Source organism: Hordeum vulgare, chromosome 3H (assembly GCF_904849725.1).
Source record: "Hordeum vulgare subsp. vulgare chromosome 3H, MorexV3_pseudomolecules_assembly, whole genome shotgun sequence".
Lineage (NCBI taxonomy): Eukaryota > Viridiplantae > Streptophyta > Magnoliopsida > Poales > Poaceae > Hordeum > Hordeum vulgare.
The window spans coordinates 60,115,529-60,187,617 of NC_058520.1; positions in this window are offsets into that span (position 1 = coordinate 60,115,529).

Sequence of the window (72,089 nt, forward strand, 5' to 3'; positions counted from 1 at the left end):
GCTGCCCGAACGACGTATCGATGATGGAGTGGAGCCCGAGGCACGGCGGCGGCGGTGGGGGAGGAGCTCGTAGACGATGCAGAGAGACACATGCGGAAGGCCATCGGCAGCACCACTAGGCCCGATCCCAAGAGGAGGAGTGGACGGAGGAGTCGAGGTGGGAATCAGCAGGAGCTCCACCGCCGGCATCAGGGCACAATGGATCCTGAGGTGGACCGGCCTAGGAGATCCGTCGTGTGGTCGCTGGCAGCAGGCAGCAACCACACGGAGGAAGCGGCCTTGGTCTCGGATCCGTTCGGCTAGGATGGGTGATGTTGTCGCCTGCGAGCATGAGGTGGAGATCTGAACCGGTGAACTGCCACCAGTGCATGCCTTCGTGCCTCGTTGATGGCCGCTGACTAGCCTGGTGCCTAAGAGGGACAGAGAGCTGAGGGTGGAGTTGGGGGACGGGGAGGAACCGTCCCGGGAAGGAGAAGATCAGTCCTCGCCACCGGGTCAATGGCGAGCTCAAGGAGTGGTGGAGCGGAGCGGAGGGAGCGGCGGTGGTATGATGGAGGTCGTGGGAGGGAGCGGCACAACGGTGGTCCAGGGCCGGCGAAGGGGAGCGGTGGAGGCGGAGTGAGCCTACCTGCAATTCCGCACCAGCAGGACTGTCGGTCACCTGCGTGCGTGATTGTCCCCAAGATTCATATGTCACTATTGTATCCCAAATACTTAAAAGTGCAGCTGCACTTTTTGGTGGAACCGAGCACACGCTTCTCAGCTGTGCGATTACGCTGATCGCAACAGAGATAGGGGGAGTCCTGACACAGGTGGGGACAGAAGGGAGGTCGGGTGCGCGGTGTAGTGGTGGAAGTGTGCAGTGTACATCTCAGGGACTGTGTGCATGCATGTGGTGATGTCATCTCACTTTATTTCGTCTCATTTTTTCAAAAATATATAACTTTTAAACTAGGTGTGAGAATGATGATCCGTTTTCACTGTTAGTTTTCTCGCGACGAGCTCTTCAAAACTATATCCCATCTAAATATGTTTCAACAAACTTTTTTTGGGGCAACTTTGGCTCTAGATGAAGCAACTTAAGTGCTGAACAGAAGCATGTTCCTTCCACCATGTGTATTGGTGAATTTACCTAGCAAGTATAACATATACAACATAGAAACCATGATAGACAAATTTTCATCGTATGTAGACAATTGAGTATCACCCATAGGCAACTATGGAATTACATTGAGGCAACTTTCAACACTAAATGAGGCAACTGTCATGCTAAAGCAGGCAACTTCACTACATTTTGTGTCCTTGTTAATTTTGTCTGACATTCTCCCAACTTCCTCACCGGTACTTCTAAGTTGCCAATTGTTCATGCATGTATGTCGTTGTTTTTCCAAATTGCCTATAAAACTATGAAATCGTCTATCATTGATGTTCTTGTGTCTATTATTGTTAGTTATGCTAGGCAACATGGTGGTGAATCTAAGCTACTCGAGAGTGCTTGAAGGAAACTTAGAAAAACAATGATAAAAAACTTCATAATATTTGTAAGCAACTATTTTACAAAGTTAGTCAACTGCGCAGCAATTATGGCAACTAATTACCAATAGTAGGCAAATGTGCATCAATGATAGGCAATTTATAGTATCTATAGGCAACTGAACTCAACCGTAGGCAACTCACCATTACTAATAGGCAGCAGAGCATCAAAATTGAGCAAATTCATAGTATTTATAGGCAACTGAATATCAAATATAGACAAGTGAGCATCATTAATAGACAACTGGGCATCGATGTTGGGCAATTTCATAGTATTTGTATGCAATTGAGCGTCATACGGACGCAACTAATCATCAATGACATGTAATTGAGCAGCAACAATAGGGAAGTTGAGATAATGTTGGCAAGATTCACACGTACACATAATGTAGTAAAGTTACTTGTATGTAGCACTAAATTCGCCTCATGTTTTGTGTGATTTTCTTACTTTTACAAAAAAATCAACAAGTAGGCAGTCCTACTAGGACAAAAAAAAGTTGCTTTCTTATATCACTAAGGTTGCCTCAATATCATCCAAAGTTGCCCAAAAAAGGTTTGTCGAAACATATCCATATGTGATATATTTTTAAAGAACTCGTCGTAAGAAACCTAGCCGTGAAGACGGATTTCAATTGTAACGTTCGGCTAAAGAGATGTAGTTTTTTTAAAAAATACAGTGGAGGAGGAAACCAGGTCGAACGTGGGTTTTTTGCACACGCGGCTGCTCCTTCCATTTACATGAGTGCATGCGCTCACGCATGCAAACTGACGCCCTGACACTCGCTAGTCGCGTCCGTGTTGTATATGTCCTAAGTGACAATGTATAGATGTCTTAAATGTTGGAGGTGGCTAATCATTTTTTAGACCATAAACACTTCTCTTAAATTAGTTTATGTTTAATTTTATGTAAATTGTGAGTTGATGGCTTAAACTGTGCATTCAATTCGAGTTAATAAACGAATACGCTTGAGGGTAGGATAGGGATGTAGACGGGTATCCCGCATAGGTTCACATAACATAATATTAGTTTAAACTAAGATAAATCTAACGAAAAATTTATAATTAAAGTGAGATATGTTGGGTCGGAAGCGGGACGTATAGGATGCAATTCTACATCCTACGTGAGGGGCAGTCGCGCTTAGGGTTAACGATCTTGAATTAACCGGACCTGACCATCAGCCATGTTAAGAGACATTCGGAACGAACATGGATGAAACACACGAATAAGCGATTCATCTACGAATCTATCTGATTCCGACTAGCTGTACAAACAAAAGTAATTTGTCTTTTTCATACCTCCTCGGTAAGGATTTACAAAGATGATGCGACACGAATATGAACTCTCCTAGCTGCCGTCCGTCCGTCCGATCGATCAGTGCACGAGGTAGGTGACGGCGAGAGCGGCGGCCATGAGCAGGTACGCCACGGCCTGGTCGACCCTCCTGCCGTCGCCGGCCACGGCCACGATCCCCTCCGCCTTCCTCGCCCCGCCCTGCTGCGCCGCGCCGGCGGCGGGCACGTCGACGTTCGCCGCGCGAGCCATCGCGTATAGAGACCGATGGACGATCCGCTCATAGAATCGGCTCGACCGACGGAGAAGAAGATGCTACTACTAGAAGAGAAGATCTGGATCAGGGTGCTGGACCTGGATGTTGGTCGTGGCCAATTTGTGCTTCGTGGAGGCGGTGGATCTGGCGTGCTTATACTTTATATAGATCTGGGGAGGGTATACGGGTCGGATTCCCGGTCAAACGTGCCAGGCGGCCCTTTGCTTAGGCGCGTAAAAGTCGTTTTGTTCAGAAGCTTCTGCCGTGTTTCCCCGTGGCAGCGTGAGACGAGGATGCCGCGTCCAAATCGAACCAGCTCTCGGCTTTGGCCAAGCGTCACCGATGAGGTGGACTAATCAATCAAGATAATAATTAATAAAACTGTTAATATATGTAGTAGCAGGAATACGAAAGAAAAATGAAAGGTACTCGTACTAGAAGAGGTGGACTGGTCGACTTGTAGTGCGAACGGTGCACTGGCCTTGGTTCACGTATTTATAAACTTCGTGAGAAGATTAAAAAAACGAAAAATGTTTTCCGCCCGTGCGCCGGCGGAACGCTTTGGCCGAACGCACGCGCGTCGTTGATCTCGCGCGCTCCTTCCCATTCTAAACGATCCGCGATTTTCTCCCCATCTCGAACGCCTCGCGCGCTGCGCCCCATCATCCGCGCGCCCCTGCGCCGGTCCCTGCTCCCGTCGGCCCGCCCGAATCGCCAGTTTCCGCCACCGTCGACCGTCCGCATCGCCGGATCCAGCTTTCGCTCGTCGTCTGCCCGTCATGACCAGGGCGCATGTATACAAGTGTTTACAAAACGTCACTCAAAATTGATGCAACGGCTATTTAAAAAAGCTTCAACCGTTGATTAAAAAAGCTGCAATCATACATATAAAAAGCTGCAAGGCAAATCATACTTTTCCTCGTGAAGTTTCTGGTTGAAGCTTTTTTTTAACGGTTGAAGCTTTTCTATACACGGTTGAAACTTTTGAGGAGTGACCACGCGAGATGCGGCAGTCGGAGCGGCGTTTGAAACTTTTTTCATACACGGTTGAAGCTTTTTCTATCAACGTTTGCAACTTTCCCTCGTAAAGTTTTTGGTTGAAGCTTTTTTTTTAACGGTTGAAGCTTTTTCTACACAGGTTTGAAACTTTTTATCCAGCGTTTGCAACACAGGGGGTGAGATGCGACCGAAACAAGGTGAAGACCGACGGGTTGCATCCATGGTGCTTTCGGCGGGCGGCCGAGGCGACGACCGGCGGCGACCGACGGTGAGGGCAACCAGTGGTGAGGAGGCGAGGCGAGGCGGTCGGCGCGTGCTGGGGCGTCGGCGCAGGCGCGGCGGTCGACGCGTGCTGGGGCGTCGGCGGGGGCGAGGTGGGGGCTGGGACGGCGGCGCGTGCGAGGAGGGCGGGCGGTGGGGGCTCGCGCTACCAGATCTGACGGTCAGGAGGCCCTGATCCGACGGCTGCTGCACGACCGGCGCTAGCCCTCGGGCCGGCGCGCCGGCGTCTAGCACTTGCCTAAAAAAAGAGCAGGGAAAAGGTCTGGCTAAACGTAGTACACCACCTTCTCTACTGACCTCGTTTTTGTTTCTCCCAAGCGAGAAATATATGGAATTCGAACTTCTAGGGTCAACAAAACAGTAGAATTAGATTAGGTCATAGGAATGAGACGCTAAACAAAACAATTGGTCCCTCGTGCAACTGCCGCCTCCCCTAAGGAAATTAAATTGGCGCGTCCTACAAATCAACCGGCCGATCCGCGCGTAGGATCAGCCGGCTCGATTACCGTTGGATCATCCATTGGATCGCCCCTGATTGCATGCAACTGTCGCTTTCCTATTGCATATTTGTGCACCAGCTGTCGCTTTCCTTCCATCTTCTTTTTCTACATCAACGTTGTCATCTAGTAGTACTAGTATGCTGCCTAGCTTTAGCTCCTCAATCACTAGGACAACCGTAATGACTATTACTACTCTTTTTCTTTTTTTCTCTCGTCATTTTTTCTAGCACAAAAATTCATGGCCACTTCTAGTGAGAGCTAAGTTGTATTGAGTAAAAATAACCCTTCCCGTTAACCATCTGGATGCGAAACGTTCGCCGTGTCGTCAGTCATGTGTCGTCTATGACATGACCATTGTTACAAGATATGTAAGCGCAACATAAACTACGTTACAAACCTCATAGAAAAAATAACCGTTTATAGGATTGCAATAAGGCTCGTCTTGCAAAGTGTTATGCGCAACACTAGACTTGTTGCAGAGGCTCAATGATCAACATAGGAAAAAATAAAAAAAATGTTCAAAGGATTGCTACAAGGCTTATGTTGCAAAGCACTGAGCACAACATAATTCTCATTGCAAAGTCTCAACGAGCATATCAGATGCTTGTTGTGCAGAAAAAAGAAAAAAAAGTTCTCTGGAAAGCGCTAAGCGCAACACAAGGCCTCTTGCAAAGACTCGGTGAGCATATCAGGTAGTTGTCGCGCGATTTTTTATTTCGGAGGATTGTAACAAGGCTCGTGTTACAAAGTGTTGAGCGCAACATGAAGCTTGTTGCAAAGGCTCTGGCGCTCACATGAAGGGTTTAGGCGGGTGTCTGCGGCTTCATCGAACGGCAGCCTAAACGATCGATCTTGTAGGATTATCATCCAGCCGACGCATAACACGCCCCGAGCGAAGCTACGCGTCGGGCATATACTTGGAACAGTCCAATCTCCTCGATAGCCGTTGGATGGTGTGCAGGACAACCATCCGATCTCTCCCTAGATCAACCGTCCGATCTCTCACGCATTAGCGGTGTGGACCAAATCATTTCTAGATGGCTTATGTTGTGGTTGGGGCTTTGCAACACGAGCTTTGTGTCGCTTCGCTGAACCGTTTTCTACTGTTTGTGCAAAAAAATGTTGCTATTAAACGTGATTTATTTTTTGATCTTGCCACCCAATCCTTTGGAACATGATCTATGTTGCGACTACAACATGCTTCATGTTGCAAGCCGAGAGTGAACATCCACACACGTGTCGCATGCCCGTAATTGGCTGCTTCGATGATGTTGCAACGACATGCTTCAATGACAGTAACAGGTGCTTCGGCAACCCTTACGGCGGCATGCTTCAAACGATCACGATGATGTTGCAAAGACGTGCTTTGACGACCGCGACAATGTTGCGACAGAGGCTCGTCTGTTTCGCTGATGCTGCGAAAGCGTGCTTTCCGACCATGGCAATGCTGCGATGATGGCACGACTGCTTCAGCGATCCTATAACAACGGTCTGGCTGGTTCGCTGCTACTTCGATGGCATGCTTCAACGGCCGTGGCGACGACGAAGACGTTAAGAGCATATATCCGACCGTGGTCATTTTTTTTGTCTTTCCTGTTCGGTCACTGATCGGACGCGTCCGCGGGCATATGAGGGGTGTTTTGAGACGTCCGGGTGCAGATGCTCAAGGCTACTTAAAGCATGCATCGCTAGTGTTTTGCATGTACTGGCAATGCCCAACTCACTAGGGAAAAGCAATGGTCACTGCCAACTCACACTAGGCTTGGTCAGAATGGTTAATGCATGCAGCATGCATAACCATGCAGTCAACTCAATAAAATGTTTCAAAAAAAACTCAGTAATAAAGAGACAAAGGCTGACATGAAGGGCAAATGAGAGAGGGAGTAGTATCAGTAGCAGCGGTGCGGGAACGAGCTAAATAACGCATGCGCGGTAAAACAAAACAACAGCGGTCCTATTGTGTGTCAAGTGAGAAATAAGCGTAGAGCCATCGAATCAGCCAGACACACAGGCACGTGGCAGCTGAGGGAGGCGGCTTAGGCCAGGCTGAAATCAGCCGGTTTATTATAAATGTTTTCCAATTAAATTAGGGTTTCTTCGCCTCTAGACGGCACCGGCACTGGTCCACCTCGTCTCCAGCGGTCTTAGGGTCATGATGACGCGGTGGATCCAGACCTTTACCACTGGGAGGGCTTTGTTGTTAGATGCGTTTTCGAGTTTTGTTAGAATTTGTGTCCTATTCAAGAAGGCGAGACGGCGACGGTTCTTTGAAAATGAAATAAGGTTCTTCTCGCCCAGCCCTTGTTTCGATGGTACATCTTGTCTCCGACGGTTCTATCTTTGGTGGATTTGCTCGGATCTGTTCATCGTTCGTCTACGTTCGTGTGTTTTTAGGTTGGATCATTTCGATCTACGTTACTCTTCATCAACGACGGTTGTTGTTTTGGTGTGCTGGTCCTGTGGGGACTTAACACGACGACTTTTCGACTGTCTAGTACAATAAATTTTGCCCGGCTCCGGTGAGGGAGGGGTGATGACGGCGGCGCGCCTTCGGCTTGCTTTAGTGCTTGTAGTCGTCGCTAGATGGTCTATGAGTTTGAATGTAATTTTAATTATTTTTTATGTTCGGTATACTAACATGTTTGAAGATGCATAGATCCGATGTTTTCCCCAAAACATAATAATAGAATTAAGGCGTATATAAAAATCTTATTAGTTTTTTTACGTGATACCGTTAGGGGTTGATCTTCTTCCCTTTTAGTTTTTATTTCTTCCCTATATTTTTTCATTTGTTAGATTCCTTTATTCGTCATTATACATGTACAAAGAAATGTAAACAATATTTGCACTTGTGATAATTTTGAAAAAAAGTGTTGACGTATTTAGAAACAGTCCATCAAATATTTTCAAAGTATTGAACGATTTCAGTGTAAAAAATAACACGTGTTTGTGTGGAATGGAGAAATGACGCCCGGATGAGGGTGAATAGACATTAACAAGGCAAATGAGCAGTTTTTTTATTTTTCTTGAACTTTAGCCTGATTTTAGTATAAGTTAAGCCACATCTAAGACTTCCTACACATACATATCTAGAGGTTAAGGAGTGGAAAGTAAATATCATGCAAGTACAAGAAAGTAGGGGATGGTAGAGATTAGAAGATAAAACGCAATGAAGAGACAATGGTTTTTGTTGTGGTTCCGATAGGTGGTGCTATTGTAGGTCCACGTTGATGGACACTTCAACCTACTTAGGGTAACGATTGCGTGAGTCCACGAAGGGCTCCACCCATGAATGATCCACAAAGAAGCAATCTTGTCTATTCTACCATGGCTTACGTTCATGAAGAACTAGCCTCATCCGGGGTAGGTCTTCGCGAAGTAGGCAATCTGCTTGCTCTTATAAACTTTTTGGTTCAAATCCACATGATTTGAAGGCTTCCAAGCGACACCTAACCAATTTAGGAGACATCACTCTCCAAAAAGTAATAGATGTTGTGTTGATGATAAACTTTGTACTCCTGTGTTTCAAAAAATAGTCTCCTCAACACTCAGTCACTCTCTCGCAGAATTTTACTTGGTAGAAGAGGATGATTGGATGGAAAGCAACTTCGAGAGCTACAAATCAAGGATCTACTGATTGGGGTGGAATCTCTTGATATCAACACATGAATATGTGGTTCTCTCTTGAAAAATAAATGGTAAAAGTGTAGTTCTTTCTGATGGCTCTCACTAAGAGTAGGTGGTGGTGGAGGGGTATATGTAGCCTTCACCAAAATTCCAGCGGTTACAATTTTAGTATAGAACTCGATGACACCGAAATAAAACCTCGATGGTACCAACTAGTGCAAAAGGTTCCAACTTTTAGAGTTTTGGTGAGACAATTCGGTGAGACCGATATGGCATGACCTAAGCAGATCCAATGCTTCACATCTTCCGATTGGTTCATCTTGGAGATTCCAAAATGAGAAATATCCGACCATAGAAACTTGGTCACTACATTTCGGTCTAACCGAATGCAATCTCGGTTACACCGAGATGCTAGGTTTGGCTTAGGGCTTTGTCATAGATGACTTGGTGGCACCAAAATGAATGGTTCGTCGTGACCGTGTTGGCTTTTATGGTTTTGGATAGAAATGATATGACAATATGTTTGACGATTTTTGGTGTCAAATCTTTAAGTACATGAGTAACCAGAACATTATCAATACCTCATTCACTCTTAGTAGTATTGACTTTTTATGGACTAATGTGATCATGATCACTTAAAACAAAATGTAGAGTCTTGAAGATTTTGGCAATATTTTTTTTATCATACGGGTTCCACATCATCACATATCCTAGCCATGCCAATTCTTTGAACTTTTCTAAAATTTTCTTGATAAAACTATTAATCCAAAAAAATGTATATTGTCATTAATCATCGAACCACTAAGGAAGCAGTTGTGCTTTCAGTTTGGCAAAGTTTATATGTATTTACAAAAATGTTTAGCAGATACTTACAAAAATGGTTTGACATGTAATTGAAGAAACCTTCTTATATAAAAATATATGTTTATTTTAGACGAACAACAGATAGGGAATGAAAAAAAATAAAACATTAGAAAAGGAAAACATAAAAAATGATCATTTAGTTAATAAAGGCAACGAGATTGGTTTTGAATGATTCAATTGATTAATTAAAGTGTTCGATGCATTTTTTATAAATTTGAGTGTACTTATATAAGTGTTCATGTGATAAAGAAAATGTTCACCACTTTATAAAAACCCGTCATTAATAAAATTGTTCATGCATTTCGTAAAAACAATCATCTAATTATAAAAAATTGATTAATTTTGAAAAGTGCTAGACACACTTTTTATAATATTCATGTAATTTAGAAAGTATTCGATGCATTTAGAAAAACATCTGTGTGTGATTATAAAAATGTTCATCTGATAAACAAAATGTTCACCACATTTATAAAAAGCACATCGTTAAGAGAAGTGTTCAATGCATTTCGTAAAAACAATCATATAATTATTGAAATCTTGTAACTTTGAAAAGTGTTAGCCACACTTTTTGTAATATTCATGTAATTTAGAAAGTGTTGGATGTATCTTTTACAAATCTGCATGCGTTTATAATAATATTCAAGCGATAAAGAAAATGTTCACCACATTTATAAAAAGCACTTCATTAAGAAAAGTTTTCAATGAATTTGGTAAAAACAATCATATAATTACAAAAAAAACTTGTAATTTTGGAAAATATTAGACATGCTTTTATAATGTTCATGTAATTTAGAAAGTGTTCGATGCATTTTGGACGTGGATAGGCAGCGCGCGGGAGCGAGATGGAGTGCCCGAGCACACCCTCTATATTAGGAATCTAATGTGCCACATCATCCGACTTTGTCAAAAAAGAAAAGTGCATGACCCTTCAACCTCACGCAACCTTAGTCAAGAGCCCACGTGCATTTATTTGGGGTTTTCAAAAATTTAAAAATTTATAACTTTTGATTCGAGCATCGGAATCAATATCCGCTTTCATCGTTGGGTTTCTCGTGACGAGCTCTTCGAAACTATATCCCATATGGATAGGTTCCAACAAAGTTTATTTTAGATTAACTTTGGATGCTATACGGACAACTTTAGTGCTACAGGAGGGCCACTCTTTTTTGTTGCCTAATATAACTACCTATATGAGTCAGCAGTCCTTCTAAATTAGTTACCATGATCGCTAATGGTCTGTTTCACCTCTAAATAACACTATAGAGAAGCAACTTATTTTTGACCAAGTAGGACTACCTATTAGGTTGATTTGTGTAAAAAATAAGAAAAACCACATGAAATATGAGGCTAGTAGTACATGCAAGTAACTTCACTTCACTATGTGCACCTGTTAATTTTGTTAACATTATCCCAACTTGCCTATCGGGGTTGCTCAATTGCCTATAAATACCACAGAATTGTCTATCATTGATGCCTAGTTGCTTCTTATTGATATTTAGTTGCCTACCATTACTAAGCAGTTGCCTACATATATTGTCAAGGTGGTTATCATTGATTTTCTAAGTTCCCTACAACATTATAAAGTTGCCTACTGATGATGCTTAGTTGCCTGCTATTGGTAATTAGTTGCCTACCATTGCTGCTGAGTTGCCTAATGATGACCCACAAATGTAGGGGATCTATCATAGTCCTTTCGATAAGTAAGAGTGTCGAACCCAACGAGGACCAGAAAGAAATGACAAGCGATTTTCAGTAAGGTATTATCTACAAACACTGAAATTATCGGTAACAGATAGTTTTGCGATAAGGTAATTCGTAACGGGTAGCAAGTAACAAATGTAACAATGGTGCAGCAAAGTGGCCCAATCCTTTTTGTAGCAAAGGACAAGCCTGAACAAACTCTTATATAAAGAAAAGTGCTCCCGAGGACACATGGGAATTTATGTCAAGCTAGTTTTCATCATGCTTATATGATTCGCGTTCGTTACTTTGATAATTTGATATGTGGGTGGACCAGTGCTTGGGTGTTTCCCTTACTTGGACAAACATCTCACTTATGATTAACCTCTCTCGCAAGCATCCACAACTATGAAAGAAGAATTAAGATAAATCTAACCATAGCATGAAACATATGGATCCAAATCAGCCCCTTACGAAGCAACACATAAACTCGGGTTTAAGCTTCTGTCACTCTAGCAACCCATCATCTACTTATTACTTCCCAATGCCTTCCCCTAGGCCCAAATAATGGTGAAGTGTCATGTAGTCAACGTTCACATGACACCACTAGAGAAGAGACAACATACGTCTTATCAAAATATCGAACGAATACCAAATTCACATGATTACTTATAACAAGACTTATCCCATGCCTCCGGGAACAAACGTAACTACTCACGAAGCATATTCATGTTCATAATCATAGGAGTATTAATAATCATTAAGGATCTGAACATATAATCTTCCACCAAATAAACGAACTAGCATCAACTACAAGGAGTAATCAACACTACTATCAACCCACTTGTACCAATCTGAGGTTTTGACAGAAAGATCGGATACAAGAGATGAACTAGGGTTTGGACAGGTGATGGTGTTGAGGAAAATGTTGATGGAGATTGACCCCCTCTATATGAGAGGATCGTTGGTGATGATTATGGCTTCGATTTCCCCCTCTCGGAGGGAAGTTTCCCCGGCAGAATAGCTCCGTCGAAGCTCTAGATTGGTTCTGTCGAAGTTCCGCCTCGAGACGGCGGCGCTTCATCCTGAAAGCTCTGATATGATTTTTTTTCCACATCAAAACCCTTCCTATAGAAAAAGATGGGCATCGGAGGCCTGGCAGGGGGCCCACAAGCCTGCAGGGCGCGGAAGGGGGGTAGGCCGCGCCCCTGGCTTGTGACCTCCTCGTGGATCCCCTCCGGTATTTTTTCGCCAAATATTTTTTATATATTCCAAAACAATTCTTCGTAACTTTCAGAAATTTTGGAGCTGTGCAGAATAGGTCTCTCAGATTTGCTCCTATTCCGATCGAGAATTCCAGCTGCCGGCATTCTCCCTTTTCATGTAAACCTTGCAAAACAAGAGAGAAAAGGCATAAGTATTGTACCATAATGTGAAAATCCGAGACCGACACTTCAGAAGATTCCCCTTTTATTCCATTACCGCGTGCGATTTGATTGTTTGTCGCATTCATCATCGCATCATCCGCATTGCATCAGCACTCCTTTGCCGCTAGTATTCAAACTTGCATCCATAAGTAGTTGTCGGTTCCCTCGGTTTTCGTTGTTGGCCATTTTGAGTCCAACCACACACGCACGCGCCCGCGACATCGTTAAAATTTTGTTTTTAAAAGTGTGCATAAAAACATTCTCAGATTGGGTTGAAACTTGGCATGCAGTCTTATGTTAGTGTAGGTAGGCCACGTGCCAAATTTCATCGCAATCAGAGTTCGTTTGATACCTGAACGATCGACTGTAGCGGCACCTTCATGAGTTTATCGTCGGACGTTTTTTGATGTTTCAAAATCTCTTGCCGCGCCACAAACCTCCCTCTCTTCCCCACTTAGCCTATTCTACACAACCCACTAGCCTATCTAATCCTAGGGCGCAACCGGAGTCGTCCGATCGAGACCCGAGGGTCCGAAAACGCCCCAAAACCCCCCTAACCCTAGCCACAATGCTATTTAAACAGCCCCATGCCTAATCTGGACAACCAATCCAGCCCCCGCTTCAATTTCCGCGCCAACCCTAGCATTCATGCGCAGTCAACCTCTCCCGAGCCAGTCTCTCTCTCCTTCCCACCGTCAGGGCCCGCCCGAGCCCAAATCCGGCCCTCCCCAAGGCCGGGTCGCGCCGCCGCCGCATGGAGGCCGAGCCTCCCCCCGATCTCCTCCCAAGGTCGGCTCCCCCGAGCTCCAGGAGCAGCAGCGGCTGCCTCGAGCCGGATCCGCCCCAGGCCGTCGTGCCTCACGCCGCCATCGGCGAGCCGCCGCATCCCGCCGGCCGAAGCGCCTACCCACCACCGCGTGCAGCTGGCCCCAAGGGCGCTAGCCGTAGCTCGCCCCGGATCTGGCCGTCATCCGCCACCTCCGTGGATCTTCGTCGCCGGCCCGCCTCCGGCCAAGGTCCGGCCACCCCGTCGGCCTCCCTCGCCGCCAGCCAAGCCCGCATCGCCGCCGGGTGCCAGCCGCCGCCGCCCTGCCTCCCGATCCAGGTGGGATAAGGGAAGGCAGTGGTTCGCTCGCGCAGCCCCGTGGGCTGCCGCCCAATCCGGCCCAGTGTGGCCCAGGGCACCAGGCCCAGCCGAGGCCAGCAACCGACCCAGCTCCAGCCGCCTCGACCGGCGTGTCTAACTTCTCCACCGAATGGGCCTCGGCCCACGACCTCTGGTGAGCGCCCCGCCCTATCCTGTGCCGCATGCGCTTCTTAGCTATCTTGCGTATGCCTCTGTTTAGACCTAGTAGCAGATTCACCCGTTTAGTAATTTTTTTAGGGATGTGGGATTTAATTTATTTTCACGAAAATGCATATTTTCAAACCCACGTAGTTTTTAAATCGTGCGTCGGATCGCGACAAATTATATATGTAAAGTGATTAGAATTTCACGTAGATTAATATTTTCCAGCTCCCATGCATATTTAAAACTGTTAGCCATGCGGTTTGCATTGGTCTGCATGTCGACGTGATTGAAACGGCTTAGTTCGTAGTTAATTAACCGTAGCTCCGTTGGAGATGAGCCATATATGTAAATGGACTAGAACGACGAGTAGAATCACCTGAACCACTTTGTTTTTCCATTTAACAAACATAAAATGTGATTAGGACAAATCTGGGCAGATTTAGAAGTTAACATATGGGGTCATCTTCGGAGATGCTATATGTCGTTTCCGGCCTCATTTAAAATGCCTAAATAGGTAGTTTAATTGCGCTTCACCCTTGCCATGTTTAACAATATTTAATATTGCCATGTACCTAAATGAGAGTGAACTGAATATTTGAATGTGGAGTTTCGTCAATATGCAACTCGTTGCACGTTGAGCTTCACTTAATGTGTTGTGTTTGATTGTGTGAATTGCCATGCCATGCCTTGCATATTTGAAATTGGACATTCATCATATTAGGGTGTGCATCATACCGTGCATGTGTCGTGGTGAATATTGTGTGTTGATTGTTGTTTCGGTTTGCTTCGTCTCGATAGTGTCCCAAACCACTTAGAGTGTGAGGATCCGTTCGACTACGTCGGTTCGTCTGCTTCACAGAGTCGTTCTTCTTCCAAGCGTGACCACATGCAAGATGAACATTTCCCTAGCTACCATTACTATTGTTGCAAGATGAACATTTCCCTAGCTACCATTACTATTGTTGCCATGCTTGTTGTCTCGTTTCTTTTGCCATGTCTCGCTGCCTACCACCTGTTAAATATCGGCCTCCCAACATTGCCATGAAAACCTCTAACCTTTTCCACAACCGTGCAAACCACTGTTTGGCTATGTTACCGCTTGCTGAACCTTTTGATAGCGTTGGTAGTTGCAGTTGTAGTTGCTTCAATGTGCCAACATGGGTTCCTTGTTATATCACCATATTATTGCTAATTATTTTAATGCACCTATATACTTGGTAAAAGCCGGAAGGCTTGGCCTTCTAGCCTGGTGTTTTGTTCCACCTTTGCCGCCTTAGTTTCGGCTACCGGTGTTATGTTCCATAAATGAGCGCTCCTAACATGTTTGGGGTTGTTACGGGGACCCCCTAGATTCCTGTTTGAGGATAAAGCTCGTCTCGCAAGGCCCAACATTGGTACTATATTTGCCCAACATAATAATTTTGTTAATATTGAAAAACATATGGCATCATGAACCCGAGGAGTAATTCAACATAATACAGGGGGGCCAGTGCTGCTGGTGTTGGTCCCAAACAGAGCCACTTGTGAGGCCATCTAGGGCAACTCGGGGGATGTCTATCCGGACACCGTACGTAGTGCTAGTTCGTTGTGTCCTGAGAACAAGATAAGCGACTCCTATCAGTATCGTCGACATGACGGACGGCCTTGTTGGACTTGTTTTACCTTTCTCGAGCGTCTTGTGCGAGGGATTCTGAGGATGCTTTGGGTTATCTCGAGGTTGAGGTTTTCCAATAGGAACCCGAGGAGATCACGGGTTATCTCTGATCAAGGTTATTCCTTCGCAGCGTGTGATAGTCCGTAATGGACTAGTTGGAGCACCGTGCAGGGTTAAATCTTTCGGAAAGCCATGCCAGCGGTTATGTGGAAACTTTGTTTAACATCCGGTACTAGATAACTTGAAGTTAACTTACTTAAAACTTGCCAACTGAGTGCGTACCCATGAATGTCTTTTTCGTGAGCTCCTTCTCCGATCGAGGACACGGTGGGGTTATGTCTGACGTAAGTAGGTATTCAGGATCATTCATTTGATCATCAGTAGTTCACGTCCGATTATGCATAGATCACCCCTCTCTTTATTCTTGTACACGTAAGTTAGCCACCTCAAATAAATGTTTAGTCGCTTGTTGCAACCTCATCACTCAGCCATACCTCACCCATTAAGCTTTACTAGTCTTGATACCTTTGGAAATGAGATTGCTGAGTCCCTGTGACTCACAGATTACTCCAACACCAGTTGCACGTATAGGTAAAGCGATACTTGACGCGGGCGCATTGATGGTTCATTTGGAGTTTCTTCTTCATCATCATCGATCTAGGATGGGTTCCACACCGGCAGCCTGGAATAGCAAGGATGGACGTCGTTTTTTTATCGTTTGTTTTCGTCCGTAGACGAACCCTGCTCTTCTTCATGATGACTGAATATTGTCGTATTTGATGTGATCTTGATGTAGCTTGTGGCGACTGTAAGCCAACTCCTTATACTCATCTTTTCATTGCATGTACTTGTAACGATATCCATTCTTGCGAAACGACGAGATGTGTTTCTATCCCTGTCGAGGCCCTCGCGCCAAAATAAGCATAGGACCGCATCTTGGACGTTATACATAAGGTGTATTAACAACCCATAATGCAATAAATATTGATAAAAAGCATGATGCAAAATGGACGTATCACCTAACTTTACAAATTAGTTGCCTACATATATTGTGGTGTTGCTTAATATTGTTATTCTATGTTTCCTACAACACTTGGAAGTTGCCTACCGGTGATCCTTATATTGGTTGCTTGTCATTACTAGTTCAGTTGCCTACAATACATTACAAAATTGCACATTAGTGTTGCTAAGTTGCCTATCTATGAAACTAAGTTGCTTACCATATCTAAAAGTATTGTAAGAAACTAAGGATCTTGTTAAGCTACTCGCTAGTCATAGCAACAAGCATACAATAATGTAAGCCTACCTAGAAAAACTAAGTTTTCTACAATACTATAAACTTGGAGGTGAAACTAATTATGGTAGACTACTTGGTTGTTATGGTAAGAAACTTAGAGGTGAAACTAGTTAACTTGGTAGTTATGGTAGCCAACTTCAAAGGGGTTTTCGATGATAGGCACGCATACTGCACACACTAACAAGAAGTTGCTTTCCTATAGAACTAAGTTGCTTCCATAGCATCCAAAGTTGCTCATAAAAAAGTTAGTCGAAACATACTCATATGAGATCTAGTTTTAAAGAGCTCGTCACGAGGAACCTAGTGGTGAAAACAGATCTTGATTTTGATGCTCAGTTCAATAGTTATAGCTTTTTAAATTTTTAGAAATATAAATTAAATGCATCTACGTAGGATCTTTCTAAGAAATCAAGGGACAAGAGAGCGCGCGGAAACTCAAGGACAAGGTGCTTTTCCTTTGTGTTAAGTCATCTGCGTGAACTCATTGGGTGGTTTTAATACCACTATCCATTAGAGACCACATGAGGAAGAGAGACGAGGGATAAGAACATGCGCTCGAAACAACGAAAAAGCACAACTGTGTTTTTAAGCAATTAGGTTTTTATAAATATACGTGTAATTATAAAAATGTTCATGCGATAAAGAAAATGTCCACCACATTTATAAAATAAAGAAAGTGTTCCATGCATTTCATAAAAAAAAATCATATAATTGTAGAAAATATTTTAACATTGAAAATTGTTAGACACACTTTTTATAATGTTCATTTAATTTAGGAAGTGTTCGAAGCATTTTAGAAGATCCTCATATAATTTTTAGAATATTAACATGTTGAAAATGGTTCATGTGATCTAAAAAATGTTCATGTCTTTTAAGTAAAATACTAACATAATTTGAAAAAGAAAATCCTTTAAAATGTGCACTTATTATGAAAATTGCGTTCATATAGTATAAATAAAGACATATAAGAAGAATATAAAATGAAAAGGGAAAAGTGTCCAATACATAAAAAACATTTAGATTTTTCAAAAAAATGTGTGGGTAACTAAAAAACAGGAATATATTAAAAGTAAGAATAAAATAAATAAAACAAGTAAAACATGAAAAAGAAAAACAGTTGCACTGTAACAAATCTAAAAAGAAAGCCGTCAGAGCACATGGAAACTAGATAAAACTCCCGATGCATAAATCATAAAAAGAAGCTGTGAAACCACTCGTTAGGAATCATGCGCTACTCGACAGAACGATTGTAGGCAAGTGAGATATAACATTTGCTTTCCTTTGTGTCTCAAGTTTTTTTCTCTAGTGATAGCGTAAGGCCAATACACGTGGTAAATCTCTACTTAATAATAAAACAAACACTGCTTCTCGTCGTACATCATGGTGTTTTCCAGAAAAGTCCGGTGTTTTTTCGAAATCAAACCACGGTCTTTCATTAAGTGAAAAAAATGTTTCGTTTTTCAAAAAAACCCCTGGGCAGCTGTCACTCCGGCGCATATCACGTCCGCACCTCCCTCCTTCTCCTCCTACCCTCACCGCCGACCGTTTTGCGTCCTTCGGGCAAAGCTTCCGCACGAATCCGATTGCGGTGGGGTCTCAGGCGCGCTGGAGCGGTTTGGCTTCGAGCGGGCGACCCTGCAGAGAGCTGGAGATCGAGGCTGGCCGCGATGCAAAAGCCAGGCGGCGCGGTGGCGCCGATATCCATCCAGATCCGACCGGGGAGGCACGACAGGGGTCAGATCCTATTGCGGGGACAACGTGGAGGCAATCTAGAAGGCGCGGGAGGAGGTCTAGCGGCGGGGCTTGAACTCCAAGTTCATGGCGGTGGCGTTCCCCGCCGATTCTGAGCGAGATGGCGAGCTCCGACGGGGTCTCTGCATGTCTACGCTGGCGCTGCACCTGTGCGAGAGACAGAGCTTAGGGGAGTGTCGACCAACCATGGCTAGGACCCTGGCGGACCAGCAACGGTAGACCCACAGTAGCCCGCCACAGAGAGGAGCGCGAATGAAGTTAGCTCCTCCGCAGATGAGCCCGATGGTGGGTGGATCCCGGCGGTGTTGGGCGCAACCAGCAGCGACGGTGTCGTTGTCGGGATGTGGTAAAAAGTCAAAGAGCCTCGCGCAAGAGACACTATGTCATACGGCTGGGGGAGTGCGAGCAACACAGCTGATTTCTTCTAACAACACGACGTGTTAGCCTAGCTAGCGTGTTGACAAGTTATTTTTCTGTTTTTAATAGTTTAGATCTTTTAGGAACCGGTACTATTCTCCCAGACATGCGAACGTGTTAGTGTGCACACATGTTTTTGTTCTCCAAACTATGCACACTTTGCTTTTTTGGGAAATTTCTTTTTGTTTCACGGTTCTAATTTGATTCTGTTAGAGCATCTACAACCAAGCATTTCAAATCTTTTTTATACATTTGGATGGACGGTATGTCATTGACTGGTGATAAAAAAAGTGATTTAAACGGATGTCTCAAATAAACCTAAACGTTCGAATTGATCGGCACGCCCCATATCCAGTCCAAATGTAAGACGGATATGGGCGTATGGATGCGTTCGCTACGTCGGACCCGACCCATGGTGGCACATCCGACCCCACATATATTCCTCCCCAAGTGTTGTCCAGGTCAAACCCTAACCACTTCACTCAACTTCCATCTGCCACCTAAGCTCCCGTCCGGTGATCTCTCGCCTTTCCCGACATGACGAGCAACGGATGTGACGACGACCGGTATAAATCCGTCGACTGCGTGTCGTCATGTGCATGGATGTGTGTTTTCTTCTCCCGTTGCAACGCACTCGCAATTTTCCTAGTACTATCACAAAGTTTTTCGATGATAGTAGTGTGTGCTATTCAAACTCTTGCTTTTATTAAGACTAATACAAATGCACGTGCGTTGCACCGGGCAAAAAATAATAACATCAAAACTAATCATCACAGACACAATGTGTTTCATCCACTCAAATACAGGGACCCATCTGTCTCATAGTTATCCTTCTTTCTGCCATCAGTGACGTAGGTCGTTCACTTTGTCGCACATGTGTGAACATGGTCAATCTTAAGGCGATAAACTCACCCACCGCAATGCCATTTAACCACACCGGCACAAGAGAACATTCATAACTTTAAAAATTAATCTTGTTGAGCTAGACCGTGAAGCTGCCTTCCATGAATTGCTTCCTAATGTTCGCGATTGTTACATACTGAATTTTTTCTCACAACCAATATTTATTAATTTGGTACAATTTGTATAATATCAACCTTCAAATTTGGAGTACAGTAAATGAAAATAAGATGAAACATAATTATTTGCAACATAAATCAAAATTGTTAACAAATCACCTAATGATATACACATTTCTATCTATAAATCTTTAAAACATATTACTACAAAAAAAGCATAGGTCCATTATGAACAAACTAAGATTTATCAGGAAACCACTAGGAGGGTAGTACAATTTGTTCACATTGACAACACATTGTCCTACTTGCTCTTGAGAATTAAGAACGATACTAATCCAAAACTTAGTTTTTACATCCACATCATACATCTATGTACGCAGATGAAGCCAGTGGTAGTGATACAAATCAAAAGGTGGCTAATCAATCGGTGTGAAGTATGGCTCAAGCGCACCCCCACAAAACAGCCTCACCTTTCTTGGACATGGCATCAAGTTCATAATTGATTCCTACGAACTTCACGACAAACCAAAAAACTGCATAGATATTTCTTTAGTGGAATAAAAGACAAATCCGACCATGAGAAGATGCGCTACTAAACTAAACGGATAAACAAAGACGATTTGAGCTCATGCATTGCAATGAAAAAAAACACTGGGATGCAAAACCAACCCCATCATAGGGTTGAGTGCTCGGGGTGCTGAAGCAGCTCTACCGTAGGGTTAAATGAATGCTCTTAGCGGACGACTATGGTAGCAGGGCATTTGAGCTAGTTGAGACCAATGCGTGTGTTTCTACATTTTCCTAATGGTGTGTTTGAATTTTCAATAGTAACTTGTTGGTATTTCTGGTGCAAGCAATAAATAAGCAGCTACAAGCATACCAAATACGTACATTAATCCACTACTAAATACATACTGGATTATAGTGCTAAAGTTTGTTTCTACTTAGAGAGTTTACATTAGATTATACAAAGCACAACACTTGCTCTCAAGCAAGAGCATAGAGCATTAGTATTGGTGTGCATATGATTACATCTTTGTTACATGATAGAAAGCACAACACGTGCACTCAAGCAAGAGAATAGAGTATTAGTATTGGTGTGCATATAACACAATTACACAGCAAGGCAATAGACTTAAGCATTAGTAGTGGTCTGCATACTACACAATCACACAATCTAGTACTCCAAGCTAGCACAAGTGTATATTTACGAACAGAATGCCAAACATATGCATCTCCTTCAAGCATTTGTGCTAGTAAAGAGAAAAAGGGAAACCGAATTAGCTAACTCTAACATTGAAACATTGAAAATAAGAGGGAAAACTAAGGCGAGTGTAAAAAAAGAGGTAAAACTGAGACACCCGTCACCACCTCATTGATAACATTAATTATAGCTAAGACTGATAACATTAATTATAGCTGAGAAGCCATAATATCCATCAAATCTCCAGAATATGCAGAGGGCCCTCATGGAGGAGCAAGGGAACACTCACAGTGGACTGAATGGATGGAGTATCTAGCTAGTAGGATCAAACAATTGATCCTTTGCTGATTGATTAATTAGTGAATTATCATTTTTCTGAACCTTTGGTTGAATGGAAGTGCAGGATGAATTAGTTAACACACTCGGGGCCTCGGGGGGCATATCCTAGTGAATTGGACGCGACCCTACTTGACCAGTAAGTGTCGTGTCTTCCCTATCCTGGACATGTAGCTAGGCAAGGAGTGCTCGCACTCCGGCACGCACAGGTGACCGCTCTCGCGGGATCGAACAACAGGTGAGCATGTTAGAGTGAATAGCATTGCACACAGCAGGTAATGAATAAGTTAATAGAATCCATAATAATTTGGAGATACGAGTAGTTATGGCCTCAAAGATGCAGAAGCAAAATTGGTGGTACTTGGTTAGCTACTGTGGCCAGTTTGAGGGACGATCTCAAATAGTGTTAGACACACGTTGTTTAGTCAAATAAATTCTATTAGCAGCTGTAGTACAATGTCAACATATTTGCACAAATATTATATCATGAGCTGAAACTTGAATAAACTGAGTTAGCGGAACAATCCTACTGTTTCATATGCAACAAACATTAGACCGCTGCTGACACAACATAAACAAAATTCAGTTCATCAACCTAATAGTTGCAATCATTCTAATAGATGCAATCAAAACCTGGAGACCCCCAGTTATAGGGACAACAAACAGTGAACAAAATGAGATGGAACATGCATGGCATTATTTTTGGTCAGCAATGGTATATCTAGAAAGAGGACCAAGAAACTAACAAAGAAGGTAAAGGTCACACCACAAATTCAAACTAAAAGTAAATCCACCCTTGCAAACATAGCAGAGCTATGAGAATAACATCTGCTAAAAGTGCATTGATATGAAAGGAAATGACCGTTTTAGAGAGATTATAAAATCTCACGAGGTTGGGAACAAACCATGCTAGAAAAGATTGTATTAGTATTCATTGTTCTTTTGTTGGAAAGAACACATATATATACCTTCCCACTCCAATATAAAGCCATTACCCTAAAAATGTAATTGGTTCTGCTAGAGTACTTGCTCGACCTTTTCTCGCCTAGCGAAACTTAAAAGGTACACAAATAACTCAATGTAAAAAATCAAAGGACCCATTTTTTTAAATAAAGGCAATATTATTTATTAACAAGAGAGGGCCAGATGCAAGGGAATATCAACTTCACCTTCTGAATGCTCCTCCAATGTATTAACTACTCAATTCTGGCCATCTTCTCAAAAAAATGTTACATTGCAGGTAGTGTTCTTATTTGCTCCTGATTTTTTGCCTTCTCCTAAATAGCATTAATGTAAACCTGCCACAAAACCAATGATCAATTCCTCAATTCGATGGATGTAAGATGCAATACACACATGTCTTGCTTATATGGGTATGAAAGAGAGGATCTGCCTACCATGTCCCAAGGAGCTGAGTGCATCAGCATGCTCGACTTGTCGTAGATCTAGCCGTCCTTGCCACCGAAGCTCATGGAGTTGAACCTACAGGTGCAGTCCTATCCTTAACAAGGAAAAAAATATCCTGAACACATTCGGAACGAGAGGTTGATTCCAAAGCCATGAAGGCGATGAAATCACCCAGATCTAGGTGCATCTCAAGATAGCTGAGGGAATCAAGAGCTAAGGGATAGGGCGATATACCTGAGCCATCCTGTCGACTGAATGAGTCAGCGATCGTGGTGGATCCTGACCGGACCCGCCTCACACTGACCTCCGCCGCTTCGACGCCTTTCCCCGCCTCCTGGAGCCCTTGCGTGCTCGCGCGGGAGGATCGGGGCTACGTCGGCGGGGCGAACGACCAACCCCGCCGCCATAACTCGCCTCACCAGAGGAGCATCGGTGCCTCCCCCTTCCGTCCTCCCTTTCCTCTACTCCTTGCCGCCAGCTCTCCTCGCCCACGGATTAGGAGGATAAGTCCCTCACGAATCACCAACGACCGGTCGCCGTTGAACGCTAACGCGGCGGTTGCTGATGGCCACGGCCATGAGCGTGTGATGGTCAGGCTCGGCTCATGCGCCTCATCTGGATGTAGGAGGAGCTCTCCCATGGAGGTGGTCGCTGATGCTCGGGACGTTGGTGTTGGAAATATGCCCTATACGCAATAATAAATTGGTTATTATTATATTTCTTTGTTCGTGATAATCGTTTATTATCCATGCTATAATTGTATTGATTGGAAACTCAAATACATGTGTGGATACATAGACAAAACACTGTCCCTAGTAAGCCTCTAGTTGACTAGCTCGTTGATCAAAGATGGTCAAGGTTTCCTGGCCATAGACAAGTGTTGTCACTTGATAAACGGGATCACATCATTAGGAGAATCATGTGATGGACAAGACCCAAAAGTATGAACGTAGCATATTGATCGTGTCATTTTTTTGCTATTGTTTTTGTGTGTCAAGTATTTGTTCCTATGACCATGAGATCATATAACTCACCAGCACCGGAGGAATACCTTGTGTGCATCAAACGTCGCAACGTAACTGGGTGACTATAAAGGTGCTCTACAGGTATCTCCGAAGGTGTCCGTTGAGTTAGTATGGATCAAGACTGGGATTTGTCACTCCGTGTGACGGAGAGGTATCCCGGGGCCCACTCGGTAATACAACATCACACACAAGCCTTGCAAGCAATGTGACTAAGTGTAAGTCACGGGATCTTGTATTACGGAACGAGTAAAGAGACTTGCCGGTAACGAGATTGAAATAGGTATGCGGATACCGACGATCGAATCTCGGGCAAGTAACATACCGAAGGACAAAGGGAATGACATACGGGATTATATGAATCCTTGACACTAAGGTTCAATCGATAAGTTATTCGGAGAATATCTAGGATCCAATATGGGCATCCAGGTCTCACTATTGGATATTGACCGAGGAGTACCTCGCGGCATGTCTACATAGTTCTCGGACCCGCAGGGTCTGCACACTTAAGGTTTGGCGATGTTTTAGTATAGTTGAGTTATATGTGTGGTTACCGAATGTTGTTCGGAGTCCGGATGAGATCACGGACATCATGAGGGTTTTCGGAATGGTCCGGAGACGAAGATTGATATATAGCATGACCTCATTTGATTACCGGAAGGTTTTTGGGCATTACCAGGAATGTACCGGGAGTGACGAATGGGTTCCGGATGTTCACCGGGAGGGGGCCAGCCCACCCGGGGAAGCCCATAGGCCCTAGGGGTGGTGCACAAGCCCTTGGTGGGCTGGTGGGACAGCCCAAAAGGGCCCTATGCGCCGATAGAAAATCAAAGAGAAAAGAAAAAAAAGAAGGTGGGAAGGAAGGGAAGGACTCCACCTTCCAATACTAGTTGGACTAGGATTGGAGGTGGACTCCTCCACCTCCTAGCCGGCGCACCATAGGGGGCCTTGGCCCTCAAGGCAAGCCTACCCACTGCTCCTCCTATATATAGTGGAGTTTTAGGGCTGATTTGAGACAACTTTTGCCACGGCAGCCCGACCACAAACACCACGGTTTTTTCTCTAGATCGTATTTCTGCGGAGCTCGGGCGGAGCCCTGCAGGAGTAGATCCTTCACCACCACCGGAGCGCCTTCACGTTGCCGGAGAACTCATCTACTTCTCCGTCTTTCTTGCTGGATCAAGAAGGCCGAGATCATCGTCGAGCTGTACGTGTGCTGAACGCGGAGGTGCCGTCCGTTCGGCACTACATCGGAGCGGATTGTGGGATGGATCGCGGAATGGTTCGTGGGACGGTTCGCGGGGCGGATCGAGGGACGTGAGGACGTTCCACTACATCAACCGTGTTTCTTAACGCTTCCTGTTGTGCGATCTACAAGGGTACGTAGATCCAAATCTCCTCTCGTAGATGGACATCACCATGATAGGTCTTCGTGCGCGTAGGAATTTTTTTGTTTCCCATGCAACGTTCCCCAACAGTGGCATCATGAGCTAGGTGCATGCGTAGATGTAATATCGAGTAGAACACCAAGGGTTTTGTGGACGGTGATGTTCGATTTTCTGCCCTCCTTAGACTTTTCTCGATTCGGCAGTATTGTTGGATTGAAGCGGCCCGGACCGACATTATTCGTACGCTTACGAAAGACTGGTTTCATCGCTTGACATGCAACCTCATTGCATAAAGATGACTCGCGGGTGTTGGTTTCTTCAACTTTAGTTGAATTGGTTTTGACCGAGGCGGTCCTTGGAAAGGTTAAATAGCAATTTGCACATCTCCGTTGTGGTTTTTGCTTAAGTAAGATGCGATCTACTAGATACCCATAGCAGCCACGTAAAACATGCAACAACAAATTAGAGGACGTCTAACTTGTTTTTGCAGGGTATGCTTGTGTTATGATATGGCCAAAGATGTGATATGATATATTGGATGTATGAGATGATCATGTTGTAATAGTTAATATCGACTTGCACGTCGATGGTACGGCAACCGGCAGGAGCCATAGGGTTGTCTTTAAACTAACGTTTGTGTTTGAATATGCATTTGCTGGGGAACATCGCATGGGAAACAAAAAATTTCCTACGCGCACGAAGACCTATCATGGTGATGTCCATCTACGAGAGGGGATTTCCGATCTACGTACCCTTGTAGACCGCACAGCATAAGCGTTAGTGAACGTGGTTGATGTAGTGGAACGTCCTCACGTCCCTCGATCCGCCCTGCGAACCGTCCCACGAACCGTCCCGCGATCCGTCCCACGATCTAGTGCTGAACGGACGGCACCTCCGCGTTCAGCACACGTACAGCTCGACGATGATCTCGGCCTTCTTGATCCAGCAAGAGAGATGGAGAGGTAGATGAGTTCTCCGGCAGCGTGACGGCGCTCCGGAGGTTGGTGGTGATCTAATCTCAGCAGGGCTCCGCCCGAGCTCCGCAGAAACGCGATCTAGAGGTAAAACCGTGGAGGTATGTGGTCGGGCTGCCGTGGCAAAAGTTGTCTCAAATCAGCCCTAATAGATCCATATATATAGGAGGAGGGGAGGGGAGGCTTGCCTTGAGGCTCAAGGAGCCCCAAGGGCTGCGCCACCAAGGGAGGAGGAGTCCTCCTCCAATCCTAGTCCAACTAGGATTGGAAGGTGGAGTCCTTCTCTCTTTTCCCACCTTTCCTTTTTTTTCTTTCTCTTCTTTTGGTTTTTCTTTCTCTTGCGCAAGACAGCCATGGGCTGACCCCACCTACTTGGTGCGCCACCCCCAAGGTCCTTGGGCCCTCCTGGGTGGGTGGTCCCCCCTCCCGGTGAAGATCCAGAACCCATTCGTCATTCCCGGTACATTACCGGTAATGCCCGAAAACCTTCCGGTAACCAAATGAAGGCATCCTATATATCAACTTCGTTTCCGGACCATTCCGGAAACCCTCGTGACGTCCTTGATCTCATCTAGGACTCCGAACAACATTCGGTAACCAACCATATAACTCAAATACGCATAAAACAACGTCGAGCCTTAAGTGTGCAGACCCTGCGGGTTCGAGAACTATGTAGACATGACCCGAGTGACTCCTCGGTCAATATCCAATAGCGGGACCTGGATGCCCATATTGGAGCCCACATATTCTACGAAGATCTTATCGTTTGAACCTCAGTTCCAAGGATTCATATAATCCCGTATGTCATTCCCTTTGTCCTTCGGTATGTTACTTGCCCGAGATTCGATCGTCAGTATCCGCATACCTATTTCAATCTCGTTTACCGGCAAGTCTCTTTACTCGTTCCGTAATACAAGATCCCGTGACTTACACTAAGTCACATTGCTTGCAAGGCTTGTGTGTGATGTTGTATTACCGAGTGGGCCCCGAGATACCTCTCCGTCACACGGAGTGACAAATGCCAGTCTCGATCCATACTAACTCAACGAACACCTTCGGAGATACCTGTAGAGCATCTTTATAGTCACCCAGTTATGTTGCGACGATTGATACACACAAAGCATTCCTCCGGTGTCAGTGAGTTATATGATCTCATGGTCATAGGAACAAATACTTGACATGGAGAAAACAGTAGCAACAAAATGACACGATCAACATGCTACGTCTATTAGTTTGGGTCTAGTCCATCACGTGATTCTCCTAATGACGTGATACCGTTATCAAGTGACAACACTTGCCTATGGTCAGGAAACCTTGACCATCTCTGATCAACGAGCTAGTCAACTAGAGGCTTACTAGGGACAGTGTTTTGTCTATGTATCCACAGATGCACTGTGTTTCCAATCAATACAATTATAGCATGGATAATAAACGATTATCATGAACAAAGAAATATAATAATAACTAATTTTTATTGCCTCTAGGGCATATTTCCAACAGTCTCCCACTTGCACTAGAGTCAATAATCTAGTTCACATCACCATGTGATTCCAACGAATCCAACACCCATATAGTTATGGGGTCTGATCACGTCTTGCTCATGAGAGAGGTTTTAGTCAACGGTTCTGAAACTTTCAGATCCGTGTGTTCTTTACAAATCTTTATGTCATCTTTATAGATGCTGCTACTATGTGCTATTCAGAAATACTCCAAACATCTAGTCTACTATACGAATCCGTTTCACTACTCATAGTTATTCGGATTAGTGTCAAAGCTTGCATCGACATAACCCTTTATGACGAACTCTTTAACCACCTCCATAATCGAGAAAAATTCCTTAGTCCATCAGTTACTAAGGATAAATTTTGACCGCTGCTAGTGATTCAATCATGGATCACTCTCTGTACCTCTCAATAGACTTGCTGCAAGGCACACATCAGGTGCGGTACTCAGCATGGCATACTTTAGAGTCTACGGCTAAGGCATAGAAGACGACCTTCGTCTATTCTCTTTATTCTGCCGTGGTCGGGTTTTGAGTCTTACTCAAATTCACACCTTATAACGCAACCAAGAACTCCTTCTTTGCTGATCTATTTTGAACTCCTTCAAAAACTTGTCAAGGCATGCATCTTGTTGAAACTTCCATTAAGCGCTTTTGATCTATCTCCATAGATCTTTGATGCTCAACGTTCAAGTAGCGCAATCCAGGTATTCCTTTGAAAAACTCCTTTCAAACAACCTTGTATGCTTTACAGAAATTCTACATTACTTCTGATCCACAATATGTCAACCACATATTCTTATCAGAAATTCTATAGTGCTCCCACTCACTTCTTTGGAAATACAAGTTTCTCATATACCTTGTACAAACCCAAAATCTTTGATCATCTCATCAAAGTGTATATTCCAACTCCGAGATGCTTGCACCAGTCCATTGAAGGATCGCTGGAGCTTGCATACTTGCTAGTATATTTAGGGTCGACAAAACCTCCTGGTTGTATCACATACCATGTTTTCTCAAGGAAACCCTCGAGGAAACAATGTTTTGACATCCTATGTGCAATATTTCATAAATAATGCAGCAACTACTAACATAATTCTAACAGACTTTTAGCATCGCTACGAGTGAGAAAGTCTCATCATAGTCAACTGTTTGATCTTGTCGGAAACATCTTTCCGACAAGTCGAGCTTTTCTTAATAGTGACTTATCACCATCATCGTCTGTCTTCTTTTTAAAGATCCATCTTTACTCAATAGTCCTATGACCATCAAGTAGTTCTTCCAAAGTCTACACTTTGTTTTCATACATGGATCCTCTCTCGGATTTCATGGCTTCCAGCCATTTGTGGGAATCTGGGCCCACCATTGCTTTCTCCATAACTCGTAGGTTCACTGTTGCTCAACAACATGACCTCCAAGATAGGATTACCGTACCACTTTGCAGTAGTACGCGACCTTGTCAACCTACGAGGCTTGTAGTAACTTGATCTGATGCTTGATGATTACCATCATCAGCTTTCACTTCAATTGGTGTAGGCGCCACAGGAATAATTTCCTGCGCCCTGCTACACACTGGTTGAAGTGATGGTTCAATAACCTCATCAAGTTCTACCACCCTCCCACTCAATTCTTTCGAGAGAAACCTTTCCTCGAGAAAGGATCCGTTTCTAGAAACAAACACTTTGCTTTCGGATCTGAGATAGGAGATGTACCCAACTGTTTTGGATATCCTATGAAGATGCATTTATCCGCTTTGGGTTCGAGCTTATCAGACTGAAACTTTTTCACATAAGTGTCGAAGCCCCAAACTTTCAAGAAACGACAGTTTAGATTTCTCTAAACCTCAGTCTATACTGTGTCATCTCAACGGAAATACGCGGTGCCCTATTTAAAGTGAATGCGGTTGTCTCTAATGCATAACCCATAAACGATATTGGTAATTCGATAAGAGACATCATAGCATGCACCATACCGGATAATGCGTGGCTATGACGTTCAGACACATCATCACACTATGATGTTCCAGGTGGCATGAACTGCGAAACAATTTCCACATTGCCTTAATTGCGTACCAAAACTCGTAACTCAGATATTCATATCTATGATCATATCGTAGACAGTTTATCCTCTTGTTACGATGAACTTCACTCCGAAACTGAATTGAACTTTTCAATATTTCAGACTTGTGATTCATTAAGTAAATACTCTTGTATCTACTCGAATCGTCATTGAAGTAAGAACATAATGATATCCACTGCGTGCCTCAGCACCCATTGGACTACATACATAAAAATGTATCACTTACAACAAGTTACTATCTTGTTTCATCTCAATGAAAACAAGGACTTGCTCATGTGGTATGATTTGCATGTCACTAGTGATTCAAAATCTAGTGAGTATAAAGATCCATCAGCATGGAGCCTCTTCATGTAATTTATACCAACATGACTCAAGCGGCAGTGCCACAAGTAAGTAGTACTATCATCATTACCTCGTATCGTTTGGCACCAATATCATGAACATGTGTAACACTACGATCGAGATTCAATAAACCATTGAAGGTGATTATTCAAGCAAATAGAGTAACCGTTATTCTCTTTAAATGAATAATCGTATTGCAATAAACACGATCCAATCATGTTCATGCTTAACGCAAGCACCAAATAACAATTATTTAGGTTTAACACCAATCCCGATGGTAGAGGGAGCGTGCGACGTTTGATCATATCAACCTTGGAAAAACTTCCAACACGTATCGTCACCTCGCCTTTAGCTAGTCTCCGTTTATGTCGTAGCTTTCATTTCGTGTTACTAATCACTTAGCAAACGAACCGGTATCCAATACCCTCGTGCTACTAGGAGTACTAGTAAAGTACACATCAACATCATGTATATCAAATATACTTCTTTCGACTTTTGCCAGCCTTCTTATCTTACCAAGTATCTAGAGTTGCTCCGCCTCAGTGACCGTTCCCCTCATAACAGAAGCACTTAGTCCTGGGCTTGGGTTTAATCTGGGGTCTCTTCATTAGTGCAGCAACTGCTTTGCCGTTTCACGAAGTATTCCTTCTAGCCCTTGCCTTTCTCGAAACTTAGTGGTTTTACTAACCATCAACTATTGATGCTCCTTCTTGATTTCTACTTTCGCAGTGTCAAACATCGCGAATCGCTCAAGGATCATTGTATCTATCCTTGATATGTTATAGTTCATCACGAAGCTCTCACAGCTTGGTGGCAGTGACTTTGGAGAACCATCACTATCTTATGTGGAAGATCAACTCCCACTTGATTCAAGCGATTGTCGCACTCAGATAATCTGAGCACACGCTCAACGATTGAGCTTTTCTCCTTTACTTCGTGGACAAAGAATCTTGTCGGAGGTCTCATACCTCTTAACAAGGGCACAAGCAAGAAATCACAATTTCATCTCTTTAGAACATCTCTTATGTTCCGTGATGTTTCAAAAACGTCTTCGGCGCCTTGCTTCTAAGCCATTAAGTATTTTGTACTGAACTATCGTGTAGTCATCAGAAACGTGTATGTCGGATGTTCACAACATCTACACACGACACTCGAGGTGCAGCACACCGAGTGGTGCATTAAGGACATAAGCCTTGTGCGCAGCAACGAGGACAATCCTCGGTTTTACAGACTCAGTCTGCAAAGTTTGCTACTATCAACTTTCAACTAAATTTTCTCTAGGAACATATAAAAACAGTAGAGCTATAGCGCAAGCTACATCGTAATTCGCAAAGACCATTAGACTATGTTCATGACAATTAGTTCAATTAATCATATTACTTAAGAACTCCCACTCAAAAAGTACATCTCTCTAGTCATTTGAGTGGTACATGATCCAAATCCACTATCTCAAGTCCGATCATCACGTGAGTCGAGAATAGTTTCAGTGGTAAGCATCTCTATGCTAATCATATCAACTATACGATTCATGCTCGACCTTTCGGTCTCATGTGTTCCGAGGCCATGTCTGCACATGCTAGGCTCGTCAAGCTTAACCCGAGTGTTCCGCGTGTGCAACTGTTTTGCACCCGTTGTATGTGAACGTTGAGTCTGTCACACCCGATCATCACGTGGTGTCTCGAAATGAAGAACTGTCGCAACAGTGCACAGTCGGGGAGAACACAATTTCATCTTGAAATTTTAGTGAGAGATCACCTCATAATGCTACCGTCGTTCTAAGCAAGATAAGGTGCATAAAGGATTAACATCACATGCAATTCATAAGTGACATGATATGGCGATCATCACGTGCTTCTTGATCTCCATCACCAAAGCACCGGCACGATCTTCTTGTCACCGGCGTCACACCATGATCTCCATCATCATGATCTCCATCAACGTGTCGCCATCGGGGTTGTCGTGCTACTCATGCTATTACTACTAAAGCTACGTCCTAGCAATATAGTAAACGCATCTGCAAGCACAAACGTTAGTTTAAAGACAACCCTATGGCTCCTGCCAGTTGCCGTACCATCGACGTGCAAGTCGATATTAACTATTACAACATGATCATCTCATACATCCAATATATCACATCACATCGTTGGCCATATCACATCACAAGCATACCCTGCAAAAACAAATTAGACGTCCTCTAATTGTTGTTGCATGTTTTACGTGGTGACCATGGTTATCTAGTAGGATCGCATCTTACTTACGCAAACACCACAACTGAGATATATGAATTGCTATTTAACCTCATCCAAGGACCTCCTCGGTCAAATCTGATTCAACTAAAGTTGGAGAAACCGACACTCGCCGGTCATCTTTGAGCAACGGAGTTACTCGTAGCGATGAAACCAGTCTCTCGTAAGCGTACGAGTAATGTCGGCCCGAGCCGCTTCGATCCAACAATACCGCGGAATCAAGAAAAGACTAAGGAGGGCAGCAAAACGCACATCACCGCCCACAAAAACTTTTGTGTTCTACTCGAGATTACATCTACGCATGAACCTAGCTCTGATACCACTGCTGGGGAACATCGCATGGGAAACAAAAAATTTCCTACGCGCACGAAGACCTATCATGGTGATGTCCATCTACGAGAGGGGATTTCCGATCTACGTACCCTTGTAGATCGCACAGCAGAAGCGTTAGTGAACGCGGTTGATGTAGTGGAACGTCCTCACGTCCCTCGATCCGCCCCGCGAACCATCCCACGAACCGTCCCGCGAACCGTCCCACGATCTAGTGCCGAACGGACGACACCTCCGCGTTCAGCACACGTACAGCTCGACGATGATCTCGGCCTTCTTGATCCAGCAAGAGAGATGGAGAGGTAGATGAGTTCTCCGGCAGCGTGACGGTGCTCCGGAGGTTGGTGGTGATCTAATCTCAGCAGGGCTCCGCCCGAGCTCCGCAGAAACGCGATCTAGAGGTAAAACCGTGGAGGTATGTGGTCGGGCTGCCATGGCAAAAGTTGTCTCAAATCAGCCCTAATAGCTCCATATATATAGGAGGAGGGGAGGGGAGGCTTGGCTTGAGGCTCAAGGAGGCTCAAGGAGCCCCAAGGGCTGCGCCACCAAGGGAGGAGGAGTCCTCCTCCAATCCTAGTCCAACTAGGATTGGAAGGTGGAGTCCTTCTCTCTTTTCCCACCTTTCTTTTTTTTTTCTCTTCTTTTGGTTTTTCTTTCTCTTGCGCAAGACAGCCTTGGGCTGACCCCACCTACTTGGTGCGCCACCCCCAAGGCTCTTGGGCCCTCCCGGGTGGGTGGTCCCCCCTCCCGGTGAAGATCCGGAACCCATTCGTCATTCCTGGTATATTACCGGTAATGCCCGAAAACCTTCCGGTAACCAAATGAAGTCATCCTATATATCAATCTTTGTTTCCGTACCATTTCGGAAACCCTCGTGACGTCGGTGATCTCATCCGGGACTTCGAACAACATTCGGTAACCAACCATATAACTCAAATACGCATAAAACAATGTCGAACCTTAAGTGTCCAGATCCTGCGGGTTCGAGAACTATGTAGACATGACCCGAGTGACTCCTCGGTCAATATCCAATAGCGGGACCTGGATGCCCATATTGGATCCCGCATATTCTACGAAGATCTTATCGTTTGAACCTCAGTGCCAAGGATTCATATAATCCCGTATGTCATTCCCGTTGTCCTTCGGTATGTTACTTGCCCGAGATTCGATCGTCAGTATCCGCATACCTATTTCAATCTCGTTTACCGGCAAGTGTCTTTACTCGTTCCATAATACAAGATCCCATGACTTACACTAAGTCACATTGCTTGCAAGGCTTGTGTGTGATGTTGTATTACCGAGTGGGCCCCGATATACCTCTCCGTCACACGGAGTGACAAATCCCAGTCTCGATCCATACTAACTCAACGAACACCTTTGGAGATACCTGTAGAGCATTTTTATAGTCACCCAGTTACGTTGCGACGTTTGATACACACAAAGCATTCCTCCGGTGTCAGTGAGTTATATGATCTCATGGTCATAGGAACAAATACTTGACATGGAGAAAACAGTAGCAACAAAATGACACGATCAACATGCTACGTCTATTAGTTTGGGTCTAGTCCATCACGTGATTCTCCTAATGACGTGATCCCGTTATCAAGTGACAACACTTGCCTATGGTCAGGAAACCTTGACCATCTCTGATCAACGAGCTAGTCAACTAGAGGCTTACTAGGGACAGTGTTTTGTCTATGTATCCACACATGCATTGTGTTTCCAATCAATACAATTATAGCATGGATAATAAACGATTATCATGAACAAAGAAATATAATAATAACTAATTTATTATTGCCTCTAGGGCATATTTCCAACAGAATTTACTATATTGCTAGGAAGTAGCTTTATAGTAATAGCATAAGTAGCACGACAACCCCGATGGCGACACGTTGATGGAGATCATGGTATGGTGCCGGTGACAAGAAGATCGTGCCGGTGCTTTGTGATGGAGATCAAGAAGCACATGATGATGGCCATATCATGTCACTTATGAATTGCATGTGATGTTAATCCTTTGTGCACCTTATTTTGCTTAGAACGACGGTAGCATTATGAGGTGATCTCTCACTAAAATTTCAAGACGAAATTGTGTTCTCCCCGACTGTGCACCGTTGCGACAGTTCGTCGTTTCGAGAAACCACGTGATGATTGGGTGTGATAGACTCAACGTTCACATACAATGGGTGCAAAACAGTTGCACACGCGGAACACTCGGGTTAAACTTGACGAGCCTAGCATGTGCACACATGGCCTCGGAACACAAGAGACCAAAAGGTCGAGCATGAATCGTATAGTTGATATGATTAGCATAGAGATGCTTACCACTAAAACTATTCTCGACTCACATGATGATCGGACTTGAGATAGTGGATTTGGATCATGTACCACTCAAATGACTAGAGAGATGTAGGTTTTGAGTGGGAGTTCTTAAGTAATATGATTAATTGAACTAATTATCATGAACATAGTCTAATGCTCTTCGCGAATTACGATGTAGGTTGCGCTATAGCTCTACTGCTTTTATATGTTCCTAGAGAAAATTTAGTTGAAAGTTGATAGTAGCAACTTTGCGGACTGAGTCCGTAAAACTGAGGATTTCCCTCATTGCTGCGTAGAAGGCTTATGTCCTTAATGCACCGCTCGGTGTGCTGCACCTCTAGCATCGATTGTGGATGTTTGTGAACATCTGACATACACGTTTTTGATGACTACGTGATAGTTCAGTACGCAATACCTAAAGGCTTAGAAGCAAGGAACCGAAGACGTTTTGAAAACATTGCGGAACATAAGAGATGTTCCAAGAGATGAAATTGAGATTTCATGCTCGTGCCCTTGTTGAGAGGTATAAGACCTCCGACAAGATTATTTGCCTACAAAGTAAAGGAGAAAAGCTAAAATCGTTGAGCATGTACTCAGATTGTCTCAGTACAACAATCACTTGAATCAAGTGGGAGTTAATCTTCCAGATAAGACAATGATGGTTCTCCAAAGTCACTGCCACTAAGCTGCTAGATCTTTGTGATGAACTATAACATATCAAGGATAGATATGATGATCCTTGAGTGATTCGCAATGTTTGACACTGCTAAAGTAGAAATCAAGAAGGAGCATCAATTGTTGATGGTTAGTAAAACCACTAGTTTCAAGAAGGGCAAGGGCTAGAAGGGATACTTCATGGAACGGCAAACCAGTTGCTGCTCTAATGAAGAAACCCAAGATTAAACCCAAACCCGAGACTAAGTGCTTCTGTTATGAGGGGAACGGTCACTGAGGCGGAGCTACCCTAGATACTTGGTAGATAAGAAGGTTGGCAAAGTCAACAGAAGTATATTTGATATACGTGATATTGATGTGTGCTTTACTGATACTCCTAGTAGCACGAGGGTATTGGATACCAGTTCAGTTGCTAAGTGATTACTAACTCAAAATGAAAGCTACAGAATAAACGGAGACTGGCTAAAGGCGAGGTGACGATACGTGTTGGAAGTGTTTCCAGGGTTGATGTGATCAAACATCGCACGCTCCCTCTATCATCGGGATTGGTGGTAAAACCTAAATAATTGTTATTTGGGGTTTGCGTTGAGCATGAACATGATTGGGTCGTGTTTATTGCAATACGAATATTCATTTAAAGAGAATAATAGTTATTATATTTGCTTGAATAATTACCCTCAATGGTTTATTGAATCTCGATCGTAGTGTTACACATGTTCATAAAATTGTTGCCAAAATATATAAAGTAATAATGATAGTACCACTTAGTTGTGGCACTGCCACTTGAGTCATGTTGGTGTAAAATGCATGAAGAAGCTCCATGCTGATGGATCTTTGTACTCACTCATTTTTGAAATGTTTGAGACATGCAAGACCATACCTGTTGGTATAAACGCATGAAGAAACTCCATGCGGATGGATCGTTTGGATTCACTTGATTTTGAATCACTTGAGACATGCAAATCATGCCACATGAAACAAGAGAGTAACTTGTTGGGAGTAATACATTTTTGATGTGTGCAATCCAATGAGTGCTGAGGCACGCAGTGGATATCGTTATGTTCTTACTTCATTGACGATTTGAGTAGATACATGAGTATTTACTTGATGAATCAAAAGCCTGAAATATTGAAAAGGTCAAAGCTATTTCAGAGTGAAGATCGTCGTGACAAGAGGATAAACAGTCTACGATATGATCATAGAGATGAATATCTGAGTTACAAGGTTTGGTACGCAGTTAAGACAATGTGGAAATTGTTTTGTAGTTCATGCCACCTAGAACACCATAGTGTGATGATGTGTCTAAACGTCATAGCCACGCCCTATTGGATATAGTGCATACTATGATGTCTCTTATCGAATTACCACTATCGTTTATGGGTTATGCATTAGAGACAACCGCGTTCACTTTAAATAGGGCACCGCGTATAGACTATGGTTTGGACAGACCTAAGCTGTCGTTTCTTAAAAGTTTGGGGCTGCGATGCTTATGTGAAAAAGTTTCAGTCTGATAAGCTCGAACCCAAAGCGGATAAATGCATCTTCATAGGATATCCAAAACAGTTGGATACATCTCCTATCTCAGATTCGGAAGCAAAGTGTTTGTTTCTAGAAACGGGTCATTTCTCGAGGAAAGGTTTCTCTCGAAAGAATTGAGTGGGAGGGTGGTGGAGCTTGATGATGTTAGTGAACCGTCACTTCAACCAGTGTGTAGCAGGGTGCAGGAAGATGTTCCTGTGGCTCCTACACCAATTGAAGTGGAAGTTGATGTTGGAAATATGCCCTAGAGGCAATAATAAAATGGTTATTATCATATTTCCTTGTTCATGATAATCGTCTATTGTTCATGCTATAATTTTATTAACAGGAAACAGTAATACATGTGTGAATAAATAGATCACAATGTGTCCCTAGCAAGCCTCTAGTTGGCTAGCTCGTTAGTCAATAGATGATCATGGTTTCCTGATCATGGGCATTAGATGTCATTGATAACGGGATCACATCATTGGGAGAATGATGTGATGGACAAGACCCAATCCTAAGCATAGCACTAGATCGTATTGTTCGTATGCTAAAGCTTTTCTAATGTCAAGTAGCTTTTCCTTCGACCGTGAGATTGTGCAACTCCCGGATACCGTAGGAGTGCTTTGGGTGTATCAAACGTCACAACGTAACTGGGTGACTATAAAGGTGCACTACGGGTACCTCCGAAAGTGTGTGTTGGGTTGGTACGAATCGAGATCGGGATTTGTCACTCCGTGTGACGGAGAGGTATCTCTGGGCCCACTCAGTAGAACATCCACTACTAGGATAACAGTTTTTAACAACGACATATGTGGTCGTTAAAAGTCAGATTGTGGTCGTTAAAGGTCATTAACAACCACAATCTGGTGGTCGTAATAGGCTCCGTCGTTAAAAGTATAATGACCACATACCTTTTGTAGTCGTTATTCTTTTAACGACTGGACATTGTGTAGTCGTCAATGACGAGGCAATAACAACCAAGATTATAGTATTAGCGACCACTTTTTTCATTGATAGTAATGTTATCATGGTGGCCAATGTATTATTAGTGACCAATTTATAATATTAATAATCAATCTCCTCACCGATTGATATTCTTGAGACCCACTTAAATTTGATATACCTTTCTATTCAATTATCACTTTATACAACATCCAACATTTCAAATTAACATCCACATTAATATAGAAATAAAATAATATGAATTGAAAGGACTATAGCCTCTTTCATTAATAAAAGAAGATAAATTAACAAACTTTCGACATACAATCCTGGAATTAAAATATGACTGAAGAAATTTGAGTCAAAAGCACTCCTTATATGACCAACCAATTGGCCATATTAAAATGGAAAATGAGACAACTATAATGATAACATTTGCTAATCTTCACATGCGGGACACCATCGTTGTTTGAATTGATATAATCTTCACTTGCGATTACAATGCCTCCTGATGCTTCTATATATTGAGGTGGATCATTAGTCCTACAAAACATTGAGTAATGAATGTTAGTTAATGTATATAAATTTGCACATGGTGTAATATCATATAAAATTAATCTATGTTAATAGCTCAGATGGAAATTAAAAAGAAATAAAGAGTGCAAGAATCTCTTGCGTCGTCCTGGTAACTTTCTACAAATTTTATATGATATAGTAACAATAAAATTCACCAAGCAATTAGTTGATGAAGGGTTAGCAGATCAATAAAGCAATGAATAATATAAGATGGTCATGCTAGATCACGGTTGGAAGAAATGATTAAACTAAAGGTTCCTAGTTTAAATTTAGCACTACTTATACATTTGATGGGCGGTCCTAACACATCAAGCAGCAACACCATCTTCAAAAAATAGACTGGTCTTGCTCTCTTCAGTGTTTACTCATAGGACTGCACCTGCGGCTAATAATGAAGAAATGTAGCAAATCGGCGCAGCTAGTATTTACGATTGCAAGAAAGTCCATAGAGTGCGCCTTGGGCCCATGCTGTAACTTCTGTGTCACCAAAAATAGGGTTGTACGCGAGGAAATAAAAATAATATATAGAACAAAATAAAGGGGACAAACCTTCCATGGAATTCCACGGAGGAAACACTGATCCTGCAGATGGTGCAGAATCACCTCTGGCCATCCTCCGATCCTGGTTTCCATCGACCAGGGCACTTCCTCCTACTTGCTTACTTGGCTTGCTGCAGACCCATCGATGCTAAACTCAAAAGAAGAGGATGAACTTACTCTGTCGGATCGGATCTCGCCGGCAAGGAGATGACCACGAACTCAGGTACACCCATGCAAATCTGTCGATGTGTCGAGCGCCCAAGATCCACCAGTCATGGATCTGGACCACAACACTTGTTCATTCTCCAACATGATCCTCCGATCCTGAGAAGAACGAGATCCATGAGGCCACTGGTGGCGGATCGGAGTCGAACCAGCCTTATCGCTTCGCAGTTGTCGCTCTTGGAGGAGAAAGGAGAAAGAGTACTCAGGGTTCTCATGGCGTACGTGAGATTTATGCATATTATTAGGAAACGTAACAGAGTTAATAACAGATTGACATTTATCCATATTTCATGATGCAGAAGAGTTTAGAAATCGTTAACTACTCCCTGAAAATAAGCTAATTAGTTGACAACGAGCCCTTGCTAACATAACTTAACGACGGACACCCTCTCGAGGGCGTGAGGAGCCTAAGATAGATGTGGGACTCGCTATTGTGCGAGTAACAACCAAGTTTATTTGTACATGGTCGTTAATGATGTAATTTGTAGTAGTGATCATCATGAGCTCAATGTGACTAAGGAGTTAGTCACACGATGACGTGCTACGGAACGAGTAAAGAGACTTACCGGTAACGAGATTGAACAAGGTATAGGTATACCGACGATCGAATCTCGGGCAAGTTCTATACTGACAGACAAAGGGAATTTTCGTGGGTATAAGCCTGACAGTAGATGTGTAGGGTACGAAAGGATGGGCAGAGCCTTAGCTACGGCGAGGTTGTATGAGTTCAGGCCTCTCTACGGAGGAGGTAAAAGCCCTACGTCTCAGTGCTCTTGGGAGCTTGTTGTCGAGTGGAATATGGATTACAGTGAATATGGCTTATATAGAGTGCGCTACCCTTCACAACGGTTCGGTGCGCAGGGGTGGAGTAGTGGTGAATAACTGCATACGTTACAGGTAACGTATGTCTTAAATGCCAATAAAGGTATATGGAAACGTATGACCGTTGCCCTCCAGGGGGGGTTACGATGTACAGAGTGGAATACAGTCAGTAAGCTTGATACGCTCCGAATGCTCATCTCCGACTGGATGATGGAGGAATCATCACCGACTGGATGATGGGAAGTCCTTAATTCAGTCAGAACTGACTAAGGGCCTTGTCCTTTATGAAGGGTAGTCCTTGGGTAGGCCCCATAGGGCAGGCCTATGACCCTACCCTAGGACTATAACCCCATCATTAGTCCTCGAATGGATTGGGGTTGGAACGATGAAGCGATGCTTGGAGTACGGATCCGACTGGTACGGATGCGACTTTGGCGTTGTTTGCCTCGATCCATTTTATCTTCTTGACCAATGATCCGAGTGGATGTATTTGTGAAACAAACCGTCAGGGACCGAGTGCTTCCGTGGTATCTTTTGACGTGACCAGTCAACTGACAGCGGCGGAATTTCCGGGATCCTCAAATTTCGGTTGCCGCGCGCTCGGCGGGGGTGACGACATCGTAATCTAGTAGTATGTGCCGCCTCGATTTCCGCGCCTTCATCTCCTCCACTAATATCGCAGCGACCGGTCGGGGGATAATATTTCGGGGCCACCTGCTAGTGACCCAGTCGGAACCTTATTTAAACCTCTACGGCGAGGGTTTTTCGTTGCACTCGCCTGATAGCTCGCACTTGCCCCACTTCTCTCGCCACCTCCTGCGCATCTCAAGCTCTTTCCTTCTCCTTCTCTCCCGCGGGTCTGCAGCCTCCACCATGACAAAGGGGCAGACGAGCAAGCTCGAGGCGCGGAAGATAAGGGGAAGGTGGCGGCTTCTGCTCAGCGGCGGCAGCAAGCACTGCCGGTGGGTTGGATCCAGGGGGATTTCCTCCCCTCCACGGTGACGGAGGAGGACATGCTGGAGCTGGTGGAGCACGGCATGATCGAGCACAAGATGTGGAGGTTGCCGGTGGAGGGCGAGACCGAGCCGGCGCCCCAGGAGGGGGAGCGCGTCTTGTTGCTCAACCACGTGCACCGAGGCTTTTCTCTGCCTCCTCATCCCTTCTTCAGAGGTATACTGAACCACTTCGGGGCACAGCTCCACCATTCCCCCCCAATGCAATAGCCCATCTCTCTGCCTTCGTCATGTTGTGCGAGTGTTTTATCGGCTGTCCTCCTCATTGGGGGCTTTTTAAGCACATCTTCTCCGCTCGATCTCAAACCATAAAAAGGCTGAGCCAACCGGATGACAAAACTCACCTCCTCCAGCTCTGCGGAGGCTTAGGGTTCCAAAAGAAAAGTAAAAGTAGCTATCCCGCTCTTCAGCTGTCTGAATCCGATAGGAACTGGCAGTCGACTTGGTTTTACTGCCAGGACGTTACTAGCCCGAATGCCACCACTAGACTACCACCTTTTAGCTTAGACCGACCGGCTCCGCCTAGGCAACTCGCGCTCACGAAGATGGAGAAGATCCAGATCCAGCCTTTGGTCGATGCGCTTGTAGATGTCGTCCAAAAGGGAGTCACTGGCATGGATTTGCTGGAGGTTTTTCTGGGTCGGCGTATCCAGCCTCTGCAAGCTCGACATCACGCCATGTGGCACTACACGGGGCCTGAGGACTCCACTCATACTAACTCCGAGTGCGTGACCGGGGAGCTGGTGGCGTCGTGGGTCCTCAACATCACAGGCGCCTGCGATAATCCCAGAGGAGCCCGGTGAGTGAAGCCCTTCCGCGCGGACAACCCTCCTCCGAATGAGGTGAGTATAACTTGTCGAGTGCACCCAACCGTCTTAGATTTATCGCTTTTTCTTGTATTACTGTCTGACGTCTGATGTTGTCGACTGTATCTCGTGCAGGCGTGGACCAACTAGTTTTCCCCTGTCTCGAACGGGAATCCGGCCGAGGAGGAGGAAGGCAGCCAGGAGGGCAGCGTGGAGAGCGTCGAGTACGTCTCCGACAGTGGGGAGACGGAGGAGGAGTCCGAAGAAGAAGAGGGGGAAGATGAGGAGCAGAACTCGCCACACCCACCTCCAGAGCCTCGAACCAAACGCCGCCACGAACCTGTGGCTCCGTCGGCTCCTCCAGCGGCCTCGAGTGCTCCGCCAGCCGCTCCTGTGGTTCCGAGTGCCTCGCCAACTACTCTCGTGGTTTCGAGTGCTCAGAGCACAAAGAGGACCAGGGACTCTGCTGCTGAGCCCGCGGGCCAGCCCTCTAAGGCGGCCAAACCGAGTGGATCCAAGCCTCGGAAGGCTTTGCCGCGGATGAGGATCGCCGTTCCCGTCGCCTCAGCGTAAGTGCATTGTTCTTCCATCTTCTTCCACTATTTGATTGAACTCATGCTTATCGGTCGAATGAATTTAACTCGACAGAGCTGCCACCTCCGCCACTTCTGTGCCACGCTAGGAAGACGATCCCATGGATACGGACAATGTTGTCACGTCCCAGCAAGGTACGCCGTGGCGACTCCGAGAGCTTACATTATTGTTTCACGAATTCTGTCTTTGGTCTTGTCCTTTTTCCTGTGGTCTCACGTCGTTTGGTCGGGCTTCCTTCAGAGGTGATCCATATGGAGGATGACGATCAGAAGAGGTCCAAGCAAGCTGCAGCGCCCGTCATTGAGGCCGTTCCGTCTGTTACCACTCCTGCCATGGAAGCGCCGCCAACTGAGACGATGTCATCAACTGACACAGCGCTCATCGTTGCTGAACCGAGCGGAGCGGGACTTGTGATGCCCAAGGAGTCTCTTGAGGTGCCAGGTCCGTCGACTGTCCAGTACGACGCCCGGCGCCTCCCAGAGGATCAGGTGGGAGGTGCCAAGGAAGCCATGGTGCAGGCGGAGTTGATGGCGGGTGATGCCAAGAGAGTGTACGACTCCATCGCGTCTGTGTACAAGCGAAGCTTGGAACTTTGGGACGATATCCGAGTAAGTGGGCTAGTAAGTATTTGTTTTCCCCTTGTAATCCACTGGGTGTTTAAGCCAGATACTCAGATACAGAATGTTTAGTTCGCGGTGGGTTCACTCTTAGTGAACCCAGTGGGTGTAGTCCCCGAGAGTTCTGTCGAGTGCTTGCACCGGCGGTTGTCTTTATATAAATTTTCTTTTAACTTGATCAGATCAAAACTAATCTGTTCGAATGTTACCGGTGGTGGCATTCCGAGTGCACCTACTGGATTAGTCCCCGAGAGCAATTTGACTCATGTCGGGTAGTAGTAGCCTTATAGGCTTGTTTTTTGTTATGTATCTCAATAGGGCGGACCTGTTTGAGCGCCATGCCAGTGGAGTCACTCTTAGTGAACCCACTGGGTGTAGTCCCCAAGACCGCTGTCGACTGCTTGCGTCGGCAGGGGTCTGAAGAACTTCGAGTTTATATTGTTGTCCTTGTTGAATTTGTCTGATCATCCCTTCGCGCTGGCTTGCAGAAGACTTGCGAGATGGGATCAGCGTACGAAACTCTGAGAGCTGAAAAGATTCAGTTTGCTGCGGAACTGGATGCAGCAATGCTTGCCTTGGCTGGTATGAAGGGTGTTCTGGCTGACCGAGAGAAGTCTTTGGAGGAGTCCCGTGAAGCAAACAAGGCATTGGTGGCCGAAGTGGAGAAAATGGGGAAACAAAGAACTGAACTGATGGGACAGATGCAGGTGCTGAACAGGCGGTGCATACCACAGGAGAAGTACGTCAGTGACTGGGCAAGGCAGATGATTGTGCTTCTCGGTGGTAAGTTCTGTTTTTCCGAGTGTTTGTTGACTGTGTAGTTCATTCTGCGCTTACTTGCTGCTCATCTTGTCTTTGCAGATTTTTGTATGGAAGCTGAGGCTGAAGCAGCTGACGTGGAGTGGTCGGTTATTCCGAACGTTCCACTCGGCGACGACGCCAATCGAGATATGCTCCGAGCGCACATTCGCCTGGGTAAAGTGGGACCTTTCATCGGTCGACTGAGAGAGGTCGTCGGCCGAATCGACAAGGAGCTATGGCCCGAAGACGAGTCTCGGCAAGAGATGGAAGGTTTGATGACTCGGCTGGAGGAGGTCCCGAACCGAGTGCAGGCGTGGAAGAAGTCTGCAGCTCGCTGTGGTGCGGACGTGGCGCTGTCGCTGGTCCGAGTGCACTGCAAGGAGGCTCGCGAAGAGAAGTTAAAGGCGTTGCAGGTCGAAAACACGAAGAAGCTTCGATTCGAAGATTTCATGGAGACTTTCCTTGAGAGCGCCACTCGCATCGCGGACGGGATCGACCTCGACACTTTCGTGGAGCCTGCCAGTCCCAGTGCCAGTCCTAGTGAGTGTTGAGAAAACTTTGTACCTCGGTATGCCGAATGTTAGCTGTATGAAACGTTGGCCACTGCTGTTGGCCGTCACATTTGTGGTTCGGTGTGGATAAGCTTGATCTACACCGAACCAACTATCTTTAGACGAACTTTGAATTTGAATTGAATCGTTTGCTCTTCCTTTGCCAAAGAGTTGTTGACACGATTTTAGCTCGTGGTTTTTGTTTGGCGTTTCTTGGTGAAGCCAATGGAAAACATGCGGAGCATGTAATTGTGAGTTGTCTTGACATCTGCATGAGCCTCACTGAGGGTCTGCTGGGTCTCCGAGTGGATCTGTAGGATACACTCGAAGGCAATTGTGTACTTAGGCGATTCGTGATCGCAGCTAAATCTTCGAGTGGGACTGTAAGGTCGTACTCGGAGCGAGTTGTTACTCATGTAATTGTTAGTTGTCTTGACATCTACATGAGTCTCAATGAGGTTCTGCTACTCATGTAATTGTCAGTTCTCTTGACATCTACATGAGCCTCAATGGGGTTCTTCTAAGTCTCCGACTGTGCACACTCGGAGAAAGTTTGTACTTAGGTGATTCTTGATCGCAGCTAAGTCCCCGAGTGCGACGTTTAGTGCACACTCGGAGATAATTTGTACTTAGGCAATTCTTGATCGCAGCTAAGTCCCCGAGTGCGACGTTTGGTGCACACTCGGAGAAAGTTTGTACTTAGGCGATTTTTGATCGCAGCTAAGTCCCCGAGTGCGACGTTTAGTGCACACTCGGAGAAAATTTGTACTTAGGCAATTGTTGATCGCAGCTAAGTCCCCGAGTGCGACGTTTAGTGCACACTCAGAGAAAATTTGTACTTAGGCGATTCTTGATCGCAGCTAAGTCCCCGAGTGCGACGTTTAGTGCACACTCGGAGAAAGTTTGTACTTAGGCGATTCTTGATCGCAGCTAGGTCCCCGAGTGCGACGTTTAGTGCACACTCGGAGAAGGTTTGTACTTAGGCGATTCTTGATCGCAGCTAAGTCCCCGAGTGCGACGTTTAGTGCACACTCGGAGAAGGTTGGTACTTAGGCGATTCGTGATCGCAGCTAAGTCCCCGAGTGCGGCGTTTAGTGCACACTCCGAGAAAATTTGTACTTAGGCGATTCTTGATCGCAGCTAAGTCCCCGAGTGCGACGTTTAGTGCACACTCGGATAAGATTTGTACTTAGGCGTTTCTTGATCGCAGCTAAGTCCCCGAGTGCGACGTTTAGTACACACTCGGAGAAAGTTTGTACTTAGGCGATTCTTGATCGAAGCTAAGTCCCCGAGTGCGACGTTTAGTGCACACTCGGAGAAGGTTTGTACTTAGGCGATTCTGGATCGCAGCTAAGTTCCCGAGTGCGACGTTTAGTGCACACTCGGAGAAGGTTTGTACTTAGGCGATTCGTGATTGCAGCTAAGTCCCCGAGTGCGACGTTTAGTGCATACTCGGAGAAAGTTTGTACTTAGGCGATTCTGGATCGCAGCTAAGTCCCCGAGTGCGACGTTTAGTGCACACTCGGAGAAAGTTTGTACTTAGGCGATTCTTGATCGCAGCTAAGTCCCCGAGTGCGACGTTTAGTGCACACTTGGAGAAGGTTTGTACTTAGGCGATTCTGGATCGCAGCTAAGTCCCCGAGTGCGACGTTTAGTGCACACCCGGAGAAGGTTTGTACTTAGGCGATTCGTGATCGCAGCTAAGTCCCCGAGTGCGACGTTTAGTGCATACTCGGAGAAAGTTTGTACTTAGGCGATTCTGTATCGCAGCTAAGTTCCCCGAGTGCGATGTTTAGTGCATACTCGGAGAAAGTTTGTACTTAGGCGATTCTGGATCACAGCTAAGTTTTTTTTAGACCGGAGTCTGCAACCGCGGAAGAATTTTGAATCTGCAAAAACTCAATCTGCTTTGTATTACTTCAACGATACTTGTTCTTTACATTGCTTCAGTCGACGGTCACGTGTAGAAGCGCTTCAGGAGATCTCCGTTCCATGCTCGCGTCTCGTCCGTTTCCCTGACGAGGTTGTAGAGTCGATATGCTCCGTTGTTCAGCACCTTGGAGATGATGAAGGGTCCTTCCCAGGCGGGAGCCAACTTGTGAGGTCTCTGTTGATCCACTCAGAGCACCAGGTCGCCTGCTTGGAATGTACGACTCCTAACGTGTCGCGCGTGAAAGTGCCGCAGATCTTGTTGATAAATGGTTGAGCGAGTCAGTGCCATCTCGCGCTCCTCCTCTAGAAGATCCACTCCATCTTGCCTTGCTTGCTCTGCTTCAGCTTCGGAGAAGAGTTCAACTCGTGGAGCGTTGTGAAGCAAGTCACTCGGAAGGACAGCCTCTGCTCCGTAAATGAGGAAGAACGGGGATCGCCCTGTAGATCTATTTGGGGTTGTGCGGAGACCCCAAAGCACCGAAGGCAGCTCGGTGACCCATGCGCCGGCGGCATGCCCCACTTCTCGCAGGAGTCGAGGCTTCAAACCTTGCAGAATAAGTCCATTCGCCCGCTCTGCTTGCCCGTTTGTTTGGGGATGCGCCACAGATGCAAAATCCACTCGGATACCTTGGCCTGTACAGAAACCTTTGAATCTGTCCGAGTCAAAGTTTGTTCCATTGTCAGTGATTATGCTGTGAGGTACCCCGAATCTAGAGATGATGTCCGTGACAAACTTGATGGCCCGTAAGGGCGTCGAGTTTTTTGATGGGCTTGGCTTCAATCCACTTTGTGAACTTGTCGACTGCCACCAACAGATGTGTGAATCCCCCTTGGCCCATCCTGAATGGAATGACTGTATCTAATCCCCATACTGCAAACGACCAAACAAGAGGGATTGTCTTCAACGCAGATGTTGGTTTATGGGACTTGTTAGAGTAGAACTGACAGCCTTCACATCGGTCGACCATATCTTTCGCCATTTCATTCGCCTGCAGCCAAAAGAAACCAGCTCTGAATGCTTTGGCGACGATTGCTCTTGAGGAGGCGTGATGACCACAGGTTCCCGAGTGAATTTCTTCCAGGATCAACTATCCCTCCTCAGGGGAGATGCATCGTTGAAGAACGCCTGAAACGCTTTCCTTGTACAACTGGCCATCAATGACAGTGAACGCTTTGACCTGCGGACGATCTGTCTTGCTTGGACTTCGTCTTTTGGTAATTCTTGCCTCAGGATGTATGCAATGAATGGCACAGTCCACTCGGGGATGATAGCAAGAACCTCCATGATCAAATCAACACAGCAGGGACTTCAACTTCAATCGGATCTGTCGAGCTCTTTGGTTGTATTGGTTCCTCTATGAAGGGATCTTCTTTAACTGAGGGAAGGTGGAGGTGCTCGAGGCACACGTCACTCGGGACTGGTCTCCGAGTGGATCCGAGTTTTGCCAACTCATCAGCTGCTTGGTTTTTCAGTCGCGGAACATGGTGGAGTTCCAGACCTTCAAACTTTTTCTCGAGCTTCCTCACTGCATTGCAGTATGTGGTCATGGTGGGGTTCCTGACGTCCCACTCCTTCATCACTTGATTGACCACCAAATCCGAATCGCCATAAACCATCAGGCAACGGACGCCGAGTGCGATGGCCATGCGCAGTCCATAAAGGAGAGCTTCATACTCTGCCTCGTTGTTGGAGGAATCAAAGTGTATCTGCAACACATACTTGAGTTTGTCGCCCTTTGGCGATACGATCACAACGCCAGCGCCGGAGCCATTCAACATCTTGGACCCATCGAAGAACATTGTCCAATGAGCCAAGCAGATGTGGGTCGGTTGCTGTTGTTCTACCCATTCTGGTATGAAGTCAGCTAGAGCTTGAGACTTTATTGCTTTCTTGGCCTCGAACTTGATGTCGCAGTATAACATATCCATTGCCCACTTTGCCACTCGGCTTGATGCGTCCCGATTGTGTAGGATTTCCGACAACGGAGCATCAGAAATGACGGACACCGAGAGGTCTTGAAAATAATGAGCCACCTTCTTCGCAGTCATGTAAATCCCGTAGATAAGTTTTTGATAATGGGGATACCTCTGCTTGGAAGGAGCCAGGACTTCGGAGACATAATACACTGGCCGCTGAACCTTGTATGCTTTGCCTTCTTCTTCTCGTTCGACTGTGAGAACAGTGCTGACAACTTGATTTGTAGCCGCGATGTACAGAAGAAGGGGTTCTTTACTGAGCGGAGCAGTAAGAACCGGCTAGGTGGAAAGTAGGACATTGAGGTCGTCGAATGCGATTTGGGCTTCGTCTGTCCACTCAAAAGTATCTGATTTCTTCATGAGTCGGTACAGAGGAAGTGCCTTCTCACCAAGTCGACTGATAAACCTGCTCAAAGCCGCTAGGCAACCTGTGAGTCTTTGAACATCGTGTATTCTGACCGGCCGCTCCATTCGGACGATGGTCCCGATCTTTTCGGGGTTGTCATCGATCCCTCGTTCGGAAACGAGGAAACCGAGTAACTTTCCGCTGGGGACACCGAATGAACACTTGGCTGGATTGAGCTTGATATCGTACCTATGAAGGTTGGCGAATGTTTCTGCCAAGTCAGTCAGCAGGTCGGAACCTTTGCGTGACTTGACTACGATATCATCCATATAAGCCTCCACATTCCGACCGATCTGGTCGAGGAGGCATTTTTGGATCATGCGCATAAAGGTTGTTCCTGCATTCTTCAAACCAAATGGCATAGTGATGTAGCAGAAGCACCCAAATGGGGTGATGAAGGTTGTTTTTAATTCATCAGGGCCATACAGACGGATCTGATGATAGCCCGAGTAGGCATCAAGGAATGACAACCGCTCGCAACCGACAGTCGAATCGACAATTTGATCGATGCGGGGGAGCGGAAAATGGTCTTTCGGGCAGACCTTATTGAGATGCTTGAAGTCGATGCACATTCGGAGCGACTTGTCTTTCTTGAACACCATGACAACATTGGCGAGCCACTCGGAGTGGTGTACCTCGCGAATGAAGTTGGCTGCCAAAAGTTTAGCCACCTCTTCTTCGATTGCCTTCCTCTTGTGCGCGGCGGACCGACGCAGGCGTTCTCGGACGGGCCGAGCGGCGGGATCCACATGCAGTTGGTGCTCAGCCAACTCCCTGGGTACACCTGGCATGTTAGCGGGCTTCCATGCGAAGATATCCCAGTTCTCACGGAGGAATTGGGTGAGCTCGGCTTCCTATTTAGGATCGAGGGTGGTGGAGATGTTCGTCGGGGCAGCGGTGTTGTCCGTCGGGTGGATGCTGACCTTCTTCGTCTCTCCCGCCGACTGGAATGCGGACTCCGAAGCTGGCTTCTTCGAACGCATCAAGTCAGCGGGGTCGACTATTTTCTTGTACTCGTCAAGCTCAAGGACAGCCATCTGCTGATCGGCGATCCTCGATCCCTGCTGCAGACACTCCTCAGCCCGCTGCCGATTGCCTGTGATAGTGATCACACCTTTTGGGCCTGGCATCTTCAGCTTCAGGTACACGTAACACGGACGGGCCATGAAACGCGCATACGCCGGGCGGACCAGAATTGCGTGGTACGCACTCTGGAAGTCCACTACCTCGAACGTCAGCTTTTCCTTGCGGAAGTTCTTGTCGGAGCCGAAGACGACGTCCAACGCGATCTGGCCGAGTGACTTGGCCTTTCGTCCAGGGACGACTCCATGGAACTGCATGCTGCTCTCGTTAAGTTTGGACATCGGAATGCCCATCCCCTTGAGAGTGTCAGCGTACATGATGTTCAAGCCACTGCCGCCGTCCATGAGGACTTTGCGCAGTCGGACTCCTTCCACCACCAGGTCGGCGACCAGAGCCTGCCTCCCTGGGGTGGGTACGTGTGCTGGATGATCCGATTGGTCAAAGGTGATCGCAGTCTGAGACCATTTGAGGAACGTGGGGTTGGTCGGCGTGGCCATGTTCACCTCCCTGTTCACCAGCTTCAGTCGACTCTTGCTCTCAACGTCAGCAAAAATCATCAGTGTTGCGTGGACTTGGGGGAACGGATCCTCCTTGTCCTCCTCATCCTGTTCATTGTCCTTTTCACGCGGCTTCCCTTCGCCGAACCCCTGGATCAGGAGGCGACATTGCCGAGTGGTATGCTTTGGATATATGGTGTTGCCCTCTTCATCCATCTTCGTGTGAATTGGACATGGATGGTCCAGGATAGGGTTCCCGAACTGCTTCTTCTTGGGGGTGAACTGAGCCTTCCCTTTGCCCTTGAACTTGGCATTGGTAATGGCTGCGGCCTCTAGGTGCGAAGTGGACGGAGCTTTCTGCTTCTGCTTCCGAGTGCCGTTCCCATCTCCATCGGCGACTGCTCTGTACTTGCCGCTACGAATGCGGTCCTCTTCTTCGCCATTTGCATAGTGTGCCGCTAGCTCCATCATCTTACTCATGGAGATGTCGCCTGTTCGACCGAACTTCAGGTACAAATCTCTGTACAGCACGCCTGCCTTGAAGGCGTAGACTGCTTGGTGCTCTGTGACATTCTCCACCATATGGTAGAGGGTCGTCCAATGCTGAATGAAATCGCGCAGGGGCTCATTCTGCTTCTGGACACAGTGCTGGAGCTCCACGAGGCCAGCAGGGCGTTTGCACGTCCCTTCGAAGGTCCTGATGAAGACTCGGGCCAGATCTGCCCAGCTGTAGATGCTTGAGGGAGCCAACTGGTTCAGCCACTCTCGTGCCGAGCCGTCGAGCATCAGAGGGAGGTGTTTCATGGCGACGTGGTCGTCCCCTCCTCCGATCTGGACTGCCAGTCGGTAGTCGTCCAGCCATGTTTCTGGCTTTGATTCTCGTGTAAACTTGCTGATCCCCGTCGCCAATCGGAAGTTGGGAGGGATGTCAGCCGAACGGATGGCTCGATTGAAACACTCGAGGCCGGAGACGATGGCCCTGCTTCCACTCGGACGGTCCATATCGTGACCATCGCGGTGGGCTCGGCCCCTGTCGACCTTCCTCTGGGCGATATGCCCTCTCGCGTCGGGCCTTGGATCATAAGTGTCACCGACTGAATGCCGATCATCATGATGTCGGGGCCCATAGGGCCCACCCCACGAAGGGGTGCATGAGCGGCGACGATCTTCGGGATTCAAGGAACGGCTGCCTCCCATGTGTCGCTGCTGAGAACCGGGACTGTGAACAGACCGATGCGTGTTCGCGTGAACAGAACTATTATGAATCCTGTTGTGCGACTGGGAGACCGCTGAATTTTGCTGCTGCGCCGTGTGCAGCAGGGCACGGATTTGCTCGATCCCTCTACCAGCCTCTGAATCAGTCGGTTGGAGAGAATCGGCTATCCTGGCGGCGGCAACCAGGTTGAGGACGGGCGTGCGGAACACCTCCACGTTGCTCCGCCGAGTGTGCCGACTGGCAGAACGGCGGTGCTGACGGCGAGCGCCGGATGTTCCGCCGACCTCGTGCTCGTTCCGGCCAGATTGGCGAGGACTTTCATGGGAGTTGGCCATGTGCACTTTAGCTGCAGGCCCGTGACCCAAGTACTCGGAAGGAAACTCAGTCGGAACTGAGTCCGAGCGCTGGGACGGCGGTACAACCACAACCGACTCTAGGACCGCCACTTGTGAAGACGCGTTCTGGTGCGCCTGGGCGTGTTGCACCCAACGCTGGAGCCGCAGACGGCGGAACCGCTTGTTGCGGCGCGCGATGGCGGCGTAGGTAGACACCGGAGCCGACTGCTGGAGAAGAAGAATACCGCGGGCGCCGGCATGGAAGTGCGTATCCCCGCGACAGGGGAACGCCTCGACATCGAGAGGGGCATCCCGAAGCCATGCCGAATCGTCAACGATGAAGGAGAGAGCGCCGAAGAGGATCTCGTGACCCATGCTCATATCTCCACCGGATGACATGATGAAAAGATGTAGTCGCAAACTCGCCGGAAGTCGCTTAGACGCCTGCCCCACGGTGGGCGCCAACTTTCATGGGTATAAGCCTGACAGTAGATGTGTAGGGTACGAAAGGATGGGCAGAGCCTTAGCTACGGCGAGGTTGTATGAGTTCACGCCCCTCTACAGTGGAGGTAAAAGCCCTACGTCTCAGTGCTCTTGGGAGCTTGTTGTCGAGTGGAATATGGATTACAGTGAATTGCTCACCCGTGCACCAGTGGGGAAGGGCGGCTTATATAGAGTGCGCTACCCTTCACAACGGTTCGGTGCGCAGGGGTGGAGTAGTGGTGAATAACTGCATACGTTACAGGTAACGTATGTCTTAAATGCCAATAAAGGTATATGGAAACGTATGACCGTTGCCCTCCAGGGGGGTTACGATGTACAGAGTGGAATACAGTCGGTAAGCTTGATACGCTCCGAATGCTCATCTCCGACTGGATGATGGAGGAATCGTGACCGACTGGATGATGGGAAGTCCTTAATTCAGTCGGAACTAACTAAGGGCCTTGTCCTTTATGAAGGGTAGTCCTTGGGTAGGCCCCATAGGGCAGGCTTATGACCCTACCCTAAGGCTATAACCCCATCAGGAATCGTATACGGGGTTAATTGAATCCTTGACATCGTGGTTCATCCGATGAGATCATCGTGGAGAAAGTGGGAGCCACCATGGGTATCCAGACCCCGCTGATGGTTATTGGCCGGAGAGGCGTCTCGGTCATGTCTTCCTGTATCCCGAACCCGTAGGGTCTTCACACTTAAGGTTCGATGACGCTAGGGTTATAGGGAATTGTTATACGAGGTTACCGAAAGTTGTTCAGAGTCCCGGATGAGATCCCGGACGTCACGAGGAGCTCCGGAATGGTTCAGACGTAAAGATTGATATATAGGACGGATGGTTTCGGATACCGGAAGTGTTTCGGGCATCACCGGTAACGTACTAGGACCACCGAGACCACCGGAGGTGGCCCCGGGGGTCCACCGAAGGGGGCAACGACCCCGGGAGGTAAGGTGGGCCAAGTGGGGAAGGGAACCAGCCCCTAGGTGGGCTGGTGCGCCTCCCCACTCAGCCCAATGCGTGGGGGAGAGAAAAGGGGGGGCAAACCCTAAGCCAGGTGGGCCTAAGGCCCACCAGGTGGTGCGCCACCCCTCCCCACCCTAGCCCCCCCCCCTTCCCATCTGGTGGCCGCCGGCCCCTAGGGACGGAACCCTAGGGGTGGCGCAGCCCCTCCCCCTCCTCCTATAAATAGAGAGGGGTTTTGGCCCTTGGGAGACAGACTTTTGCCTCTCCCTCGACGCAGCCCTGCCCTACTTCCTCCTCCTCTCTGCCGGTGCTTGGCGAAGCCCTGTCGGGAGACCTCGTCTCTCCATCGACACCATGCCGTCGTGCTGCTGGAGTTCTTCCCCAACCTCTCCCTCCTCCTTGCTGGATCAAGGTGCGGGAGACGTCACCGGGCTGCACGTGTGTTGAACGCGGAGGTGCCGTAGTTCGGCACTAGATCGGAATCACACCGCGATCCGAATCGCTGCGAGTACGACTCCATCAACCGCGTTCTAGTAACGCTTCCGCTTAGCGATCTTCAAAGGTATGAAGATGCTCTTACCCCTCTCTCGTTGCTGGTCTCTCCATAGGAAGATCTGAATATGCGTAGGAAAATTTTGAATTTATGCTATGTTACCCAACAGTGGCATCCGAGCCAGGTTTTCTATGCGTAGATTCTATGCACGAGTAGAACACAAAAGTTGTGGGCGATGATTTTTCAATTTTCTTGCCGCTACTAGTCTTATTCTTTTCCGGCGGTATTGTGGGATGAAGCGGCCCGGACCAACTTTACACGTACGCTTACGTGAGACTAGTTCCACCGACAGACATGCACACCGTGCATAAAGGTGGCTAGCGGGTGTCTGTCTCTCCTACTCTAGTCGGATTGGATTTGATGAAAAGGGTCCTTATGAAGGGTAAATAGCTTTGGCATATCATCGTCGTGGCTGTCATGTAGGTAAGAAGGCGTTCTTGCTAGAAACCCAAATCAGCCACGTAAAACTTGCAACAACAATTAGAGGACGTCTAACTTGTTTTTGCAGGGTTTGACATGTGATGTGATATGGCCAAAGTTGTGATGTTGCATGTATGATGTATGAGATGATCATGTTATTGTAATAGGTTTCACGACTTGCATGTCGATGAGTATGACAACCGGCAGGAGCCATAGGAGTTGTCTTAATTTATTGTATGAGATGCAACGCCATGTGCTTACTACTTTTACTTCATTGCTAACGGTTAGCTATAGTAGTAGTGATAGTAGTAGTTGGCGTGACGACTTAGTGGAGACACGATGATGGAGATCATGATGATGGAGATCATGGTGTCACGCCGGTGACGATGATGATCATGCGATGCCTGAAGATGGAGATCGAAAGAGCAAAGATGATAATGGCCATATCATGTCACTATATGATTGCATTGTGATGTTTATCATGTTTTACATCTTATTACTTAGAACGATTGTAGCATAATAAGATGATCCCTCTTAAAAATTTCGAGAACGTATTCCCCTAAGTGTGCACCGTTGCGAAGGTTCGTTGTCTCGAAGCACCACGTGATGATCGGGTGTGATAGATTCTAACGTTCGCATACAACAGGTGTAAGCCAGAATTACACACGCAAAACACCTAGGTTGACTCGACGAGCTTAGCATGTACAGACATAACCTTGAATACAAGATACTGAAAGGTCGAACATGAGTCGTATGGTTGAATACGATTAGCATGAAGTTGCTCACCATGGTGACTAGTCCGTCTCACGTGATGATCGGACACTGGTTAGTCAACATGGATCATGTATCACTTAGATGACTAGAGGGATGTCGATTTAAGTGGGAGTTCATACTTAATTTGATTAAATGAACTTAATTGTCATGAACTTAGTCTAAAAGTTGTCTTTATAAATATTGTAGATGGCCAACGTCAGCCTCAATTTCAACGCATTCCTAGAGAAAAACAAGCTGAAAGATGATGGTAGCAACTATGCGGACTGGGTTCGCAACTTGAAGCTCATCCTTGAAGCAGCTAAAAAGGCTTATGTCCTTGATGCGCCGCTAGGTGACCCTCCCGCTCCCGCAGCAGCCCAGGACATTCTGAACGTCTAGGAAACGCGGAGTGATGACTACTCTCTGGTTAGGTGTGGCATGTTATACAGTTTAGAAACGGGGCTCCAAAGGCGTTTTGAGCAACACGGAGCATATGAGATGTTTCATGAGCTGAAGCTAGTTTTTCAAGCTCATGCCCGTGTCGAAAGATATGAAGTCTCCGACAAGTTCTTTAGCTGTAAGATGGAGGAGAACAGTTATGTCAGTGAGCACATACTCAAAATGTTTGGGTTACACGGTCGTCTGACTTCACTTGGAGTCGAACTTCCGGATGATGCTGTAATTGAAAGAATCCTCCAGCCTCTCCCACCAAGCTACAAAGGCTTTGTGCTTAACTACAACATGCAAGGGATGGAAAAGACCATCCCCGAGTTGTACTCGATGCTCAAGTCTGCAGAAGTAGAAATCAAGAAAGAGCATCAAGTGTTGATGGTCAACAAGACCACTAGTTTCAAGAAAGGCAAGGGTAAGAAGAACTTCAAGAAAGACGGTAAAGTTGTTGCCGCGCCCGGTAAGCTAGATGCCGGGAAGAAGAAAAAGAATGGACCCAAGCCTGAGACTGAGTTCTTCTATTGCAAGGGAAAGGGTCACTGGAAGCGGAACTGCCCCAAATACTTAGCGGACAAGAAGGCTGGCAACATTAAAGGTATATGTGATATACATGTTATTGATGTGTACCTTACCAGCGCTCGTAGTAGCTCCTGGGTATTTGATACCGGTGTTGTTGCTCACATTTGCAATTCAAAGCAGGAACTGCGGAATAAGCGGAGATTGGCCAAGGATGAGGTGACGATGCGCGTCGGGAATGGTTCAAAGGTCGATGTGATCGCCGTCGGCACGCTACCTCTACATCTACCGTCGGGACTAGTCTTAAACCTTAATAATTGTTATTTAGTACCAACTTTAAACATGAACATTGTATCAGGGTCTTGCTTAATGCGAGACGGCTACTCATTTAAGTCATAGAATAATGGTTGTTCTATTTATATGAGTGATATGTTTTATGGTCATGCTCCGCTGGTGAATGGTTTATTCTTGATGAATCTCGATCCTGATGTTACACATATTCATAGTGTGAGTACCAAAAGATGTAAAGAAGATAATGATAGTCCCACATACTTGTGGCACTGCCGCCTTGGTCATATCGGCGTTAAGCGCATGAAGAAGCTCCATACTGATGGACTATTAGAGTCTCTTGACTTTGAATCATTTGACACATGCGAACCGTGCCTCATGGGCAAGATGACTAAGACTCCATTCTCAGGAATAATGGAGAGAGCAACCGACTTATTGGAAATAATACATGCTGATGTGTGTGGTCCAATGAACGTTGAAGCTCGCGGTGGCTATCGCTATGTCCTCACTCTCACCGATGATTTGAGTAGGTATGGGTATATCTACTTGATGAAGCACAAATCTGAGACATTTGAGAAGTTCAAGGAATTTCAGACTGAGGTCGAGAATCAACGTGACAGAAAAATTAAGTGTCTACGATCTGATCGTGGAGGAGAATATTTGAGTCACGAGTTTGGCACACACCTAAGGAAGTGTGGAATCGTTTCACAACTGACACCGCCTGGCACACCACAACACAACAGAGTGTCTGAACGTCGTAATCGCACTTTATTAGATATGGTATGATCTATGATGTCTCTTACCGACTTACCGCTATCATTTTGGGGATACGCATTAGAAACTGCAGCATTCACTTTAAATAGGGCACCGTCTAAATCCGTTGAGACGACACCGTATGAACTATGGTTTGGCAAGAAACCTAAGTTTCGTTTCTTAAAGTTTGGGGCTGCGATGCTTATGTGAAGAAACTTCAACCAGAAAAGCTCGAACCCAAAGTGGAGAAATGCGTATTCATAGGATACCCTAAGGAAACTATTGGGTATACCTTCTATCTTAGATCTGAAGGTAAGACCTTTGTTGCCAAGAACAGATCCTTTCTAGAGAAAGAGTTTCTCTCGAAAGAACTAAGTGGGAGGAAGGTAGAACTTGATGAGGTAATTACACGCCCTCTCGAACCGGATAGTAGCGCAGCGCGGGAAGTTGTTCCTGTGGCGCCTACACCAACTGAAGAGGAAGTTAATGATGATGATCATGAAGCTTCGGATCAAGTTACTACTAAACCGCGAAGGTCCACAAGGGCACGCTCCGCACCAGAGTGGTACGGCAACTCTGTGATGGAAATCATGTTGTTAGACAACGGTGAACCTTCGAACTAAGAAGCAATGGCGGGCCCGGATTCCAACAAATGGCTTGAGGCTATGAAATCTGAGATAGGATCCATGTATGAGAACAAAGTATGGACTTTGGTGGACTTGCCCGATGACCGGCGAGCCATAGAAAATAAATGGATCTTCAAGAAGAAGACTGATGCAAACGGTAATGTAATCGTTTACAAAGCTCGACTTGTCGCAAAGGGTTTTCGACAAATTCAAGGAGTTGACTACGAAGAGACTTTCTCTCCCGTAGCGAAGCTGAAATCAGTCTGAATAATGTTAGAAATTGCCACCTTTTATGATTATGAATTTTGGAAAATGGACGTCAAAACAGCGTTCCATAACGGGAACCTTAAGGAAGAGTTGTATATGATGCAACCAGAAGGTTTTGTCGACCCTAAGGGTGCTAACAAAGTGTGCAAGCTCCAGCGCTCCATCTATGGGCTGGTGCAAGCATCTCGGAGTTGGAACATTCGCTTTAATGAGGTGATTAAAGCGTTTGGGTTCATACAGGTTTACGGAGAAGCCTGTCTGTACAAAAAAGTGAGTGGGAGCTCTGTAGCTTTCCTCATACTGTATGTGGATGACATATTATTGATGGGGAATAATATAGAGATGTTGGAGAGCATAAAGGCCTATTTCAACAAAAGTTTTTCAATGAAGGACCTTGGAGAAGCTGCATACATATTAGGCATCAAGATCTATAGAGATAGATCAAGACGCCTCATAGGTCTTTCGCAAAGTACATACCTTGACAAGATATTGAAGAAGTTCAATAAGGAAAACTCAAAGAAAGGGTTCTTGCCAGTTTTGCAAGGTGTGAGATTGAGTAAGACTCAGTCGCCGACCACGGCAGCAGATAGAGAGAAGATGAGTTATGTCCCCTACGCATCAGCCGTGGGCTCTCTAATGTATGCCATGCTGTGTACCAGACCTGATATAAACCTTGCCATAAGCTTGATAGGGAGGTACCAAAGTGATCCCGGTATGGAACACTGTACGGCGGTCAAGAATATCCTTAAGTACCTGAAAAGGACTAAGGAAATGTTTCTCGTTTATGGAGGTGACGAAGAGCTCGTCGTAAAGGGTTACATCGATGCTAGCTTCGACACAGATCCGGGTGACTCTAAGTCATAGACCGGATACGTATATGTGTTGAATGGTGGGGCAGTGAGCTGGTGCAGCAGCAAGCAAGAAGTCATGGCAGCATCTACATGTGAAGCGGAGTACATAGCTGCTTCAGAAGCAGCTCATGAAGGAATTTGGATGAAGGAGCTCATCACCGACCTTGGAGTGGTTCCAAGCGCGTCGGGTCCAATGACACTCTTCTGTGATAATACTGGGGGCATTGCCATAGCCAAGGAGCCCAGGTTTCACCGGAAGACGAAGCACATCAAATGTCGCTACAACTCCATCCAGGACCATGTCTAGAGTGGAGTAATAGATATTTGTAAAGTACACACGGATCTGAATATTGCAGACCCGTTGACTAAACCTATTCCACTAGCAAAACATGATCAACACCATAATGCTATGGGTGTTCGATACATCACAATGTAACTAGATTATTGACTCTAGTGCAAGTAGGAGACTATTGGAAATATGCCCTAGAGGCAATAATAAAATGGTTATTATCATATTTCCTTGTTCATGATAATCGTCTATTGTTCATGCTATAATTGTATTAACAGGAAACAGTAATACATGTGTGAATAAATAGATCACAATGTGTCCCTAGCAAGCCTCTAGTTGGCTAGCTCGTTAGTCAATAGATGATCATGGTTTCCTGATCATGGGCATTAGATGTCATTGATAACGGGATCACATCATTGGGAGAATGATGTGATGGACAAGACCCAATCCTAAGCATAGCACTAGATCGTATTGTTCGTATGTTAAAGCTTTTCTAATGTCAAGTATCTTTTCCTTCGACCGTGAGATTGTGCAACTCCCGGATACCGTAGGAGTGCTTTGGGTGTATCAAACGTCACAACGTAACTGGGTGACTATAAAGGTGCACTACGGGTACCTCCGAAAGTGTCTGTTGGGTTGGTACGAATCGAGATCGGGATTTGTCACTCCGTGTGACGGAGAGGTATCTCTGGGCCCACTCGGTAGAACATCATCATGAGCTCAATGTGACTAAGGAGTTAGTCACACGATGACATGCTGCGGAACGAGTAAAGAGACTTACCGGTAACGAGATTGAACAAGGTATAGGTATACCGACGACCGAATCTCGGGCAAGTTCTATACCGACAGACAAAGGGAATCGTATACGGGGTTAATTGAATCCTTGACATCGTGGTTCATCCGATGAGATCATCGTGGAGCAAGTGGGAGCCACCATGGGTATGCAGACCCCGCTGATGGTTATTGGCCGGAGAGGCGTCTCGGTCATGTCTGCCTGTCTCCCGAACCCGTAGGGTCTACACACTTAAGGTTCGATCACGCTAGGCTTATAGGGAATTGTTATACGAGGTTATCGAAAGTTGTTCGGAGTCCCGGATGAGATCTCGGATGTCACGATGAGCTCCAGAATGGTCCGGAGGTAAAGATTGATATATAGGACGGATGGTTTCGGATACCGGAAGTGTTTCGGGCATCACCGGTAACGTACCGGGACCACCGGGACCACCGGAGGTGGCCCCGAGGGTCCACCGAAGGGGGGCAACGACCCCGGGAGGTAAGGTGGGCCAAGTGGGGAAGGGAACCAGCCTCTAGGTGGGCTGGTGCGCCTCCCCACTCAGCCCAATGCGTGGGGGAGAGAAAAGGGGGGCAAACCCTAAACCAGGTAGGCCTAAGGCCCACCAGGTGGTGCGCCACCCCTCCCCACCCTAGCCCCCCCCCTTTCCCATCTGGTGGCCGCCGGCCCCTAGGGAGGGACCCCTAGGGGTGGCGCAGTCCCTCCCCCTCCTCCTATAAATAGAGAGGGGTTTTGGCCCTTGGGAGACAGACGTTTGCCTCTCCCTCGGCGCAGCCCTGCCCTACTTCCTCCTCCTCTCTGCCGGTGCTTGGCGAAGCCTTGCCGGGGGACCTCGTCTCTCCATCGACACCACGCCGTCGTGCTGCTGGAGTTCTTCCCCAACCTCTCCCTCCTCCTTGCTGGATCAAGGTGCGGGAGACGTCACCGGGCTGCACGTGTGTTGAACGCGGAGGTGCCGTAGTTCGGCACTAGATCAGAATCACACCGCGATCCGAATCGCTGCGAGTACGACTCCATCAACCGCGTTCTAGTAACGCTTCCGCTTAGCAATCTTCAAAGGTATGAAGATGCTCTTACCCCTCTCTCGTTGCTGGTCTCTCCATAGGAAGATCTGAATATGCGTAGGAAAATTTTGAATTTATGCTACGTTACCCAACAGCTGATGAGGGTGATCATTGAGCTTCGGATCAAGTTACTACAAACCTCGTAGGTCGACAAGGTCGCGTACTACTACAGAGTGGTACGGTAACCCTGTCTTGGAGGTCATGTTGTTGAACAACAATGAACCTGCGAGCTATGCAGAAGCGATGGTGGGTGATACGTTCATTTTGCATCATGCTTTCATGTTGATATTTATTGCTTTTTGGGATGTTATTTCACTTCACGGTACAATAATTATGCCTTTTCTCTCTTATTTTGCAAGGTTTACATGAAGAGGGAGAATGCCGGCAGCTGGAATTCTGGCCTGAAAAAGGAGCAAGTTTGAGATGCCTATTTTGCGCAACTCCAAAAGCCGTGAAAATCAACATGGATTTTTGTTGGGATTTATAAAAAATACTGGGCCGAAGAAGTGCCGGAGGGGCGCCAGCAGGGGGCCACAATCCTGCTAGGCGCGGCCACCCCCCTGGTCGCGCCTAGGGGGCTTGTGGGCTCCTAGCTGGCCCTCTGGCTCCCCCCTTTTGCTACAAGAATGGTTTCGGTCTGGCAAAAAATCAAGAGGAGGCTTTTCGGAGGATTCGCCGCCGCCACGAGGCGGAAGTTGAGCACAATCAATCTAGAGCTCTGGCGGGACGATCCTCCGAGAGAAACTTCCTTCCCGGAGGGGGAAATCGTCGCCATCGTCATAACCAACACTCCTCTCATCGGAGGGGACTCATCACCATCAACATCTTCATCAGCACCATCTCATCTCCAAACCCTAGTTCATCACTTGTAATCAATCTCCGTCTCGCGACTCCGATTGGTACTTGTAACGTTGCTAGTAGTGTTAATTACTCTTTGTAGTTGATGCTAGTTGGATTACTTGGTGAAGAGTTTATGTTCAGATCTTTGATGCTATTCATTACCTCTCTGGTCATGAATATGATTATGCTTTGTGAGTAGTTACTTTTGTTCCTGAGGACATGGCATAAGTCATGCTAATAGTAGTCATGTGAATTTGGTATTCGTTCAATATTTTGATGTGTTGTATGTTGTTTTTCCTCTAGTGGTGTTATGTGAACGTCGACTACATAATACTTCACCATTATTTGGGCCTAGGGGAAGGCATTGGGAAGTAGTAATTAGATGATGGGTTGCTAGAGTGACAGAATCTTAAACCCTAGTTTATGCGTTGCTTCGTAAGGGGCTGATTTGGATCCACTAGTTTAATGCTATGGTTAGACTTTGTCTTAATTCTTGTTTCGTAGTTGCGGATGCTTGAGAGAGGGGTTAATCATAAGTGGGATGCTTGTCTAAGTAAGGGCAGTACCCAAGCGCCGGTCCACCCACATATCAAACTATCAAAGTAACGAACGCGAATCATATGAACATGATGAAAACTAGCATGACAGAAATTCCCGTGTGTCCTATAAGACATTGGCCAGGCTTGTCCCTTGCTACAAAAGGGATTGGTCCACTTTGCTGCACCGTTGCTACTTCTGTTACTTGCTACTTCCAACGAATCATCTCACCACACAACTACTTCTTACCGATAATTTCAGTGCTTGCAAATATTACCTTGCTAAAAACCACTTGTCAGATCCTTCTGCTCCTCGTTGGGTTCGACACTCTTACTTATCAAAAGGACTACGATAGATACCCTATACTTGTGGGTCATCAAGCTTATTTTCTGGTGTCGTTGCCGGGGAGTGAAGCGCTTTTGGTAAGTGGAACTTGGTAAGGAAACGTTCATATAGTGTGCTGAAATTTATTGTCACTTGTCACTATGGAAACTAATCCTTTGAGGGGCTTGTTCGGGGTATCTTCACCTTGAACGGAAGCACAAAGAGTTGCTCCTCAACCTGCTGCACCTACTGAAAATGTTTGCTTTGAATTTCCTTTGGGTATGCTTGAGAAACTGCTGGCTAATCCTTTTACACGAGATGGAACATCACATCCAGACTTGCATCTAATCTATGTAGATGAAGTTTGTGGTTTATTTAAGCTTACAGGTTTGCCCGAGGATGAGGTCAAGAAGAAGGTCTTTCCCTTATATTTGAGGGATAAGGCGTTGACATGGTATAGGCTATGTGATGATACTGGATCATGGAACTACAATCGGTTGTAATTGGAATTTCATCAAAAGTTTTATCCTACGCATTTAGTACATCGTGATCGGAATTATATTTATAATTTTTGGCCTCGTGACAGAGAAAGCATCGCTCAAGTTTGGGGGAGGCTTAAATCAATGTTATATTCATGCCCCAACCATGAGCTCTCGAGAGAAATTATCATTCAGAACTTCTATGCTCGGCTTTCTCATGATGATCGCACCATGCTTGACACTTCTTGTACCGGGTCTTTTATGAAGAGAGATATTGACTTCAAATGGAATTTATTGGAGAGAATTAAACGCAACTCTGAAGATTGGGAGCTTGATGAAGGTAAGGAGTCAGGTATGAATTTCAAGTTTGATTGCGTTAAATCCTTTGTCGAAACAAATACTTTTTGTGATTTTAGCGCTAAGTATGGACCTGACTCTGAGATAGTAGCTTCATTGTGTGAATCATTTGCTGCTCATATTGATCTCCCCAAAGAGAAGTGGTTTAAATATCATCCTCCCTTAGAAGTCAATGTAGTTAAACCCAGTCGAGTTGAAGAGAGAGTCATTGCCTATAATGATCCTGTTGTTCCCAGTGCTTACATTGAGAAACCACCTTTCCCTGTTAGGATAAAGGATCATTCTAAAGCTTCAACTATGATACGTAGAGGCTACATTAGAACACCTACACCCCCTGAGCAAATTAGAGTTGAACCTAGCATTGCTATTATCAAAGATCTCCTGCCCAACAATGTTGATGGCCATGATATTCACTTCTGTGAAGATGCTGCTAGAATTGCTAAACCACATGCTAGAGACAAAGATAGGCCTGTTGTTGGCACGCCTGTTGTTTTTGTTAAGATAGGAGATCATTGTTATCATGGTTTATGTGACGTGGGTGCCAGTGTTAGTGCAATACCTCAATCCTTATATGATGAAATCAAAGACGAGATTGCACCTGTTGAGATAGAACCTATATTCAGCTTGCCAATAGAGATAATATCTTCCGTGTGGGAATTGTTAGGGATGTTGAAGTCTTGTGTGGTAAAACGAAGTATCCTGCTGATTTCCTCGTTCTTGCTACCACCCAAGATAGCTTTTGTCCCATCATATTTGGCAGACCTTTTCTCAATACTGCCAATGCTCATATTGACTATGAGAAGCAAACTGTCACTATTGGCTTTGACGGTGTCTCACATGAGTTCAATTTCTCCAAGTTTGGTAGACAACCTCATGAAAAAGAGTTGCCCAGTAAGGATGAAACTATTGCCCTAGCTTCTATTGTCGTGCCTCCTACTAATCCGTTAGAGCAATACTTGCTTGAGCATGAAAATGATATGCATATGGATGAAAGGGATGAGATAGATAGAGTTGTCTTAGAACAATATCCTATCCTTAAGAATAATTTGCATGTTGAACTGCTTGGGGATCCACCCCCACCAAAGGGTGATCCTGTGTTCGAGCTTAAACAGTTCCTTGATACTCTTAAGTATGCTTATCTTGATGAAAAAGAGATATATCCTGTTATAATTAGTGCTAGCCTCTCAGAGCATGAAGAAAAGAAGTTACTAAAAACTCTGAGGAAGCATCGTGCTGCTATTGGATATACTCTTGATGATCTTAAGGGCATTAGTCCCACTCTATGCGAGCACAAGATTAAAACTGATCCTGATTCCAAACCAGTTGTTGATCATCAATGGAGATTAAATCATAAGATGAAAGAGGTAGTAAGAAAAGAAATGCTAAAGCTCCTGGAAGCAGGTATTATCTATCATGTTGCTCATAGTGATTGGGTGAGTCCGGTGCATTGCGTCCCTAAGAAGGGAGGTATTACCATTGTCCCTAATGATAAGGATGAATTGATCCCACAGAGGATTATTACTAGCTATAGGATGGTGATCGATTTTAGGAAATTGAATAAAGCCACTAGGAAAGATCATTACCCTTTGCCTTTTATCGACCAAATGCTAGAAAGACTGTCTAAACACACACACTTCTGCTTTCTAGACGGTTATTCTGGTTTCTCCCAAATACCTGTTGCACAAGCTGATCAGGAGAAAACCACTTTCACCTGCCCTTTCGGTACCTTTGCTTATAGACATATGCCTTTTGGCTTATGTAATGCACCTGCCACCTTTCAAAGATGTACGATGGCTATATTCTCTGACTTTTGTGAAAATATTGTTGAGGTTTTCATGGATGACTTCTCCGTTTACGGGTATTCCTTTGATCATTGCCTCAGCAACCTTGATCGAGTCTTGCAGAGATGTAAAGACACCAATCTAGTCTTGAATTGCGAGAGGTGCCACTTTATGGTTTATGAAGGCATCGTCTTAGGACATAAAATTTCTGAAAGAGGTATTGAAGTCGATAAGGCTAACGTTGATGCAATCGAGAAAATTCCATACCCCACAAATATCAAAGGTATAAGAAGTTTCCTTGGTCATGCTGGTTTCCATAGAAGGTTCATTAAAGACTTCTCTAAGATTTCTATGCCTCTTACCAATCTCTTGCAAAAGGATATTCCTTTTGTTTTTGACGATGATTGTGAGTAAGCCTTGAACTACTTAAGAAGGCTTTGATACCTGCACCTATTGTTCAACCACCTGATTGGAACTTACCTTTTGAAATCATGTGTGATGCTAGTGATTATGATGTTGGTGCTGTCCTAGGTCAAAGAGTTGACAAGAAGTTGAATGTTATTCACTATGCTAGTAAAACTCTAGACAGTTCCCAAAGAAACTACGCTACTACGGAAAAGGAATTTTTAGAAGTCGTGTTTGCATGTGAAAAGTTCAGGTCTTACATAGTTGATTCCAAAGTCACTATTCACACTGATCACGCTGCTATTGAGTACCTCATGGAGAAGAAAGACGCTAAACCTAGACTTATCAGATGGGTTCTCTTGCTACAAGAATTTGATTTGCACGTTGTCGACAGGAAGGGTGCTGATAAACCCGTAGCAAATAACTTGTCTAGGTTGGAGAACGTTCTTGATGACCCACAACCTATTGATGATAGCTTTCCTGATGAGCAATTGAATGTCATCAATACTTCACGTAGTGCACCGTGGTATGCTAATTATGCAAACTATATCGTTGCCAAATATATACCACCTAGTTTCACATACCAGCAAAAGAATACATTCTTCTTTGACTTGAGACATTACTTTTGGGATGATCCTCACCTTTATAAGGAAGGAGTAGATGGTGTTATTAGACGTTATGTACCTGAACATGAACAGGGACAGATCCTACAGAAGTGTCACTCCGAGGCCTACGGAGGACACCATGCGGGAGATAGAACTGCACACAAGGTATTGCAATCAGGTTTCTATTGGCCCACTCTCTTCAAGGATGCCCGTAAGTTTGTCTTGTCTTGTGACGAATGTCAAAGAATAGGTAATATCGGTAAACGTCAGGAAATGCCTATGAATTGTTCACTTGTCATTGAACCATTTGATGTTTGGGGCTTTGATTATATGGGACCTTTTCCAAAATCCAACGGGTATACTCATATCCTAGTTGTTGTTGATTACGTCACTAAGTGGGTAGAAGCTATCCCCACTAGTAGTGATGATCACAACACCTCTATCAGGATGCTTAAAGAAGTTATTTTCCCTAGATTTGGAGTCCCTAGATATCTAATGACCGATGGTGGTTGACATTTCATTCATGGTGCTTTCCGTAAATCGCTTGGTAAGTACGATGTCAACCATAGAATTGCATCTCCCTACCACCCTTAGTCCAGTGGTCAAGTAGAGCTAAGCAATAGAGAGATTAAACTGATTCTGCAAAAGACTATCAATAGGTCTAGAAATAATTGGTCTAAGAAGCTCGATGATGCATCGTGGGCTTATAGAACTGCCTATAAGAATCACATGGGCATGTCTCCGTACAAAATGGTGTACGACAAAGCATGTCATTTACCTCTTGAGCTAGAGCATAAAGTTGACTAGGCAATCAAAGAGCTCAACTTTAATTTCAAACTTGCTGGTGAGAAGAGGTTATTTGATATTAGCTCGCTTGATGAATGGAGAACTCGGGCATATGAGAATGCAAGTTGTGCAAAGAGAAGGTTAAGAGGTGGCATGATATAATGATACAAAGCGTGACTTCAATGTAGGTGATTATGTCTTGCTATATAATTCTCGTTTAAGATTTTTTGCAGGCAAGCTTCTCTCTAAATGGGAAGGTCCCTATATTGTTGAGGAAGTATATCGTTCCGGTGCTATCAAGATCAACAACGCGGAAGGAAATTGTCCGAGAGTGGTAAATGGGTAGAGAATCAAGCATTATATCTCAGGTACTCCCATAAATGTTGAAAGCAATATTATCAATACCATAACTCCGGAAGAATACCTAAGGGATATTTATCAGCCTGTTTCAGACTCCGAAAACGAAGAGGTATGTGTTTCAATAAGTAAACAGACCCCAAAACTTTTCCAGTAGGAATTTTTCTCCGTTTTGGAATATTTGAAAAAATAGAAAAATTGGAAGTAGTCCGGAAAGCGCACGAGGAGGCGACAAGCCTGCCAGGCGCGGGCCCACCCCCTGGCCGCGCCTGGGGGGCTTGTGGCCACCTCGTGTGTCTCCCGAACTCCGTTTTCTTGCGGAGTACTCCTTCTGGTTGGAAAAAAATCATTATATATTCTCCTGAAAGGTCTGACCCTCGTATCACGCAGATTTCCTATGTTTTCGTTTCGAGCCTGTTTTCTACCGTAGATTTAGGGCAAGATGTCTTCTCAAGATTCAGAGGGGGAGAGCTATGTGGTCGATTACCTTGCTAACCCCAAAGTCTATGGGGACTTGGATCCTTATGGCTGGACCACTAATGAGGAAGAAGATTATGATCCCAAGGGGAAGGAACAAACAAGTTCCGATGAGGAGGAGGCTCCTCTACCTCAACTTGGAAACACGCATGTGGAGTTCAAGAAGTCGAGCCTCCCTGACTCAAGGAAGAAGCCTAAGACTTTGTTTATCCCTTCTCGTTTCTTGCAGGAGAGTAAGCAGGAATTATGCCACAGGGTGTTGAAGATTGAAGAGGAAAATGATGATTTGAGGGAGCATAATTTTATGCTCAAGTGGAAATTAAACAAGCTCAAGACCTGTGCAACAATTCCACCACCATCACCTCCAAAGGAAGACAACTGAGCATGGGTATGGGCAATCCCCTTGGCTTATGCCAAGCTTGGGGGAGTTGCCCCGGTATCGTATCGCCATCACATCTTTTGCCTTTACCTTTGTTTTAGTTTATTCCTTTTCAGTTTTCTCTTTCTCTAGTAGAATAAAAGTCTTAGTGTTTTAGGCTTGAGTTTGGCTTTGTGTCACCCCCGATGTATTCGAGCTCGTGAGCCATATAATAAAGAGTGTCTTAGTTGAGGGCTTTGCCTCTTGCCATGATCAAATGAGCAAGAAAAGAACAAAAGCATGAAAGATCATGTAATGATCTTATGGGAAGTGATGGCTTCACATATAAAAATAATGTTGATTGAAACTTGTTGAGGGTAGACAAACGTAGACCTTGGTCATTGTCGCAATTAATAGGAAGTGATAAAGAAGGAGAGGTTCACATATAAATATATCATCTTTGACACCATCTATGATTGTGAACACTCACTACACTATTACATGCTTAGAAGTAGATGTTGGACAAGGAAGACAACATGATGAATTGTGTTTTCTTGGTTCCGAACAATGTTATATGACTAGAGATCCCTTAGCATGTGACGATTGCTTCCACCTCATATTAGCCAAACCTTCTACACCAAGTAGAGATACTACTTGTGCATCCATAAAACTTAAACCCAGTTTTGCCATGAGAGTCCACCGTACCTACCTATGGATTGAATAAGATCCCTCAAGTAGGTTGTCATCGGTGCAAGCAATAAAAATTTCTCCCTAATATGTATGATCTATTAGTGTGTGGAAAATAAGCTTTGTACGAACCTGTGATGAGGAAGACATAAAAGCGACAGACTGCATAATAAAGTTCTTTATCACAGGAGGCAATATAAAGTGACGTTCCTTCGCACTAAGAGGACACACATCCAAACCTCAAAAGCGCATGACAACCTCTTCTTCCCTCTGCGAAGGGCCTATCTTGTACCTTTACTCTTTGCCCTTGAAAGAGTCATGGTGATCTTCACCAATTCCTTATTTCGCATTTTTCTTGGCTAACGTCATATGCTTGGGAAAGATCTATATTCATATGTCAACTTGGAAGTAAGTATTCATGAATTATTAGTGTTGACATTACCCTTGAGGTAAATGGTTGGGAGGCAAAACTATAAGCCCCTATATTTCTCTGTGTTCAGCTGAAACTTTGATCTCGTGAGTATCACGTGAGTTGTAGCAATTGCAGAGAACGAAAAGATGATTGAGTATGTGGATTTGATTTACAAGCTAAAGGCTATCGGTTGTTAATTCTGGGTAAGGTTCCTCATCAATACTTTACTTTGTGAAGGAATTGTCACTTTAGCATAAAAGTTGATATGATGGTATTGCTGTTCTGATCATGATCATGATGCCTGCATGTTCGTATCTTGTTTTGTCGACACCTCTCGCCCTAAACATGTGGGCATATTTATTGATCTCGGCTTTCGCTTGAGGACAAGCGAGGTCTAAGCTTGGGGGGTTGATACATCCATTTTGCATCATGCTTTTATGTTGATATTTATAGCTTTTTGGGCTGTTATTTTACTTCACGGTACAATAGTTATGCCTTTTCTCTCTTATTTTGCAAGGTTTACATGAAGAGGGAGAATGCCGGCAACTGGAATTCTGGCATGAAAAAGGAGCAAGTTTGAGATGCCTATTCTGCGCAACTCCAAAAGCCGTGAAAATCAACGTGGATTTTTTTGGGATTTATAAAAAATACTGGGCCGAAGAAGTGTCGGAGGGGCGCTAGCAGGGGGCCACAAGCCTGCTAGGCGCGGCCACCCCCTGGTCGTGCCTAGGAGGCTTATGGGCTCCGAGCTGGCCCTCTGGCTCCCCCTTTTTTCTACAAGAAGGGTTTCGGTCTAGAAAAAAATCAAGAGGAGGCTTTTCGGAGGATTCGCCGCCGCCACGAGGCAGAACTTGAGCAGAACCAATCTAGTGCTCCGGTAGGACGATCCTATCGGGGAAACTTCCCTCCCGGAGGGGGAAATCATCGCCATCGTCATCACCAACACTCCTCTCATCGGAGGGGACTCATCACCATCAACATCTTCATCAACACCATCTCATATCCAAACCCTAGTTCATCACTTGTAATCAATCTCCGTCTCGCGACTCCGATTGGTACTTGTAAGGTTGCTAGTAGTGTTAATTACTCTTTGTAATTGATGCTAGTTGGATTACTTGGTGGAAGAGTTTATGTTCAGATCTTTGATGATATTTATTACCTCTCTCGTCATGAATATGATTATGCTTTGTGAGTAGTTACTTTTGTTCATGAGGACATGGGATAAGTCATGCTAATAGTAGTCATGTGAATTTGGTATTCGTTCGATATTTTGATGTGTTGTATGTTGTTTTTCCTCTAGTGGTGTTATGTGAATGTCAACTACATAACACTTCACCATTACTTGGGCCTAGATGAAGGCATTGGGAAGTAATAAGTAGATGATGGGTTGCTAGAGTGACAGAAGCTTAAACCCTAGTTTATGCGTTGCTTCGTAAGGGGCTGATTTGGATCCACGAGTTTAATGATATGGTTAGACTTTGTCTTAATTCTTGTTTCGTAGTTGCGGATGCTTGCGAGAGGGGTTAATCATAAGTGGGATGCTTGTCCAAGTAAGGCCAGTACCCCAAGCGTCGGTCCACCCACATATCAAACTATCAAAGTAACGATCGCGAATCATATGAACATGATGAAAACTAGCATGACAGAAATTCCCGTGTGCCCTCGGGAGCGTTTTTCCTCCTATAAGACTTTGTCCAGGCTTGTCCCTTGCTACAAAAGGGATTGGGCCACTTTGCTGCACCGTTGCTACTTTTGTTACTTGCTACTTGCTACGAATCATCTCACCACACAACTACTTGTTACCGATAATTTCAGTGCTTGCAGATATTACCTTGCTGAAAACCACTTGTCAGATCCTTCTGCTCCTCGTTGGGTTCGACACTTTTACTTATCGAAAGGACTACGATAGATCCCCTATACTTGTGGGTCATCAGTGGGCCCGGATTCCAACAAATGGCTGGAGGCCATGAAATCCGAGAGAGGATCCATGTATGAAAACAAAGTGTAGACTATGGAAGAACTACTTGATGGTCATAGGACTATTGAGTAAAGATGGATCTTTAAAAGGAAGACAGACGATGATGGTGACTATTCACTATTAAGAAGAGCTTGACTTGTCGCAAAGATGTTTTCGACAAGATCAAAGAGTTGACTATGATGTGACTTTCTCACTCGTAGCGATGCTAAAAGTCTGTTGGAATTATGCTAGTAGTTGCTGCATTATTTGTGAAATATTGCACATAGGGAGTCAAAACATTGTTTCCTCAATGGTTTCCTTGAGGAAAGATTGTATGTGATACAAATCAGAAGGCTTTGTCGATCCTAAGGATACTAACAAGTATGCAAGCTCTAGCGATCCTTTTATGGACTGGTGCAAGCATCTCGGAGTTGGAATATACACTTTGATGTGATGATCAAAGCTTTTGG